The 71476-nt window shown below is 32.4% G+C and overlaps 6 protein-coding genes across 16 annotated transcripts; 1 reads left to right on the top strand and 5 right to left on the bottom strand.

Moving 5' to 3' along the window:
- Window positions 1-13830: 13830 nt before the first annotated feature.
- LOC115715915 (terpene synthase 10-like) lies at window positions 13831-19932 on the bottom strand. The gene is made up of 7 exons (XM_030644589.2): window positions 19690-19932; window positions 18815-19085; window positions 17748-18168; window positions 16855-17073; window positions 16153-16294; window positions 14825-15079; window positions 13831-14289 (listed from the first exon to the last, which is right to left on the bottom strand). Exons 1-7 carry the CDS (start codon window positions 19930-19932, stop codon window positions 13939-13941), a joined length of 1902 nt encoding a protein of 633 aa, XP_030500449.2. The 3' UTR covers window positions 13831-13938.
- Window positions 19933-26292: 6360 nt separating this feature from the next.
- Window positions 26293-29657, bottom strand: LOC133033041 (uncharacterized). Its single transcript, XM_061107576.1, has 6 exons — window positions 29474-29657; window positions 29279-29384; window positions 27822-28624; window positions 27007-27118; window positions 26768-26863; window positions 26293-26679 (listed from the first exon to the last, which is right to left on the bottom strand). The coding sequence occupies exons 1-6, from the start codon at window positions 29530-29532 to the stop codon at window positions 26596-26598; spliced, it is 1260 nt and encodes a 419-aa protein (XP_060963559.1). The 5' UTR covers window positions 29533-29657; the 3' UTR covers window positions 26293-26595.
- A 711-nt stretch (window positions 29658-30368) lies between these two features.
- On the bottom strand, window positions 30369-33712 carry LOC133033085 (autophagy-related protein 13a-like). 3 transcript variants are annotated; one of them, XM_061107656.1, is made up of 5 exons: window positions 33522-33712; window positions 33295-33338; window positions 31661-33113; window positions 31379-31554; window positions 30369-30954 (listed from the first exon to the last, which is right to left on the bottom strand). In XM_061107656.1, the coding sequence occupies exons 3-5, from the start codon at window positions 33041-33043 to the stop codon at window positions 30636-30638; spliced, it is 1878 nt and encodes a 625-aa protein (XP_060963639.1). In that variant the 5' UTR covers window positions 33044-33113; window positions 33295-33338; window positions 33522-33712; the 3' UTR covers window positions 30369-30635. The 3 variants fall into 3 exon arrangements, with proteins under 3 accessions (XP_060963639.1, XP_060963641.1, XP_060963640.1); XM_061107658.1 differs by having other exon boundaries at window positions 30369-30936; XM_061107657.1 differs by lacking the exon at window positions 33522-33712 and having other exon boundaries at window positions 33295-33352.
- Window positions 33713-34852: 1140 nt separating this feature from the next.
- LOC133033086 (ribosomal RNA-processing protein 7-like) lies at window positions 34853-38888 on the bottom strand. Of its 6 annotated transcripts, none has more exons than XM_061107659.1 (9): window positions 38746-38888; window positions 37660-37863; window positions 37123-37239; window positions 36885-37034; window positions 36461-36622; window positions 36185-36340; window positions 35763-35860; window positions 35237-35447; window positions 34853-35117 (listed from the first exon to the last, which is right to left on the bottom strand). In XM_061107659.1, the coding sequence occupies exons 2-9, from the start codon at window positions 37727-37729 to the stop codon at window positions 35032-35034; spliced, it is 1050 nt and encodes a 349-aa protein (XP_060963642.1). In that variant the 5' UTR covers window positions 37730-37863; window positions 38746-38888; the 3' UTR covers window positions 34853-35031. The 6 variants fall into 6 exon arrangements, with proteins under 6 accessions (XP_060963642.1, XP_060963644.1, XP_060963646.1 ...); XM_061107661.1 differs by having other exon boundaries at window positions 36461-36607; XM_061107663.1 differs by having other exon boundaries at window positions 36461-36604.
- Window positions 38889-55383: 16495 nt separating this feature from the next.
- Window positions 55384-56182, bottom strand: LOC133033042 (uncharacterized). The gene is made up of 2 exons (XM_061107577.1): window positions 55578-56182; window positions 55384-55470 (listed from the first exon to the last, which is right to left on the bottom strand). Exons 1-2 carry the CDS (start codon window positions 56149-56151, stop codon window positions 55436-55438), a joined length of 609 nt encoding a protein of 202 aa, XP_060963560.1. The 5' UTR covers window positions 56152-56182; the 3' UTR covers window positions 55384-55435.
- A 3650-nt stretch (window positions 56183-59832) lies between these two features.
- On the top strand, window positions 59833-66908 carry LOC133033034 (uncharacterized). Of its 4 annotated transcripts, none has more exons than XM_061107567.1 (7): window positions 59833-59995; window positions 62080-62146; window positions 62381-62439; window positions 62891-65392; window positions 65472-65577; window positions 65654-66316; window positions 66404-66908. In XM_061107567.1, the coding sequence occupies exons 4-6, from the start codon at window positions 62898-62900 to the stop codon at window positions 66296-66298; spliced, it is 3246 nt and encodes a 1081-aa protein (XP_060963550.1). In that variant the 5' UTR covers window positions 59833-59995; window positions 62080-62146; window positions 62381-62439; window positions 62891-62897; the 3' UTR covers window positions 66299-66316; window positions 66404-66908. The 4 variants fall into 4 exon arrangements, with proteins under 4 accessions (XP_060963550.1, XP_060963548.1, XP_060963551.1 ...); XM_061107565.1 differs by having other exon boundaries at window positions 62888-65392; XM_061107568.1 differs by lacking the exon at window positions 62080-62146.
- The last annotated feature ends 4568 nt before the right edge of the window (window positions 66909-71476 follow it).

Genomic DNA, 71476 nt, shown 5'->3' with positions numbered 1-71476 from the left:
TAACGTGTTATAAAATAATATAAAATAATATAAAGTAATATAAAATAGATGAGAAGAAAGAAGAAGAAGATGAAGAGAGAAAGAGAAAGTGAATGAGAATTTCTGAGTTGTTTATTCCAATGGGGTGAACCCCTATTTATACAAATACAAGAGTGAGATATTAAGAAACTAAGAAAAAGGGAAACTAAGGAAAAGATGAATGTTGATTACAATTAATGACAATAAATAAAAGATTTGGACATCCACATAATTAATAATATTTATAACAATGTTTAATTTATTGTAATAGGTATTGTAATAGAATCAAATTACCCATTACAATATTTAGTTTGCTCTTATAAAAGTGATGTTACACAAGAAAATCATCGTTACATTAAAAAAGGTATGTAATGAGAATTATATTATGTGATAAATAATAAAGTAAAAGTAAAATGACTCTAACACCTTCTCTTTATATAAATATAAAAATTAAAGTTGAGACAATATTGTCAATTTATCACTTATTTCAATATTTATTCCAATAACAAACTAAAATCGTAATCAATTCTCATTATTATTCTTTTTCATTCTATTACTAAGTGTTGTTTGGTTAGAGATAATGAAATAAAATGGAATAGAAATGAGATAATTTTCATTCCATTCCTTTATTTGGTTGCATTTTAAAGTATTGGAATGTCATTCTAATGGAATGAATTTTTCATCATTTTTGTGGAATGACTATTCTATTTTGTAAATGAATGAAAGACCATTCCAGTGCAAGATGAGAAAAAAATTAATAATTTTTTATCAATTTTTTATACATTTCAAATTTAATTATATTTCATTTCTTCCAATTAGACCCCACCATGTCTGAATGTGAAATTTTAAATTTTGAATTTTTTATATAATTTATTTTATGAGTATGACTAGTAATTATTCTACTTAACCTTCTCCTTTTCACTCTGATAATAAAAATAATAAATTTTGTAGTCTCAATTTTTCTAATTATTTTGATATTAATAAATGATATTTTTAATTAATTAATTTATTAAAGATATATATATTATTTTATGGTTAATTTAAATATTAATTCAAACTATGACTTTTTTTTTTTAAGAAAAAAACGATAATTAAATTTATTGAAAATATAATAACGTTGTACAATATATATATTGATATATTGGTAGGTGGACCTTTTAGGGATCATCGATCATTAAGAAGCTCTTTGAAAGTTATGCAAAAATTAGGCACAACTACATGCCAAAGACTCCAAATTAACTAATAATTAGTTTGTCATGTGCCTAACAAAAGAGGACTTATATACAAAACTATGATATATATAGTTAATATTATTTATTGACATTAATCAATAGTAACAAATCGACCACTTAAGAAGATTATAATATCAGCTAATTTATGTGTCTAAGTCTTTTTTAGATTAGTTAGGGTGGTTTGGTTGGTAATGTTAGAGATTTATTATATTAATAAATAAATTAAGATAAAAACAACTTAATTTTATAAATAATATAAAGACTAAAATAAAAAATTGATTAAATATATGTTACTATCAAAATTAAATGAATAGCTTGGTCAATTTGTTAGTTAGTTGTTAGTTAATTGTGACAGTTAGAGTTTGTTAGTTCAAGTTGTTGAGTTAGTTGTTGATATGTAACTGATTTCAGCAGTTACATATAACTAGCCTTTTCTCTTGTAACAACTTAATGACAATTCAATGAATGCAGCTATATTTTCCTTCACTTTCTCTCATTTTCTTTCTGTTTCTCTCTGATTTTTTCTGCTGGTTTTACCAGCTAATAGTTACAATACACATATATACACTATATATTACATATATATATATATAAAAGTAGTAAAAGAATAATACAACACATGTAATATAATACATATATCTAACAAGAGAAGAATATATATGCATATACATCACTCACAACCTTGAGTGTAGATTAGTAGGGATCACCATGACTTGAACAAAGTATTACACCTTTGTCCAAAAGCTTATTTCTCCATATCTCTAAGCACTAAGGGAACTCTCATGGAAATAGCTTTGAGAATTATTAAGCCTTACGGTTTTCTAACAATGACTTTTTTTTAGTAAAAAACTTTTCCTCTCAATATGAGCATCTTAGACCTCTTTATATAGTGTTTAGGATATCATCATTTGAAATTTAAACTCATAACCCCCATAGATGTTATGGACTTAAATGTAACTCATGCACACACCATAACTCCCATGGTATTAAGAATTTTAAATTAAGATGTGTAACATCTTTTTACACACTTAATATTGATGATAATAGTAGAAATTACTCATAGTAACAAGTAACTCTCCCAAATATTACAAAAAGATGACAACTAATATATTATTTTTAAAATCAAAAATAAAATTAATATTATTTTTGTTATCGTTATTAGTTTATTTTCTACTCTTTGGATGAAAGTTGAGTGTGGAAGAGGAAAATATGGTTGATGATAACCTAGATTTATTATCATTGCATCACATGCTTTGGAAGAGAGAAAATTGATGATGGGCTTTCATGGGCTAGGCTTGACCTTTTTGGATTGGGTTGCTTTAGACTTCAACAAAAATGCCATTTTTTTTCTTTTCTACTTTGATCCTTTCACTTTCTTTCAACAAAAATACACTTTAATTCCTACAAGAAAATCATAAATTGAATCAAAATAAAATATTTTCATTTATAAAATATATTACAATAATTTATTAAAATATCAATTAAAACTCAACTTATTTTATCATTTAAAATAAATAAAGGTGTATTTTTAACCACTAATCAGCAGAACAACGACATCTCCTATAACGGGTAACCAACTTCACCAGAGTACATATACAGGCTAAGTGATGTCCAAATATCACTTAAGTATCAAAAAATACATTTCGAACATGTTTTCCTACTCGCCTAGCGTCCATGTTGCATCACATGTCAACTTGGGCACTAGATGTCAACCTGGGCGCTGGGAAGTCAATGCATTAGGCTCAGAACATCCTTCTGTAAAATAATCATAACTCACTCAATATCGATCTGATTGATGCAATAAAACTTGTGTTTCAAAAATATTTCAATACTCTATCAAGTAATGTCTCACACTTTAATCGCAATTATGAGGTTATTGTGTAATGACCGCTCTAGTATAAGGATTAGTAAAGGCAATTAGCACTAATTTTTATTATTTTACTATTATTTGTGAATTAATTTATTTGTGGACTCCAATATTTAGAAATAAATATTAGAGTTATAATTTCTCAATTTCGGAGATTTTATTAAACTCTAGGGGTATTATTTAGTGTATATGTGTAATATGTTATTTTTGTAATTTTTGTTCGGCGACAACGGAAAATGCGATGGATGGCTAGATTGATCACATGGGTAAGTTTAGAACCTTATTTCATAGTGGAAAATAATTTGGAGAAAATATTTTATCGGGTTTGAGCGGGGTTATGGAATTGACCATTTTACCCCTAGCTTTAGAATTAACCAAGTTTTAACCTTAAGGGCTTTTTAGTCTTTCTTATTTGGTGAGGGGTAGGTGGCTGCCCTTAGTAATGACACCTTGCAAGTGATTTTCAGCAAAGGATTAGTTAAAAATCCTTTTGTCTCATTTGGGGGAAAATCAAAGAAAAGTCAAAATTAAAAGGAAATTGCATTTCCCTTGAACTCTCTCTCTTTCTCTTGTTCGGCTGAGACAAAACCAGAGCAAGGATCCTTTTTTCCTTCCAAATTCTCTGAATTTAAGCTAGGGATTGAAGGAAGAGCAATCAAAGGTAACCCTAGAACTATGGTGTTATGTTTTAAAGCTTTAAAAGTTAGTTTGAACTTGTAATTTTGAGATTTAGTGGCTGTTAGGTTTAGGCTTGCTTAAGGTTCGAATTATAGGGTTTAATTGAGTTGGTTTTAGCTTCTTGTGACTGGTTTTGATGGTTGGATTAGGTTGTGAGCAATTTTAGGTTTAAAGTTCAAAGCTTTGAGCTTTAATGGCATAAATTGATTTAGTTTGTTTTTCTGTGAAATACTGGCTGGGTTTTATTGTTTATGCATTGAGTAGGTACTCTAGAAAGTTTGGTAACATTTGGTGGAAAATTGAGCAAGGAATGAAATGTTTTGGGATTACTGGTGCAAACCGGCTAGCCGGTTTGCACTGCCACAAAAACCGGCTAGCCGGTTTTGGCAGGAATCCCGAGCACTTCGTTTTCTCAATTTTTGTCCATTTCAGTGCCTCGGTTGGGTGTTTCCCCATTTCCAGAGTTAGAATAACCCCTTTAGAGTATAGCAGAACCTAGGGTTTTGGTTTTGAGTTTCCCGGGATTAGGGTTTTAATCATGTGACTTACCCGGTTTCAATATGTGATTAAGGCATCCATCTAGCACAGAAATTCCGTTCAGGTCGGCCAGCACACTTGAATGCGGAAAACAGGTAAGAACTGTGTATAATGTGTGATGTGATTATCTGGGTGTATGTATATGTATGATATATATGCATGCTGGTTGTATCATTATATGTGTTCGGGTGATATCATAGCGACACAATCATTGTGTCGGTTCAGCAGTACAGGCATCGTACTGATTAAGAGTGATATTCTCCCTTGAAAGTATGAATTGGTACTATCATAGCGACACAACCATCGTGTCGGTTCAGCAGTACAGGCATCGTACTGGTTAAGAGTGATATCATGGCCAATTATACTTTTGGGTGTTGTTGACGCTATCATAGCGGCACGAACATAGTGCCGGTCCTACAGCTCGATTATAAAGCTGGTAGGAGTGATATCATGGTCAATAACACAAGTAGTTTGAACGTTCATACTCATCTGTTAAGCTCTGTAAACAGGTCGGAAATTATATGATATGTTATATGCATTTCTTACTGAGTCTGTTGACTCACAGTTTCTGCTTCCATGTGTAGGTAAAGGAAAGGCGAAGGCTGAACAGGAGTGAACCTGAGCTCGGGTGAGATTGTACATGTCAAGCGGCGCGACCTGGAGTGTTCGGTCTCGGGACATCTGGGAGTTGTATTTTGAAAGTCGTTGTGCGACCTGTAAATCTGTGTATTTTGGAATGTATGCTTAAAAAGTAAAGTTTGTAAAGTTTTAAAAATCGGGATCCCGGCACTTGTAAATACTTTATTAAATTACAAAGTTTAGAATTTAATGCAAAAGTTTTAATTTGACACGTTTTTCGAGAAATTTCTTTGGTTAGCAAAGATTGCACAATAATTGAAAAAGCACTGTAGCGTGCCTTAGCATTAGGGCGTTACAATTTTGGTATCAGAGCCGCCAGGTTTGTCTACCGAAGCTTGCTATGACATGTACAATCTTCATCAGAGAAAGCTCGGTTCACGGTTCAGTAAGCCTGTACTTGTTTAGTACCTTAAATAAATGTGAATGTGAAAGCATGTTAGGAAGCATATTAGATTTAAATTAAATATATTTTCTTAAAAAAAAAAGAAAAGAAAGTGTGTTGCCTTTAAGTTATTAAGAGCGGTGTTAATTTTGATCGCTGTCTAACCTGCCTGGCTTATGGATTCGCAGGCTAAGTCCTATTAAATGGACGCCCCGCGAAATATAAGAAGTCAGGGTGGCATGGTTGAGACCGGAGGCGGTCAGAGGAATCCTCAAAATCCTCGTGGTCGCGGCCGTGGTCGCGGCCGTGGCCGTGGCAGAGCTCAGGGTGGTCGCCCTGTAAATCCACCTCAAGCTCCTCCTGATTGGGAGCAAAGATTTGCGGAGATGCAAGATAGAATCCACCAACAAGATGAAGAGATCCAAAGATTGAGGCAGCAGGGTCCTCCTGCTGTGCCTCCTCAAGTGGTTCAGGCTGTTGCAGTTCCCGCGGTGCCAGCAGAACAACCTGTTGTTGGCAACCGTATGGAACCGTTGTACGAAAGATTTCGAAAACAGGCACCTCCAGTGTTTCTGGGAGGCCCTGATGTGATGAAGGCCGAGCAGTGGCTTTCGGTAATAGAACGCATCCTCAATTTTATGGGAGTGGTTGGAAATGACCGGGTAACCTGTGCCACTTTCCAGTTTCAGGAAGACGCTCTCGTGTGGTGGGAGTTAATAACCCTCACTCGAGACGTCACGCTGATGACCTGGGAAGAATTCAAGGAGTTGTTTAACTCCAAGTATTATAACGAAGCAGTCCGCAGTGCAAAGCGGAAAGAGTTCACTGATCTAGTTCAGACTGAGGGGATGTCGGTTACTGAGTACACGACAAAGTTTGACCGTTTGGCCAAGCTTGCAGTGTGAATTGTCCCAACCGACTTCAGTAAGAAAGAGAAATACTTGGCGGGTTTGAGTGCAAAGATTAAACATGATCTGGTTATTACTACTACCGAGGCAACCACTTACGCGGAGATGGTTGAAAAGGCTTTGAGAGCCGAGGGTGCGGTGAAATTCCTTCAGGAGCCCCGGGTGACTCCGAGTGTTGGTGGAACCCCCACTATTCCTACTCCTGTTTATGGTAGGGATGGTGGTGACTCCACCACTGAGTAGAAAAGAAAAGTTGTTCCAGATTCTGGTGGCTCGGGGCAAAGCAAGCGGTTCCGTGGGAACCAAGGTAGAGGAGGACGCCAGGGTTACTCTTATCCTGAGTGTCCACGGTGTAAGAAACATCATCCGGGAGAATGTAACCGGAAGACATGCTTCCTGTGTGGCATGGTGGGGCATTTCAAGAAAGATTGCCCCCAGGCAAAGAAAGAGGAGCCGAAAGCTGAGGTGAAACCGGTTCCTGCCCGTGTGTTTGCCATTACCCAAGCTGATGCTGCAGCCAGTCCTTCTGTTGTGACAGGTCAGCTTCCCGTCAACAACTTGTTATTTACAGTATTATTTGACTCGGGAGCTACACGTTCATATGTGGCTACAAGAGTGATTGATCTTTTGGGTAGGCCTTGTGATATTTTAGAAAGAGGGTTTGGAACCCTAATGCCTAGCGGGGAATTGGTTATCTCTAATAGGCGCATTAGGTCTATGCCAATTAGGATTGAAGATAGGGAATTGAGTACTGATCTCATAGAATTGAAATTAACTGAGTTTGATATTATACTGGGAATGGATTTTCTATCCAAGTATTCGGCCAGTATAGATTGTAGGCGTAAAATGGTGACTTTTCAGCCGGAAGGTGAAGATCCATTTGTTTATGTTGGATCGGTTCAGGGGTCTCGGATCCCGGTTATTTCGGTGTTGAGAGCTAGGGATTTACTATGCACTGGTTGTGTAGGATTTCTAGCAGTAGTATTTGACTCCAACAGACCTGAAACATTTGGACCTGAGGTAGTCCGGGTAGTGAAAGATTTTCTTGATGTGTTTCCCGAGGAGTTGCCGGGATTGCCGCCACAGCGAGAGATTGACTTTGTGATTGATTTGGCACCTGGAGTCGAACCTGTTTCTAAAGCTCCATATAGGATGGCTCCAGCGGAACTCAAGGAGCTTAAGTTACAACTTCAGGGGATGCTTGATATTGGGTTTATTCGACCCAGTGTATCGCCCTGGGGAGCTCCGGTTCTTTTTGTGAAAAAGAAAGATGGTTCCCTCAGAATGTGTATTGATTATCGGGAACTTAACAAGCTGACGATTAAGAATAAGTACCCGTTGCCCAGAATCGACGATTTGTTTGATCAGCTTCAAGGAAAGACTGTGTTTTCAAAGATTGATTTACGGTCGGGTTATCATCAACTCAGAATTCGGAAGGAGGACATACCGAAGACTGCTTTTAGAACCAGATATGGGCACTATGAGTTTCTGGTAATGTCATTCGGATTGACTAATGCTCCTGCAGCCTTTATGGATCTCATGAATAGGGTGTTTAAGGATTTCCTCGATAACTGCGTTATAGTGTTTATCGATGACATTCTTGTATACTCTCAGTCAGAAGAGGAGCACGAGCATCATCTTCGAATGGTGTTACAGCGACTTAGGGATCACAAGCTGTATGCCAAGTTCAAAAAGTGCGAATTCTGGTTGTCCGAGGTGTCCTTTCTGGGTCATATTGTTGGGAAAAATGGAATTATGGTCGATCCAAACAAGGTAGAATCAGTGAAGAATTGGCCGAGGCCCAAGTCTGTGACAGAAGTTCGAAGTTTTCTCGGGTTAGCAGGGTATTATCGACGTTTCGTCGAAGGATTTTCTAAACTTTCTATGCCCCTAACCGAATTGACCAAGAAAAATCAGAGATTTGTGTGGTCAGATAAGTGTGAATCAAGCTTTCAGGAGTTGAAGCAGCGTTTGATAACAGCTCCGGTGTTAGCTTTGCCATCAGATCAAGAGAAATTTGTTGTATATTGTGATGCATCCAGACAGGGTCTGGGATGTGTTCTGATGCAAGCTGACAGAGTCATAGCTTATGCCTCTCGTCAATTGAAGGATTATGAGCAGCGTTACCCAACTCATGATTTAGAGCTCGCTGCTGTGGTTTTTGCTTTAAAGATTTGGCGACATTATCTTTACGGTGAAAAGTGTGAGATTTACACGGATCATAAAAGTCTTAAATGCTTTTTCACCCAAAAAGATTTGAATATGAGGCAGAGAAGGTGGTTGGAGTTAGTTAAGGACTACGATTGTGAAATACTGTATCACCCCGGGAAAGCCAATGTTGTGGCCGACGCTCTGAGCAGAAAAGGTCCCGGTCAAGTGTGTACTACGGTTATGATAGCTCCTCAATTAGCCTCGGAAATGGTTAGCGCAGGAATTGAGTTCGTGGTCGGGAAATTACACAATTTAACACTCCAATCTGATCTGTTGGAGAGAATCAGAAAGGCACAACTGGAAGATCCCGAGCTAGGTAAAGTTCGAGATGAAGTAGTGGCTGGTCGGCCTAGAGGCTTTTCAGTCTCGAGCAGTGGAATGTTGTTATATAAAGCTCGAGTTTGCGTTCCTAGTGTGGATGAGCTTAAGAAAGAGATACTTGATGAAGCTCACACCACGCCTTATTCATTGCATCCGGGAACCACCAAGATGTATCAGGATTTGAAACCCTACTTCTGGTGGTATGGCATGAAAAGAGATGTGGTGGACTACGTGTCCAAGTGTTTAACCTGCCAGCAGATCAAGGCTGAACATCAGAGGCCGGCAGGGTTATTGCAACCTTTAGTCCTTCCAGAATGGAAGTGGGAGGACATCGCTATGGACTTTGTAACTGGTTTGCCTAGAACTACGGGAATGTATGATTCTGTTTGGGTTATCGTGGACAGATTCACAAAGTCGGCTCACTTTCTACCAGTGAAAGTTACCTATTCAGTGGATCAGTATGCTGAATTGTATGTGAAGGAGATAGTTCGTCTCCATGGAGCCCCTAAATCTATTGTATCAGACAGGGATCCAAAGTTCACATCGAAGTTTTGGGTGAGTCTTCAGAAGGCTATGGGTACCAAGTTAAAGTTTAGTACAGCATTTCACCCTCAGACGGATGGTCAGTCAGAAAGAACTATCCAGATTTTGGAAGACCTACTGCGAGCCTGTGTCATGGACTTTGAGGGTTCATGGAGTAAGTACTTGCCTTTAATTGAATTCTCCTACAACAATAGCTACCAAAGTACAATAGGGATGGCTCCCTATGAGTTGTTATATGGTAGAAAATGTCGTTCTCCTATTCATTGGGACGAGACAGGAGAAAGGAAGTACCTGGGTCCAGAATTAGTACAGAAAACCAATGAAGTTATTGATAAGATCAAGGCTCGAATGCTTGCTTCTCAAAGCAGGCAGAAAAGTTATGCTGATCCGAAGCGCAGAGATGTTACATTTCAGGCAGGGGAACATGTTTTCCTGCGGGTTTCACCAATTAAGGGTATTAGGCGCTTCAGGAAGAAGGGTAAGTTAAGCCCTAGGTTCATTGGCCCATTTCAGATACTTGAGAAGGTCGGGCAGGTAGCGTATCGGCTAGCCTTACCACCAGCACTATCGGCTGTTCATGACGTATTTCACATCTCCATGTTAAGGAAATACGTGTCAGACCCGACTCATGTCTTGAGTTATGAAGCCCTTGAACTACAACCAGATTTATCCTATGAAGAGCAACCTGTTCAGATTTTGGATAGAAAAGAAAAAGTTCTTCGGAACAAGACTATTGCACTGGTTAAGGTGCTCTGGAGGAACAGTAAGGTGGAAGAAGCCACCTGGGAGTTGGAGTCGGATATGAGGACTCAGCATCCAGAGCTATTCAGGTTAGATTTCGGGGACGAAATCCTATTAACGGGGGGATAATTGTAATGACCGCTCTAGTATAAGGATTAGTAAAGGCAATTAGCACTAATTTTTTTTATTTTACTATTATTTGTGAATTAATTTATTTGTGGACCTCAATATTTAGAAATAAATATTAGAGTTATAATTTCTCAATTTCGGAGATTTTATTAAACTCTAGGGGTATTATTTAGTGTATATGTGTAATATGTTATTTTTGTAATTTTTGTTCGGCGACAACGGAAAATGCGATGGATGGCTAGATTGATCACATGGGTAAGTTTAGAACCTTATTTCATAGTGGGAAATAATTTGGAGAAAATATTTTATCGGGTTTGAGCGGGATTATGGAATTGACCATTTTACCCCTAGCTTTAGAATTAACCAAGTTTTAACCTTAAGGGCTTTTTAGTCTTTCTTATTTGGTGAGGGGTAGGTGGCTGCCCTTAGTAATGACACCTTGCAAGTGATTTTCAGCAAAGGATTAGTTAAAAATCCTTTTGTCTCATTTGGGGGAAAATCAAAGAAAAGTCAAAATTAAAAGGAAATTGCATTTCCCTTGAACTCTCTCTCTTTCTCTTGTTCGGCTGAGACAAAACCAGAGCAAGGATCCTTTTTTCCTTCCAAATTCTCTGAATTTAAGCTAGGGATTGAAGGAAGAGCAATCAAAGGTAACCCTAGAACTATGGTGTTATGTTTTAAAGCTTTAAAAGTTAGTTTGAACTTGTAATTTTGAGATTTAGTGGCTGTTAGGTTTAGGCTTGCTTAAGGTTCGAATTATAGGGTTTAATTGAGTTGGTTTTAGCTTCTTGTGACTGGTTTTGATGGTTGGATTAGGTTGTGAGCAATTTTAGGTTTAAAGTTCAAAGCTTTGAGCTTTAATGGCATAAATTGATTTGGTTTGTTTTTCTGTGAAATACTGGCTGGGTTTTATTGTTTATGCATTGAATAGGTACTCTGGAAAGTTTGGTAACATTTGGTGGAAAATTGAGCAAGGAATGAAATGTTTTGGGATTACTGGTGCAAACCGGCTAGCCGGTTTGCACTGCCACAAAAACCGGCTAGCCGGTTTTGGCAGGAATCCCGAGCACTTCGTTTTCTCAATTTTTGTCCATTTCAGTGCCTCGGTTGGGTGTTTCCCCATTTCCAGAAGTAGAATAACCCCTTTAGAGTATAGCAGAACCTAGGGTTTTGGTTTTGAGTTTCCCGGGATTAGGGTTTTAATCATGTGACTTACCCGGTTTCAATATGTGATTAGGGCATCCATCTAGCACAGAAATTCCGTTCAGGTCGGCCAGCACACTTGAATTCGGAAAACAGGTAAGAACTGTGTATAATGTGTGATGTGATTATCTGGGTGTATGTATATGTATGATATATATGCATGCTGGTTGTATCATTATATGTGTTCGGGTGATATCATAGCGACACAATCATTGTGTCGGTTCAGCAGTACAGGCATCGTACTGATTAAGAGTGATATTGTCCCTTGAAAGTATGAATTGGTACTATCATAGCGACACAACCATCGTGTCGGTTCAGCAGTACAGGCATCGTACTGGTTAAGAGTGATATCATGGCCAATTATACTTTTGGGTGTTGTTGACGCTATCATAGCGGCACGAACATAGTGCCGGTCCTACAGCTCGATTATAAAGCTGGTAGGAGTGATATCATGGTCAATAACACAAGTAGTTTGAACGTTCATACTCATCTGTTAAGCTCTGTAAATAGGTGTATGGGCGCCTATTTACAGGTCGGAAATTATATGATATGTTATATGCATTTCTTACTGAGTCTGTTGGCTCACAGTTTCTGCTTCCATGTGTAGGTAAAGGAAAGGCGAAGGCTGAACAGGAGTGAACCTGAGCTCGGGTGAGATTGTACATGTCAAGCGGCGCGACCTGGAGTGTTCGGTCTCGGGACATCTGGGAGTTGTATTTTGAAAGTCGCTGTGCGACCTGTAAATCTGTGTATTTTGGAATGTATGCTTAAAAAGTAAAGTTTGTAAAGTTTTAAAAATCGGGATCCCGGCACTTGTAAATACTTTATTAAATTACAAAGTTTAGAATTTAATGCAAAAGTTTTAATTTGACACGTTTTTCGAGAAATTTCTTTGGTTAGCAAAGATTGCACAATAATTGAAAAAGCACTGTAGCGTGCCTTAGCATTAGGGCGTTACATATTGACTCCAAATTTCAACCTCAAGAAAGTTACGAATTTAAGCTACAGCTTACCCGAAGCGGGTCCTGCGGACGCAACTCAAGCTCCGAAAATTGACGACCAACCTCCGGAGTCAATTTCACCATTAGATCATCATCTACGGCCCAAAATATCCTAAATGTATTTTTTCATATTGTTTTGGATTATTTTATTATCATTTTAATATGATCTCATTCTTTAACAAATGAGAGCTCCACTAGCTCATTTTTTAAGTTCAAAAAAGGATCCATAAGGTCAGGGCATCTCTCTAATGTCTCTTTCTAGAAATTTTAGTTGCCAGACTTAGCCATTTTTTCTGTAATCTATCTCATGAGAATAAAAATTCAAAGTAGACGTAACTTAATTACTAACGCGTTACAGGGAGTGAACTACTATAAATTGATTTGTCTCTTTTATTTACATTTAACTTATAATACATTATTGCCAATCTAACGAACAAATGTGGCTAGATATCTATGTCCAAATTTTTACACCAACAATATGTTATGGGACAGATAAGGCTACAGAAACTGAGATTGTAGAAGCATCAAGGCAAGCAAACGTACATGAATTTGTAAGCACTTTACCTGGTGGATATGACACTATTGTTTAGTCAATAATTTAATCAGTTTTCTCTTTTCTCCCACCTTCATAAAGTATAGGCATTTCCACTATCATTAGAGTTTTATAAAAAGGGGGAAAAGAGATGCCAACTTTCAGGTGGGCAAAAGCAAAGAGTCGCCATTGTTAGAACTCGGTTGAAGAGCCCGCAATCATGTTGCTCGATGAAGCATTGTTAATGCTTTGGAATAGATTAATCTAAATGGGGATAAAATGTCAAGTATTACACAAATCCCAGTTGCTCATAGGCTTTCCACCATTAAAAACTCAGATACTATTGTTGTCATGGACAAATGTGAGATTGTTGAAATGGGTTCACATTGAAGCTTAATGGAGTCTAAGGGATTGTTCTCAAGACTCTCCTGACAGAGGTTTTTAATACAATAGAACCCTATTTGGTTAAGCTGATTTTAGCTTTTAGAATTAAGAAAACAAGCACTTTTATGTTAAAAGACCTTTTAGAGAAGCTATAAATATAAGTAAAAGCTATACTAAACAAGGCCTAAATGTTCTGTAGTTAAAATACTTATATAGAAATAGCAGAATTATTAGGTGGTTTAATTAGTAATAGGGTTTTCTATATATTCTTAGGCATTACCACTTTGACATGAAAAAAGAAAATGTAAGAATGTGTGGATACATAGGGTTTTGCTCTCAAAACTGTCATGATATATATCTCTTCCATATCTACTAATATTTTATGGTATATGCAATGAAGTCTTTTGGAATAAGGATTCTAAGTACAAATTCTTAACCTACTTATAATAATGAGGCTGGAAGACTTGGCATACATGAAAGTGGCAACAAATTACATTCATGCTAAGCTTCAACAAACTTTGTTTTAACTTCACTATATAAAATGACATCATATATATTTTAGTTCCTTAAAAATCAACATGTAAAATACATATATAATTTTAATTTTGATTCCTATTGGGTAAGTGGAATAGGGTGAATAAGTAATGATAGTACATGATCTTTTGTTTGGCGATCTTGAATTCCATGTCCATCTCCATATTGATAAATGCAATGTGCCATTCTACCAAGGTTTAAACACATTTCAATGAAAGCCTTATTAATATTATTATTAGACTTATAGAACATTGGAGAGTAGTCATCACCATCATCATCATCATCCAAATTTATGTAATCTTTATTAATAAGCTTCCATGTTTCACTTATTAATAACTTAATATGTTGACGAGCTTCTTCTTCAAACACGCCATCTTCATGCATTTTGCATTGGACTGATTTAGAAACATCGCCTCTTTTCAGTTCATCCTAAAAAAAATATTTATATGTGTATAATATTAATTTATACAGGGCTGACTTTGAATTGTATTAGACATTAAGAAAAATGATATTAAAAGTTATTACAATAATATATATATATTTTTTTTTTAAAAAAAAAAAATCATTAGGCCCCTAATTAAATTGAGTGAGCCCTAGGCACGGACTTAGTTAACTTGTCTTAGCCTAAGCCTAACCCTAAATATATACCATGATGAGTAAAGTTAAAAGACAATATCTGTAGTAGTACTTTTAATTAGGTTTGAGATTCGAAATCAAAATTTAAATAGTTTATTATTGAACACGTTGTTTATGTAAATGCAATAAGTTGTTTAAATTGTGATTTCAACATTCTAAATTACTTGAATTTTTTAAAAAAATTGTATCAGGTAACTATATTATACACGATCATGTAATAAGATGAAAAAAAAAATAGAATTATAACTTATCAATTAACTAAAAATATTAAAAATACCTATAAGCAGTGATTAAAAACAATCACACAATTATAAGTTGCGATCATTACCGTTGAAGTTGCAAGATCATCTGTAAGACGTAAAATCATCGATGAATGTCGTATTATGGTAGGGTATCCATCAAAGCAAGTACTTAATAAGGCATCTTCCTTGCTTGGATTCACTACAAAAAAGTATAAATGTGATAGTATAACAGGTCCTGATATTGATATCCATGCATTCTCAATGTACTCTTCAAATCTTGGTGTGTATCCATCATAATACCATCTTGCTTCTCTTAAATAAGATTTGCAAAGATCTGCCCACTAAAACATAACCAAAACAAAAAATCATCGTAAGACTATGTACAGAATAAAATAGAAATACCATCATAAACATATAAAATAACATTTTTTTTTTACATTTTTACAAATTTATTGTTATTTTTTATATATATTTTTATGGATTTTGTATTTTTTTTAGCAAAAATACAAGTGTTGATTTTTTGTTGTTTTTTTAAAAAAAATATTGTTTGATATTGCTGTTATGAAAAAAATAACATGATTTGTTTTTACAACTACACATAATGTTGTTTTTCCGTTGTTTTAGAACAGTGTTATTTTGACATTCTTGCTATAGGAAAGTAACGTTAAAAAATAATATTATTATTGGGAAAAAAAACTGTAAAATATTCATAAAAATATAAAAAAAAATTGTAAAAATGTAAAAAAGTATTATTTTTAAATATATTGTGTAAATTTCTCAATAAAATAACATATGTTAATATAAAGTGAAAATTACACCTTATATGGATTTTTACACAATTTGTAAAAAAGAATATGACATTTTTTTCAAAGAAAAAGTTATTGGGAGTTTTCCACTATATATATACTAAAATTTCTAGCTTTTTTACTATTTTTATTTTATGGTAGAATTTTTTTCAAAAATACTGTGTACTGTGTTAAGTTTTTATTGTTGTTCCACGGATATTTTTTAGTTATTCTACTGTTGTTTTAATTGTTATATTTTGTTATTTTACGGTTGTTTTATAAAAAGACAGTACGTTTGTAAAAAAAAATATTTGATAATAAAAGTGTAAACTTTTGCCTAAAATTCAGTATTTTTGTAAAAACTTCAAAGTTATTTAATGACAATTTATATTTATATAAATAAAAATATGAAGAAAAAAATAGTATAAAGTAACTAGTTACTTTATCTTCTAGTTACCTAAACTGTTTTTCTCATAAATATTTGAGGGTATTTTATAAAATAACTTTTTCGAAGAAAAAAAAAAGCCATATTTATTTTTTGTAAACTTTTTCCATTAAAAAATAAACCCATAAAAATAAAATTTCCCCCAATACTCTTAACACCAAAAGAACAAATAAGAATTAGTTACCGATTTCTGAAGGAATTTTATTACATGGAGGCCTTCTTCCCCTTTTAACACATCAAATGGAAGGTCATTTATGAAATTGTATAAAGCAAAGAAACATGTCTTCATATACTCAGGGAGCCCATCCATAGCACTAATATCCCATCTATACATACAAATATATAATAATAATTAAGAAAAGAAAATCATCATAATTAGTATTAATTATTAGTTATTATTTATTATTGTAGTTGAAATTTGGGAGTATAGTTTACAAAATAGGATGAGTGTATGATAATAAGCAATATAGAGTTTAATCTCAAAATTAATTAGCAATAAGTTAAAGATATAAAATAGTAGTCCATGATTTTATTATAAACAGTATTAAGTTTCACACATTATCAATATTGTCACTCTTTAGGATCTTTCTCATGATTGTAGTTATTTTTCTCACTAATTTTAGACGAATGAATCATAAGATGTTATTGTTGGTTCATTATCCTCGAATCACAATAATAATTCTGTTTTGCTCAACTATTTAGATCGAATACTATAGTAAGAAATTTATTTAATTTTAATACCATATTAGAATAGTACTAATTAAGTGTGAATTTTAATCTCAAAACTAATTGATAATTAGTAAAGTAGCTTATGATAGTTAATATAGTACTAATTAAGTTTCCACACATTATGGAAGTAGCAAAATTTATTATATCATATACTAACCTCTCAACTGCATTAGTGAAGAGCTCCAATTCATCAAGTGCACCATAAACATCATATATGTCATCTATTACTGTTATTAAAGCATTTACTTTTGTACTCATTCTTCTAAAACTTTTGTAATGTGGCTCAAATGCAACTCCTACTGTCCATAAGAAATTCACCATTGTTCTATCTCTTGCAAATTCCAACTTCTCTCCCATACCAGTGCTTTCCCACCAGCTGCATATATGTACATGTTAAAATAAACTAAAATAACGTTACGCGATATTTTAAGGTGTCCAATATCACTATACCATAAGAATGTAGTGATATTTTAACATCAATGATATGTTTACTTAAAAAGAATGGGAATCAATGATATATTATTGATTCTCATACAATTGTTTACTAAATTTTGAAAAGGGAAAAAGTAGTGGAGACCACACAAATTAGAGAGGAAATAAAGAAAAAGCTTCTCCCCTATTTTTATAGGGAATGCATTTCCCTTTCCTAACTTATTTTATTTTAATTTAATTTTATTAATTAAAAATAAAAAAGATAAATATGCCCCTTAAAAATTTATAAACAAAAATAATTACATGTTCTAACAATAGAAATTTTGTCAAATTAAAACATTCCGATTACTTTTTCTAGTTATGTAAACAAAATAATATGATATTGGTTTTCTTTCGGGGCAGTTTAGTAAACAACATAATAAAATATTATTTCTGATTATTTTTTATTATAAACAGATTCATTTCTCCCATTAATTATCTTGATTTCAATTACGGTTAGTAAGCACGCTAATAAAATATAAGACAGTTTTTTTTATATCTCGCCGACTGACACATATATTTAGTGCGAAAACATATTAGAAATAAACTAATTAAGAGAAATAAATTCATATTATATACCTGAAGACATGTTTAAGATCATCTTGGTATATTGATTGGACAATGTTGAAATCTAGTTTAGCTAAGGTAAGTAGAGTAGGGTTCATGTCTAGTCTCTTCTCATACACATCAATAAACCACCTACTCTCCAATCTTAACATTCTCCAATGAAGTGGAAGCTCCAATGCATGGCTCACTAGTTCATAATCATAATCATTATCATTATTATTATTATTTTGATCTAATAATGATTGTTGTTTTTCCATGATCATGATTATGTATTCCTCAAGATATTTCTTTGTTGTTTCTCTTGTCTCTTCCAAAATACCATCTTCATTTTCTACCAAATAGAATGAAGCTTCATATAAAGATAACATTCCTTTGATATCATTGGTACACACCATAAAATTGCCTCTTTCATCTTTGCACGTACTAAAAATTTCTGCAATTATATATAGTAATTCCAAACATTTTAAGTAATTATTAATTTATCATCAAAATATATAGTAGAGAAACAATAATGTTGGTATGAATTAGCCATACATTTTGGAAATTTTCATTTTTATATTTTCTTAGCAAAGTTTACAAAACATGGTTTTATATTTTATGGGAAATCTAAGAATAGTTAAAAACAATGAAAAAAAATAGTTCAGCATTATCCTTAAGGTAACTAGATGGATAACCAATTATCTTATATTATTATTTTTTTTTGTTCATATTTTAACTTTTTTATAATCTTTTTGAATTTTTCCATATGGAAATAACATTTTTGAAAGAAAAAAAAAACCATATTTTTGCAAAAATTGTATAAAAATTCATAAATTTGTATAATTTGAAATATACACATCAAAACTTTTACTTTATATTATATCTAAGAATATGCATATGCATAATACTATCATTAGGTGACATATTAGATATGATGATGATGAGTAGTAGTTGAATTTAAAATAGACTACCCCATTTACAATTTCAAAATATTAAATTTAACTACTATTCATAATAATAATTTTCATCAAATGATGTTGTTAATTATGTGAAAATAAAGGACTAGAAAAAGTATTATATATATATTTATATATATATACCTTGAGACACCGGATAACCATGTTGTCTTAGGAGTCTAAATTCAAGAGAATTGGCATAGACATTTTTGTTGGTGTTGTACACATTATTGTTGTTATATATATCTTTCAATATGTCATTAATTTCATTCTCAAAGTGGTAAGAGATTCCAAGTCTTTGCATTACATCAATTAGCTCAAGTTGAGATAAAGGCTTCTCCTCCTCTTTTGCTCTCTTCACCATTACTCTTACCTCTTCTTTTACTTTCTCAACTCTTTTGGCATATGCTCCTTCCTACCACACAAACACATATCTAAATATATATATATATATATATATATATATTATTTTGGTATCTTTAATTTTTATATCAAGTTTATAATTTAAGATATATATGACCTATATTATTATACCACCATAAATTTGCGTCGGTTCTTAACTAACAAACAGAATAGGGTTTCAATTCCAATCAACCCTTTTCGGGTTGATTAGTGGAAAATATAAATTTTGTAATTGTGCCATAACATATATATTATGAGAAACTCATAAAAATATGCAATATTGAAAATGAGTTGGTTCAAATAATTAATTTTAAATGTATTTATTTATACACGTAGAACTATTTTGAATTTTATTTTTAACGATAAAAATTATTTAAAAAATTTCAAAAAAAAATATATATTGATAGAGAGTTTGTTATAATTCAAATTATTTAAAATATACATATAAATATAACTAACTATATTTACACATTTATATAATAAAGAAAAAATTGAGTTATGTATCTTCTTTTAGTACATCAAATTAACAAAGAAAATGCACATATAATAATAATAATAATAATAATAATAATAATAATAATAATAATAATAATAATAATAATAATAATTATTGTTACCTTGAAAGGGGTAGAAAGTGATTGTACATAATCAAAATGCCAAAGTGAAGGTTGATAGTTTGCTGATCTTCGAGAAATAATATTATTATTATTATTATTATTATTGGTAGACATTAATACAGTTTTATTATGAATAATATTATAATTATTATGGTTTGAACTTAAACATGATTTCACAGATCTAGTGAAGGCATTATTATTATTACTATTCAAGCTAATAATACTACTTAATATTGCAGCCATTATAGATTATATTATTATTATTATTATATATATATATTTATGTATATGGGACTAATTGCTTAATTTGTTATTCTAATACTCTCTTGCAATATATGTATGGAAGATATAGTTTGGCTCTATTTATATACAACAAGATTACAATTAATTTTATTATGATTTAAATAAGATAGAGTCTAATTAATAATTTTTATAAAATCTATAATTAAAAGCAGTATTTATACCTACCCTTAATTATTATTATTATTATTATTATTATTATTAGAAAGTGTCATGTCATAGTCACACCCAACTAAGCATTGAGTGAAACTTTATAAAACGTGCATGATGATGAAATTGAAATGTAATCATATATATATGGGATATGATTTTGTCCCGTGATGTACTTTCACAAAATGTATTCCGTAGTACATTAGATGGGTCTCAGGGTACATTAAATGAGTGTCAGAGTACGTTTCTACATTTTAACCCTAATTACCCTTAGATCAATCTCAACCGTCAGATCAAATAACTCCCTCATCTGACGACTGTCGTACATCACGGATTACAATCCGTGAAAGTACAATAACGGGACAAAATCATATCCCTATAAATATATATATATATGTGTGGTGTTCATTAAACTACCCACACAGAATAAATTGTTTGCACTGCACTACACTACACTGTATACAAAATACGTTTTAAAATCTTTTACAATGTAATTGTAGTTTGTACTTTTGCTAAATTTCACACTACAGTACGATTTGCGGTTTTAAATTTAATAATTACAGTTTAAACTGCATTGTACTATATATTATAAAATTACCAATTTTTTCAATATGGTTTATATTCTTTTTTCATATAAAAATAAATATATGTAATATATACATTATTTTTTAGAGACAATGTAATATAATTATTTGATGAATTGTATGTATGTATGTTATGATGTTGAAGCTTTAATAAGATTTTCTTTTCTATTATTAAAACTTTATTATATTGATTTTATATATTATAAATATGAAGAATATTCAAATTTATTTTTACTATAATACCATATAAAAAGTGTTAGATATGTTAGTCTTTTTTAGCATTTTTTCTTAATTTTTACACCAATTTTGAAATGTTGATGTAGTGTTTTGTTTAAACAAGTATATGATTGGAACCAAAATTGTTAAGAATAAAAGATCGAAGGAAAGGTTATAATTAAGTTAGAGTTCGATTTATAATGCCAATGGCTAATAGTAGTTTTTATTTATAATAGTCACTCAATTTTATTATTGTTGGTCCTCGAAGAAAATTGAAGTTTGAATCGACAGGAATACCTATTCTTTAGTAGTGTTATAATAAGGTAATCTTAAGCCCTTTAAAAAAATGTGGACTCTAAATATTATTTTTAAAGTTAATATAATAAAGTTATATATTAATTTTTTTAGAGGTAATTAAATTTCGTAAATCAGACATAGTCTATTACATGCAGATATTGCTCATGGAGCGACATCAACAAAATATAGGCTAATCAAGTCATTTGCAATAATTAGGACAATAAACCTTACATCATCTCCAACTAAATGACCCAAAAGTCACCGACTGTGAAGTATCAAAACAATGCAAAGAATACTAAATTTTCACCTTAAATGAACAAGTGACAGATCACACTTATCATCAATGGCAAACAACTAAAGATCTTTCAATAAAATTAGGTAAAATACCCCAATTATTCCAACTAGAATAATGGAGAAAATCATGACAAACCATGTTCAAAATTCCCAACAATAAATATCAAAGAATCATAAAATAAGGTGTTAAAAGACACCAGTAAAAATCTTAGAATAACATGTTCATCCAAATCCAAAATAGATTGGAGATCAAACAGGGATGTAGTTATCATAAATAAATAAAACACCAAGACCCTTACATAAAGAAAGACAAGACAAAATTGAGAGAAAAAATCAATAATACTAATCACCATTGGGACCACACCAATGACCCTAGTCTCACCGACCACACCCTAAACGTCATTGACCACAGCTTGAGAGATCCCGAAAACCTAGATACGAGCCATAATAAGGTCCTACCAAAGACCCATCGAAACCACTAATTCAAAACTAGGACCACCAAAAAAGAAAAGTCTCTCATCCGGCAAAACACGTGACCCAACACTCGAGAATTAACACGACTCAACCAAAGAGATATTGCTAACCAGCAGACATAGTAGAAACAAAAAAACAACCCATATGGTAATAGCCACCATTGAACCCAGTCTCAAAGGTCGAACAAACCATTCTTCCGACTATGGCCTCACACCAAACCCAAAAAAGAGTTGGTGAACCATGGCCGAAGAGGGAGAATGAAGACACCAAGCGGCAAAAGCAAAACCTAAAGAAAAAACCCTAGACAAAAGTTAGATTCTTATCTTTACATTTAAGTTAATTAGTAATAATCAATTTCTTTTCAAAATATATTATATTTGTAATCAAATATTCAAGCCAATAAAATATAAAAGTATAATTATGGGCACTTTTTGTTTTGTTTTTTGTTTTTTTTTTTTCCTTTTTTTTTTTTTTTTTTTTTTGAGTTTTGAAATGTAGATAATTCAATTATTTGACTACACTTGATCACACTTTATAAGAATCTATAGAAAGCATAATGACAAAATATAATGTGATTTTGTTTATTCTTTTATTACCTAATATTTTGTTTTATTCTCCTTTAAAGAAAATCTTAATAATAATTGCAGTGCACTAACTTTAACTCGATCTCCTCTATTACTTAATAATATCTTCAACATGATTCCAAAACTAAAAATTTAACTGTAGTTCTTTCAATTATTTCTTACTTTACAAATATACATATAGATATATATAATAATTCTTCAACTTTATTTCTGCATGTTGTTGTTAATGTATGTTATCTTCATTCCTCAAATTTTCTAGGATATACAATAAAATATAAATTTGTAGAAATTAAATTATTGTAAATGATTGAATACACATGTGGCCTCTTCGAAATGAGTGAACTTTTATTAATTTAGGAGAAGTTTGCGATAAAAAATCTCAAAAAGTTCACTTTAATGCAAATTAATCTTAAATCTCGAAAAATAACAGTAATAGTTCTTATTAAGGTCACTATTTTTGTAAGTCCGTTAGCCCTTTTCTTAATGGATCCGTTTACTAAATCAAAATGGCCATGTATTAACATGCTATTGGTCCAAATTATAATTTTAAATTTTTAAAAAAATTAAAAATAAATAAATAAATTATTTAAAAATCATAAAAACTAAATAAATTATTATTATTTTTTCTTTAAGAAAAACTAAATATTATTACTGAAAAAAAAAAAGATAAAGAAAAATAAAAGAGAAGAGAAAAAGGGAAAAACGTGAGCTTCGTCCCAGTTACCTCTCCTTTGAGGTTCGTCGATCTCCTACACAATGCACCCTCTCCGCCGACAACGAAGCCTCCTTCGTTGCAGCTTAAGAAACGTCACCCATCTCTAGTCATCTGAGATCTCACCATCTTCGTCTTCTTCATCTCCAGCCACACCCCAACGAAGACGAAGAAGAACAAAGAAAAAAGAAAAGAAAAAACTAATTAATATGATTTTTTAAATAATATATCTATTTATTTTTAAAAAAATAAAAATTATGATTTGAACCAATAACATATCATGCAGTTTTGATTTATGAACCCGTTAAGAAAAGGACTAATAGACTTTTAAAAAATGTGACATTAGGGACTATTATTGCTATTTTTTGAGATTGAGGACTAATCTGTATCAAAGTGAACTTTTTAAAAAATTTTCCTCCAAATTTTCCTTAATTTAGAAAGATGACAAAGGTATAACTGTTGTGTGGCACAATTATCATGATAAGAAAGCATATTGGATTTATCCTTAATAGAATTATTGGTTTGATATGATAGTAAGAAAATTCTACAATATACAAATTGATGTATCGATACACTTTTATTTATTTTGGTATTTAAAAAAAAATTAGTCTATATTGTTTTTATAGTCGTATATGTTGTAATTATTTAAAATATTTGGTAAAATTTTGAGAAATTTAAAAAAATTAATAAGTAGAAAATAAGGTTTAAAAAATTTATTGCACGCGTGACATTTGCAATAACTAGGACAATAAACCTTACATCATCTCCAACTAAATTATCCAAAAGTCACTAGCTGTGGAGATTCAAAATGATGTAAAGAGTATAAAATTTTCACCATAAATGAACATGTGACAGATCGCACCTATCAATGACAATTAGCCAAATATTTTCTCATAAAAATTGGGTAGAGATACCTCAATTATTCAAACTAGAAGAAAAGAGAATAATATGACAAACTATATTAAAAATTTCCGATATTAGATATTAATGAACCATAAAACATAATGATATTAGATCAAACAGGACTAGACTATTATAAAAATAAAAAGCCAGCACAAAAATAACGCAAAAATAATACTTAAATTAAAAACAAATTTTTTACAACAATTCATGACATTTTTATGGTCAATCAAATAATATAATTTAATTAAATATTCTCATGCACAGTTAAACACAGTTATAGAATTTTAATGTATTTTTTACTCAAATAATCTAATTAATTATATTATATTAAACTCTCCATACCAAAGACACTATACATATTGGTAGGTAATAGAAATATTAAAAGTTACCAATAGTCGTTTACTAATCACAAAGCATCACTTCTTATTAACATTAGGTACCACTAGTACCTAATAAGAAAATTTTAATAAAATTATTAGTAACTTCACACATGAAAAGAAAAAACTCTTACAAGAGTGTTCGATTTATTTAAAAAAAAAAAAGTATATGGGAAAATTAGATTATTTATAAAAGAATTATTGTTGAAATTTTTAGAAACTGATTATAAGAAGTATTAAGCTAAAGAAGAAGTAAAATATAAATAAACACAATTTTTTTTCTTACGTGGTTGGGGTGTTAATAAATCTTAATCCATGTGTTAATATTAGTATATTGTTAATGGTGTCTTTTACACAATTTTTGACAGAGTTTTCTCTCTGTAAATACAAGATTTTTGATCCCCTTTAATAATGAAGGTGATGCTATATTTGTAGGCAACCATGCATAGTGAGTTGGGTTAATCAAGGCCAATAGGGTTTTTCTAGAATTTGAGCCCACTGATGGGGTATTAACATTTTGTGTGAGATTGGGTCTAAGGTTTAAGGCCTAATGCCAAAAGTGGTAGGTGTGGGACACTATTGAATGTATTGTTGAGAGTTTATGTGTTAGTATATGTGTGGTCTTTGGTGCATGGAGAAACGACAATGTCAAAGTAGTGGTCGTTTCATTCCTAGGTTGATCGTACCTTTTAGTCAGACCTCTCCTTTAGATAAGACAAATGAGACATTCCACAGATTTAGTGGGATCTTATCATAGGGATGCCACGTAAGATATTTGCCCGAAAGGCAATGCAAGATATCCTGAGACCCATGAGGTCCCGCCAAGTTGTTATGTGTACCCAAGTAGTTGTTTCGTGATTGGATACTTAGCTGTAGCGAATTAGAAAGATGTCAGCTATATGTCCTTCTTTTTGAGGAAATTACATTCTATATTCACTTTACTTTATTTGTTTTAATTTTTACCTTCATTTACATATTTTTTTTAAATATACCCACTTTTATAGATGATGTCCCTATTAGACCTCTTATGTTATGTAAATTATATGCTATACTTAAGTAGAGAGTGGGGGTATATTAGGCAATCCACTCAAAAAAGTGGGTATATTTTAATAAAAAAAAATAATATGAGGGTATTTTTGATTAATGGATACAAAAAAGAGGTATTTTTCAACTTATCTCCTTCTTTTTAGGGCTAGAGCCCAGGAGTAGAAGTCGTGTTTGACTTCCTCGGCCCTCCCTGCAGCTCGAGAGAGAGAGAGAGAGAGAGAGGTCGAGTGAGTTATTATGTTGGGAATGAGGGTAAGTCCAAACTTGGTAAATTTCTAATTTCCTTGACCTAGGACTATATATATAGCGATCATTAGTTTGGGACCTTCCTTTCTTAGGATGTAGAGAATGGGCTTGGGCCCATCTTCTTCTCTTAAGCCCATGATGGAAAATGTTGAATAGGGGTGAGTAACGATCGTTTGGTCGGTTTTTTTTTTTTAAAAAAAAAGTAAGAATTTCTTATTTCAATTTTCATGATTATAATTTGAAAACTAGCCGAATATTATATAAACGTAAAAAAACTGACCATTTTAATTCACGGTGTGGTCGGTTTAAATTGACCAAACTGAGCTTCATCTTTTTTTTTTTAAAAAAAAATAAGTTTAAATTTGCTATAATTATTTGGAAACTAAAAAAACTAGAGTATTGTATCAAATATCATACAATTTAAGAACAAAAACTTTTTTAGTTAAATAAATAATGTAAATTAAACTTTTATAAATTTACTCAAATTATTTGTGCTACTAGTATGGTAATGAGTTATATTAAGAAACTCGTATTACGTTATGAACAAAAAGAAGACGATACCAAAATAAAGCTACTTTGTCAAATTTCCCGCCTCTAAAAGCTTTGACCGGATCATTTTCGTATTTGTACATACCAAGAGACTCGAACCTCAGGGATCTTGTGAGAGCAAACCACATGTTATTAAACGAGAGCTTAAGCACCGCTACTCGAGCAATGGTACCTTAGAGTTCAAGAAACACACTATTTATTGTCTTGAGCAATTCCATTTCTTCCAATGTAGCAACTCCAGGTTCAACATAGCACAACTGAAAAAAGAAAACAATAATCACATCAACAATAGTCCTAACAAAATATAATAAATCATTCAGAAGTAGTGTTTGATCAATCATAAACCTGATACTGTGGTTTCTTTAGTGTATGAACCCCTCTTTTTATAAGTCTCTGCCATCCAACTTTTCGTTTAAGAGATTTTTCCAAGGCTGCTGTTCTCTGTAATAATGTAGCAGAAGAATTGAAACAAAGTTAAAAACCGCAATGTCAAAAACAGGTCGGAAAAACACCTCTTAAATCCATCTATAAAATATTTACAAGTTGACATTTCAAGTTGCATGAATAGGTGACAATGACATTACATGAGCCGGGTCCAAGATCAAGAGATTGTGCTGCTTGACACCGTTGCGTTGATGTTTGATTTGAATTCCAACAATGGTTCTTGAATGCCCATCATGTTGAAAATACAAGGGCCTGTTCATAAAAATCGTTCTCAAAACGTTAGAACACAATCAAATAATAGCGCGAAATTCAGAAGCTGTGGTTTAAGCTGCTCAAAGAGTTTGACATTCAATGGTGTATGCCTCGATTTTGTACTCAGTTGTTCGAGTGTAAATTGAAGGAGGGTAGGAGGACATCAACATTGTGGACAGCAGCCATTCTTGCTATCTTTTCGGGCCATATGGCTTGAAAGGAACAACAGTAAGAAAGGCTATGAGAGAAGGTTAACTTTCAGGCGATATACTTTCTAGACCTTAGCGATTCCATTATTGGGGGAGTTTACCAAATTTTTTGAATAACACTAATAAACTAGCTTTCATAGTTCTTTCAAGGACTGAATTGTGCACAAGTGATCATCTTGCTATCTTTTCGGGCTATATGGCTTGAAAGGAACGGCTGTAAGAAAGGATATGAGAGAAGATTAAATTTTGGGTTGCGAATTGGGAAATGAAAGGTCAAGTGTTTTGAGGGACTATACTTTCTAGACCTTAGTAGAGAATGGTTAAATTGTTTGTTTTTTGGCTTTGGAGATGCTCTGAGATCAATTCTGATCTCTATTCATTTGTATATTTCACATATTAACACAAAGTTGTTTCTTTTAAAAAGAACATAACAATGCAAAATTCAAGAAAACTAATGAAAACACTGACAAACAATCAAAAAGATAAAGACTTACGCTTTCTCACTAACAATTACATGACCATTACCGGGTTTATTCGAGTCAGAAAAGTAATTCCAGATCCAATCAACAAGAACCTGCTGACCCTCATTTTTATTAGTAATATCACTAGAAGAACAAGACTTCTCCTGCGCATTAGAATCTGCTTGAGAAGAAGAACAGTGATTCTTTTTCACTACAAATCTATCCATTGGTCCATAAACTTGAATCCCTCTCCTCTTAACTCCATTACCTTCACTCTTCCCTTCTACCTCGGTACTTGAACCCGGTACACTTAGATAAAGAGACTCAAGCTCCTTAGGACCGAAATCCACAATCATTGCTCTAAGTCCAAAAGATCTTAAAAGGGTAGCACATTCAGTAGTTCCAATCCATTTTTCCAAACCATAAATCTTCCCATTAAAATGTTCTGATCCAGGCTGATCAAAACCCTTTTCCCAAGCAATCTCAAGCCATCTTTGGAGTGATGGGATATCAGGAATGAACCCTTTCCCACCAAACAAAACACCCTTTACTTCTTCTTGTCTTTGATGAAACAAATGAGAACTCAACATCTGAATATTTCGCCACCCGCATCCCCAACCAACATCCTCACACTCAAGGCTCTCAAAATGATCAACATAACCAGATAAAACACTTATAGTATTATCGGATTCTGATTCCAAACACTTTCTCAACAATGCCATTAAACCACCACCTTCAACCTTATGAAATATGCTTCTGGATTGCAAATTAATCAAGCAATTTACCTTTTCATCAAAGCCCAGTTCAATTGGAAGGTCACTTATCACTTGGGATTTCTACAAACAGTATCAAAACACAAAAAAATATGACCAACAGAAAGATTGATCTAAAGACATGAAACATAGAAAATAAAAATTCAAGCTTTGATTTTTGAGATTAAAGCTTCTGGATTGAGAATTAATCAAGCAATTGATCAAAACCAATTGAAATGGAAGGTCACTGGTTACTTGGCTATTCTACAAACAGTATCAAAACACAAAATATGAACAGCAGAAAGATTGAACTGAAGACATGAAGAAAAAAAATAAAAAATGCAAGCTTTGACTTTTGAGATTAAAGCTTTTGGATTGAAAATTGATCAAGCAATTCACTTTTTCATCAAAACCCAGTTCAAATGGAAGGTCACTGATTCTTGGCATTTCTACAAACAGTATCAAAACACCAAAATATGAACAACAGAAAGATTGAAATAAAGAAATAAAGAATATAAAAATAAAAATTCAAGCTTTGATTTTTGTGATTAAAGCTTTAGGATTGAAAATTAATCAAGCAATTCACTTATCAAAACCCAGTTCAATAGGAAGGTCACTGATTACTTGGCATTTCCACAAACAGTATCAAAACAAAAAATAAATAAATATGAACAACTGAAAGATTGAACTGAAGACATGGAAAATAAAAAATCAAGCTTTTTGATTTTTTGAGATTACCAGAGGAAGAGGTGAAGGAGGGGCAAAAGCAATTTGTTGGGCCAACTCCAAATCATTTTCCAATCGTTGCTGTTCATGGTCATCAAGAAAATGATTGTTGGCATGCCTGAAAATGCATATGTACAACCACCATTACATACATAATATATAAAAGGAATTTTACTTTAATATATATATAAATATATACATAAATACCGTTCGAGTTCTGAAGATGAAAAACGAAGATGGCAGAAAGGGCATGGGAGGAGATCCATTGCTTCTTCTTTTACAGCTTCATCGCATTTATTGTTATACAATTTCAGTTAAAGATTGAACCTTTTGATTATGATGATGAAGATGAAGATGACTGTTGAGAATCAAATATTCAGACACAGCGCTTAAATGACATAATATGAGAAAACGACATAATCCGAGAAAAACGACAAGATCTGATAAAAACGACATGAATCGAGAAAAACGACAATACTTTCTGAAAATGAAATGCTAAAACAGAATGATTGAACAAACGACAAACATGACATGACGACGACACTAAATTAGTAAAACGACAATAAAAAACAGCAAACGACATGTATATAAGATGGTTTGAAAGAAAAGAAAAATGTTGAAATGATGAAGAACAACAAAACGATTACAAATGAAAATGAAAATTTTTGGGGTTGGTTAGATCTACAACCGATATGGAAACCAAGCATTTCGCGATTTAAAAATGTAGAATCTCATCTATATACAGATAATGAAGAACTATAAAGCTATGCTACCAAAGTCGCTTATTAATTTAGTATAATTTTTCAAACAAATTTTCAAAATTAGCACACTCTTGCAAGATCTCGACCCTTTAAGCCATTGTAGCACGTTGCCCAAAACATAATGGTTAGGTTTGGAAAAATTGTCTTTTTAATTATTAATAAATAACTATACATAAAAAACCAAAAGGTTAAATTGGCAGGAAAAAAAATATATAATTTGCGATTAATTTTAGTGTTTAACTGATATAAATGTATAACTCGATATTAAATTGCACCAATAGTGATATGACAATGACAGTTCATAATAGTGCTACGCACCAATAGCAATAAACATACATACACATATAATTCTTTTCAACTTTTTTTATTTTCTTACAAAAATTTTCACATGAAAGAATAACTCAGTTAAGCATCAAAGTTTAAAAACACATAAAACAAATAAAATGTGGGAAATTACATTAAATGTTTAAATGATAATAACAAATTTACAGTCAAAGATATGTACAAGTCTTAAATTCCTCCCTCCAAAATGGAGTTTTTCTTAGTTTTTGTGTTAGGTAACCAAACCAAATGCAATTTTTCCCATTATCAAAATCACAGGCTTATTATTATGCTTCTTCTTTAGAAACCACCCTAGTTCCACTTTTAGAGAGGAGGAGGTCTTTCATTTCTCTATAACTTCGAAGCTCTTCGAGTGCATCAGCTGCCTTTCGGGGCACAAAGAAGCCTGAAGCAGTAGTGATTCCTCCATCAGGTTCGGCCTTGAAAGAATTCGTTGAGTAACAGCTCGAATCTTGACGCAGGGGAGGTGCATTCCTAAGCATGTGAACGAGAACACCGACAGCTGCATCGTGTGACTGTGATTTTCGAACCATTGGCAGTGATTGTGAAGCGGGGTCGGAAGGTTTTCTGCCAGGAAGATTTTGACTGCTCAATCGAAAATTACCAATAGGGAGAAATAAACATATAAGATACAAAATAAAGTATGGTCTAAACCGATTTTAAACAACTTAAAATGATTGTCACGGAAACGAAGTCTAGATTTTAGCTTGCTAACATAAAAGTTCATAAGGAATTGTGTCTGAATAATTAAAATGCCACAAAATCATCTAAATATCAAAAATTCAATTCAGATAGTGGAATAGTACTAAGATATTTTTTTCCCTTGATCAAATATCATCATAGCATTTTGCTTGTTTATTTGTACTAATGCAAAATAACCAAAAAACAGACATGCTTCAATTCCAGATAGCTTATTCAAGCACCCAAAGAACCAACCAAGTCTAAAATTGTAACGGCTAATGACTCGATTGATAGCCATAGCCCATAGTAATTCGCAAAATTTAAGTACCTGTGATGAAAATCTGGTAAATCATCGACATCGAAAGGACATGAGAAGCCAATATCATCCATGTCATCCTGAAAAGACAATCTGCCGGAGCCAGGAGAGAACCCAACACGTGGTGAGCCGCTGGAAGATAATGGTCCTGAAAACCGCCCTGAATCATCTCTACTATCTTTTATGGCCTACAAGGAAAATTAAGTAAAGTTATCAGCAAAGACAACAATACAACAAATGACTGAAATGCTATAAATGTAGAGAAAATTGCTAAATTAGAAAGACCACAACTACCTTCGGGCCACTGAAATGGTTTGAATTTCCAGTCGGGGTTTCTCCAGCTCTTGAAGGATCTAATCTCCGTAATGATCTTATCCCAGATGGAGACTCCTGCGATGAATTATCGTTTCTAGTGCTTCTGGGGGATAATGGAGGAAGAGAATTTCTACTTGGATCGGAAAAATTTGAAGAAAGGTATCTAGAACCTCTGGTTGTCATTGTTGATGGAATAGATACAGGGGCGGTTTCTGAATGTCTACGACCTTGCATTGAATTAGGATTATTACCATTGTAGAAGTATGTAGGGGGCGATGGAGATGGAGATGGAGACGACGAAAATGGAGGTGAAAGCTGATACTCATCAAAACTAATTGGCTTTTGATAGCTTAGCAATCGGTTATGGACTCTGTTGGGATACATATCGTTAGGTGATGATGGAAAATCGGATGATGTAGGAGATGGACGATATGCAGGTGGAGATCCGAAAAGTGTTTGGTTTTGAACAAAGGGTCCAGGCCTATGAAAACCGCTTGTCCAACTGTGTGGGCGTTCAGCTGGTACGGGAGATGAAGATTGAACTCCTCTCAATGGAAAGGAAGTTGCACGAACACCCTTATCCGAAGCAGGGAAAGATCTCATAGGGTCAGTAGCAGGACTGCCAACATAATCCTTAATTATCTTAGGTGGCATTGCTGTTGAAGGCTCAAGATTAAAATCTGATAGGCTTGAATGGTAAGTTACAGACATACAAAGACGACCAGGGAAAGCCTCCACAGGCGTGAAACTATATTCTTCCATGAATTTCTCCTCTGGTCTAGTGAATGGATCCCCAAAAGAAGAAACTTTGTAAATAATATCAAAATTATAAGTATGACTAGAACTAGTTAGCTGTTTAAAGATCTTGTGGGCTGGCAAAAGTCTCATCAACGAACATAGAGCACGAAGAAGTACTATCGATTTCTGATAAGTCTTTTTGTAAGAGACAGAAATTTCACCACTTTGAGGAGCTACCACCCTAGGAGATTCATACTGAACAACCCACCTCTCTATAACCGTCTCAACAGGCGTTCCAACTGTTGATCCGGTGTATAGATTGTCCACAGATGAAGAGTTGAGCCCTTCATGAACAAGTATTATGTCGATTATCATTGGATCCATCACATTTCTATGCCAAAAGTTCAAATTTTCTAATGCTGGAGGGCGATCTCCTAGTATTAAATTGAACCATTTGTCACTCTTTTTCACCCGAGATACCAACGAAAGATCGCCACTATGATCATTTCGACACAAAGAGGGAATCCTAGAGTCCAAAATAATATGCAAACTCTTCAAAAGAAATTGAGAAACAATATGTTCCAATTTCCCCAATTCAGATTGAGGATTACTATGCAAATCCATATTCTTAGAAAGCTAAAACTCCAATCACATCTCCTTCTCCTCTTTCAAACCATCCCAAATTAGAAGCAATCTATTCCCAGAAAAACCATAAAACCAAAAAGCTCAAAGTCAAATTCACAACCTTTAAAAACTAAAAACCCAATTTCATCAAATTAAAATCAACAAAATCCCAGATGAACATATATACACACACACACGTAAATATTTAAACTCAAAAAAGAAACAATCTTGCACTGAAATCATACAGTTACCTTAATAAAAACTGAAGCTTTATGATCTAACCATGCAAATTGACCTTCAATAAACGAAATCCCACAAAAATCAGTGACACCCAAATCATCAAAACACAAAATAATCATGTGGGCAACAAAGATTCCGCCCCCAAAAACTAGTCGATCATGCGAATGGACCCAATCTAAGTAAAGATTCATTGAATAAAACAAAAAACGTGTAATGATTAGTGAAAGTTAAGACTTACCAAAAGGAAAGAAATAGAGTAAAGGTAGTTAAAGTTGTTGTTGATTCTTCTTCTTCTTCGAATTATCCAAAAAAATTAAGACTTGCGTATAGCACAAAAAGTCCCATTCAAACTGGTTCTTCTTGTCTTTTTATTTTTGTTTTTTTTTTATTTAAATTTAATTTAATGCAATAAATATGATTAATGTTTGGATTATATTTAATTTAATTTAATTAATATTAATTATTATAGCTAAGAAGATTGAAGATCCTTTGGGCTTTTGTATTGGGTGTACTTTAAGGTTGGGGATAGTTTAGTGAGTGTTTGGGTGCACGTTAGGGATTCTACACCCTTTTTTTATTTTACAAAAGAAATTTGCATTTAGGGTCACTTCTTTTTTTTAGGGACACTTCTTAAAATAATATAAAATAAAATATCTTTAAAAAAATATATATTTGTATGAAAAAACGTATTTTATGAAAATACTATAGTGGAAGATTTTAGAAATTTTATTTTGGGATATTTCAAAAGGATTTGAGTAATTTGTGGCATAAATATATAAGTTTAATTTCTGGTTGTAAATAAATACTTAAGTTTAATTTTTAGCGGTAATAATACCTAAGTTATATTTCTTGAATTTTGTAGTTACTTAACCAATTGACTAATAGTATTTGAATAATGATTTCAAATATTGAGCTAATTTCTTAATCATAATTTGATTTAATTAGAATAGTAATATTAGAATTTAGCGGTAATAATACTTAAGTTATATGATAATGTTTGAATTTTTAGCGGAAATAAATTATCATATATAAGATGAATGACCTACTCCTCTTAATATAGTCAATTGGTTTTGAGATAAAACCCTCATTCACCTTATCCCGAATTCTAACAAAGTATCAAGCTGATTGTGATCCGTTGTAATCCCAAAGTATCCCCAGTCCAAAAAGACGAGCCAAACTTAAAAACTTCGTTGTCTCCCCTTTAACCTCAATTTGAAATGTTTTCAACTAATGTGTGTCAATTATCAGTGTTAAGGTTTTCAACCTGTTTCAATATCCACATATTTCTCGACGTGTACACTCACAAATTTTGCAATTTGGCCTTGTAGGAATTTTTCAAATGTCACGTTTCGACCTTATAGTTTCTTAAAGGTCGTTTATTGTACCCACACTTTCTAAGATCAAACGTGAGAAAAATGTATTAAAATTAGTCTCACATTGCTAATATATGGAAATAAATTATCATATATAAAATAAATGACCACTCCTCTCATAACCAATTAATTTTGAGATAGAACCCATTCACTTTATCCAAAATTTTAACAAATACTATTCTAATCTTCATGATCGTATGAAAATTGTCATATTTTATATAAATAAGAAAATTTTAACTAGAAAAACACAATTTGTATCAAAAAAAAATGTTATGCTACAGGCAAGAGTTCTTACAACATGTCAAAATTCTGGTTTAGACTTAAGACCACAAAAATCAATGAATTCCGACGAGTCTTTCCACACGAGGAAAGAACTCAGTAAGGCCGGAACTTCCTCGCTGCTCTGAGCTGCTGTATTTTCTTTTTGTCCTGCTCAAATTTGCTTTGGAGCAACATAATCTCTGAAACAAATCAAAGATTTTTGTTTCAGTTGGCGCATCATTTTAACCAACGATTTCGGATAATAACTATCGATTTTGAACATTTCTTTAAAAGGTTAAAGTTGTAGGAGTCAACATACCATTCCTCTGGGATTCTTTTCTTTGGAAGCGGTAGAAGTCAAGACCAACTTCATTGGTTTTCTTCTTGGCCAACTTGTTATCTGCAACAGCTTGGGCAACAGAACCGACAGTGATTCCACTTTCAGCATCGGTTGTCTTTTTTCTTCCTTTATGATGGGTAACAACTGTCCATCCCCCTTCGGAAACACGAGCTTCTCTTTCTTTTCTTTCCTGCATATTCCAGAGCCATGAAACATACGTATTATAATTTCACATCTAATGTTCTTTCCTAGATATGATTTATTTAATAAACTTTTTTCAAATACTCTTATCCTCCTGCCAAACCCTACAACCCCGAGTTTTTCAAATTGATACGAATTATGGAAACATCATTATGAGAATGAAACATGCAATTATCATCAATGTTTACATATGCTTGGAGCATAAGAAATTATGGTGCATGTTGATTATGACATTGCTTAAAAGAAAATGGTTGAAAAGAGTAAGAGAAACTGAATGTGACTCAAAAGTCTTTGAAAGATATACCTCTTCTAATTTTGCTTCGTGAACAGTTATGAACTCATCTATTCTCTCTTGAAGTATGGTCAACCCTGGTCGACTTTCATGATACTTTGTAATCCATTCTGCATTTATGTAATTCTTATAAGTGAGCAAAATATTCATGTCTTCCCCATCAATAAAAAGACGGAAAATATTATGTTGTACAGAAGACGGTTTGAACAAAGCAGATTTCCCACCAAACTACATAAAGAAGGCATGTGTAGATCTTAGCAGAGATGGCCTAATTGCACAAAAATCAGATTCCGTTGACGACAAACGTTATATTACTTGCTTTTTTCTAAATAAAATGCATATATTTCTACACTACAAGTGGAGTGTGTTTGTTAGTACAGATTATAAGTACTACTGCACATCAAAAACAAGTCTTTCAAATTGAGAATACATACTTTTCATTCCTTTGGAACAGTCTTCATCCCCCGAAGAGATAAGATAAACATCATCTTCATTAATCACTTCTTCCTTTTCTAGTGACTTCAACTCTTTTAATGAATCATGATCCTTCTTCAGTTTCTTTTTGTTTTTCTTTGCTTCCTTTGACTTGCCTACAATGACAGTTTTGTTTAGTAATCCCTCTATGTTGAATGATAACATAAAAAGAGTATTTGTTGTCTCTAGAATGCAAATTATTCAAAACTAGTAAATGTTCAAAACCGACTAAATACCTTTCTTCCTTTTCAAAATGGGTTCATCTGTTGAAGGGGCATGGAAAACCTCATTCTGAGTATCTTCTATTTGATCTTGTGCGGAGTCATCTTCCTTCGAAGAATTTTGATATTTTTTCTTCTTCAAAGATTTCTTTGATCTACCTACTAGAGAAGAAATACCTAATCAAAAGACAATTTTAGGTGAGGTACAATCAAAATGGTGTTGGTTTTAATGACACTTTCCTTAGTGCGAACAAGGTGCTTTGGGTTGTGACTTCATAATACAAATAAAATTAAATTTCTTAAAAGAACAATATTCTAATCTTGACACTCAATGTGGGCAGATTTTACTACCCTTCTACAGGGAAAAACCAAAGAATATCCTAGCCTACATAAAATTTAGGGTTCTAGGAAAATAAACAAATGTATGAGTTGGGTGTACCATGTTGTTCGTTTGAACCATCAGCAGTCTCAGAATCAATTTGGTCTGTGTTTTCAATTAAAGCATTGTTGTTCTCTGCATTCTTCAATTTTCCCTTCCTAGGTGATTTCTCCCCTTTCTTCTTTTTCCCTTTTCTTATTGAAATATCGTCTGAAGCAATTTAGAGAAAATAATTATAAGTTATCAACCACAAAGGCAATTCAAAAATCATTTAATGAGTAAAAAAATACAAATTTACCATTAAAAGCAACTTGAACATAGTTGCCAACACCCACATTATGTTCCTTCTTCCTTTTTCTCTTCTCCAATTGTCGATTCACTTTAGGTTCGACATCCTTTTCATTTAATTTTCTATCTAGACATAAGCCAAATAAGAGTTAGAAGGTTGAGACCCTTTACTGAATTCATACAAAAGATATCATTCTTGATTGATCCTTCGTTGCTTTAAACATTTGGTTTGAAAAAGCTAAACAAATTTGGTTAATTAACTCTCATATTCAAAATTTTACTAAATAAGTTTGTAAATCCTATTTGCTAAAAACCCTAGAAATCTGGTGTACTGCAGAACAAAAAATCTATGCTCTCAAGCAACAAAGGACAGAACCCAAACTAGAAAAATGCAATTTAAAAGCATATACTAAACCATGGCTGTGTTAAACTCAATAACCATGTGTCTTCCCAATAAGACCCAGATACAATTTTGAAGAACTAATATGATACATACAAAAACCAAATAAAAATATAACAAAAAAAGTCATAAGTTAAGTAGAAAAACCTTCTTGGGAAAGCTCAATAAGCTTGTTATTTTTCCTCTTCTTCTTCTTTTGAAAATCATTGGTTCCCATCTCTATATTTTTCAAAGACACACAGCAGTCCTAACTGGGACAGAGTGGAATAACCTTACCACTTGGGAAGACGAAGTGAGAGCATGTAGTCCACTTGTTAGTGATGTAGAAGTTCCTCTTTATTCTGCATGTATCTACATATCACTACTATAAGTGAAACAAACACTAAAGCAGTTTCCAAAATGATAAGCTAAAATAACCATAAACAAAACCAGAGCAAAATTAAAGTACTTCTCGACAAGAAAAACAACCTTACTCAGATTATATATAAACATACATGTGATCTATTAGTATTACAAAATGCTAACAAAAAAATTATGCTATTGTAGTGAATATGCATAAGATAGACATCCAGAAATAAAGAAGGAGCACAATAACCCAACAAAGTTTTTCATTGTTCCATACAATATAAAAACAAGCTTGCTTTACTGGTTGAGCTTTCAGTATTAAACACTAGATTTTAATAGTATGAAAACTTTGACTATAGTAGGCCAGAGTATGAAAATCCATGCACCACACCATAACTACAAACACTTTTATAATTAATTAACTTCTTATAATTTTTTAAACATAACAATAAAATTTTTGGTTGCAGCTTCAACTTTCTCATCACTATCCAACAATGGAGTCATAAAATGAAATGAGCAAATCTTCCTCATCAGTCTATTCTCAGGTCAGTTGCCAAATGGTACCCAAAATAGGTACCAAGTTTCAATTTTCAAAGTTTTAAATTGCATATATACTTTTCTCTAACCCCTAATTCTCTCAGTAACAATGATAAAGCTCTATATTTTCGGATTAACTTCAACAACAAAACTATTCATAATTTCTTAAAAAAAACAAAATTAATGAAATGAAGTTGTAGCAAATCGATGGCATAATAAGCAATTTACGAGGTATTGTATTGTATCAATAACAAACGATATCACAAAGAAAAGCAATACAAAGGAAAATTACAGAAATTACGCCTAAAAAGAAAATTCAGGAAAGAACTACATATCACACATGTACCGTACCATAGAGAGAGAGAGAGAGAGAGTGGTGAGTGAGGATCCCGGAGAGAGAAGATAGGCGGCGGTAGGTGGCGGAGGGGGTAGGGTTCCGTTGGGGTAGTGAGAAAGAGAGATATTATGTTTGGTTTGGGTGAATCGACAGAGAAGACGACAAAGGCAACAGGGTTTTGGGTTTTGGGCCTTTTTCTATTTGGGCTCAATTCTATATGGGCTTGGGCTTGGGCTTGGGTTAGAATTTAGGGATTATTTCGTATATACCAAAAAATGGGCAAAAAGTGTATATTTTCATGGATTTTAAGTTTTCTTTTTTAACATTTGTACGGATTTTAAGTTTTTCTTTTTAGAAAAATACAGAATGTTGTGTTTCGTTGTTTTTACTTTGCCGCTATGAAAAAACAAGGTGAAAGGATTGTTTTTTTCTGAAACACTTTTAAAAATATAAAAATGTAAAAAGAAAAAATCCTATTTTAAGTGCATATATTTTCCTTAAATTTATTTTGGATTTTTGTTATGAGAATACTAACCCTATATTTTTATTCAAATAAGCTATTGACATCCTATAAGATTGCTTTTATTATTATTATTATATTTGTTTTCATCTTTCTAAGGCATGTGAGATGTGTAAAATTGCCATTAATTAAATCAATTCTAAGTTAATGATCTTTTTAGTTTAATTATCAACACTTTAAACTGCATATTTATACAGAACCTTAATAGAATATATAAATCATCATTACACAAATCAAAGCAAACTATGATACAAAATTAAGAACCCCAAGTGATGCATTTATTTATGTATGACTAGTACTTACTAACATCATCAAACTACATCAAATTTTGTTAAAGAAAGAAACAAGTAACAAAGAAAGAAAGATACCAAGATTCATTTAACAATTACAAATGATAATAAAGTGGAATGTAAACACCCAATTCATGATGGTAACGATAGGCCGATGTGATGATGGTTCGTCGGGAAAGATCGAAACAGAACACAACAACATCTCCAACGTTAAGCGTACGACGAAATACAAACTCCAACCAATGATTAGATGCAATCAAAACTTCCATTGCATCACCTCTCAAACCCAAACTTGTATGTAATACCAAATATGGAACGTGTTGGTCTCTCAAAACAACCAAAAAATTACCATAATACAAATTAGGAATATCCATTCCTTCTCCTGATGCCATAATCACTTGAAATATCTCTTTAGGCATAATAATTTGATGACCAACAACATTAGTCACATCTTCAAGACTCAATCTTTTCACACACAAAATTGGTTGTGGCCCTTGTTGTCGTTGTGGTTGTCGATTACGCTCTTGTTGTGCTTCTTCTTGGGGTAACAAAGGAATAAAAGTCTCATTATTTTGGGGGTTTAATCGGATTAATTTGGCATTGATTATGATGATTAGAGAAGTAACTTGATGAACAAGTCTCAAGAGAAGAACGTCTCCAACTCTGATCCCGCGATCTCTTACGAAGGAGTTCCATTCGGGTCCTACAATGTGGACAATGCCGTGGCCAAAGAACACAGGCCTCACCATTCGGGTGATGTTGTTTCCAAACTCTGTGTCGTTGATGTAAAGATTACTACTTTGGAGAATTGGGAGTGCTTCAATGGTGGTTGATAGTGGATTTGGGATTACCAATCTGGTGATGTCTTTGACAAGAGTTCCAAACAGTGAATTTTCTTGATCCATTCTTCAAAATGAGATGAAAACAGAACAAGAAAAACAGAGAGAACAGAGAGAGAAATTAAGAGTAGAGAGTGGTGTTGTGTTTAATTTTAATGTATGGTATAGGTACATATATATATAGTAGTTGGTAATGATGTTATTACCGAAGTAAAACCAGTCCGTACTACAAAACCGTTATGTTAGTTATTTATACAATCAGTTATTTGTTCAAAAGAGACATAAACTATACAGTTAATTATTATCCAGTATTTTTGAAATTGAGATAAAAAAAAAGAGGGAGAAAAATGGTTGAGTGTGAGAAGAAGCATGAGTTAAGAATATTGGGAATTTGGAGAGATGAGCCTTTCAAAAACTCAATATTGACACTTGTCACTGTTTTTTTTAAGAATAAAGATCAGTCGAGGAATTCTGAGTTTATTTTGTAAAATAATTTATAGAATATTCCATCATGAGATGAGCTTAAACAATAGGTTTGGGATTGGTTGGTGTTGGAGGAATTGAACTACCATTGTATGGCCAAACTTGATACACATTTAATTATATGATCGTTAATATGCCTTTAAAATCCAATACTAAAATCCAAGCTAACGTTGTATGGTATAGAAAAAATAACAGCTAAAATTTCCGTTAATTAACTAACTTAACTGCCGTTAAATCATTTCGGTAATTTCATGAACAAAACTTGGCGCCAAAACAATCAAATCTCTCTCTCTCTCTTTACATTTCTCTGTTTTTCTTGTTCTGTTTTTTTTTCCTCAATTTGAAGAATGAATCAACACAATTCACTGTTTGGAACTCTAGTCAAAGACAATATAGTCTTAGATTGCAATAGTTTAAAAATTAAGAACCCCAACATTTATTTATGTATGACTAGTACTTACTAACATCATCAAACAACATCAAATTTTGTTAAAGAAAGAAACAAGTAACAAAAAATGAAAAAGAAAGATTCCAAGATTCATTTAACAATTTACGTGCGATAATAAATTGGATTGTAAACACCAAATTCATGACGGTAACGAAAGGCCGATGTGATGATAGTTCGTCGGGAAAGATCGAAACAGAACACAACGACATCTCCGACGCTAAGCCTACGACGATTCGCATACTCAAACCAATGATTAGATGAAATCAAAACAACTTCCATTGCATCAACTCTCAAACCCAAATTTGTCTCAAACCCCAAATATGGATTGTGTTGGTCTAAGAAATCAACCACAAAATTACCATATTGCAAATTAGCAAGTTCCCTTCCTCCTCCTGATGCTATAAACACTTCGAATATCTCTTTAGGCATAAAAATTTGATGAGCAACAACATTAGACACATCTTCAAGACTCAATCTTTTCACACACAAAATTGGTTGTGGCCCTTGTTGTCGTTGTGGTTGTCGATTACGCTCTTGTTGTTCTTCTTCTTGGGGTAACAAAGGAATGAAAGTCTCATTATTTTGGGGGTTTAATCGGATTAAGTTGGCATTGAATATGATGTTTGGAGAAGTAACTTGATGAACAAATGTCAAGAGAAGAACGTCTCCAACTCTGATCCCGCGATCTCTTACGAAGGAGTCCCATTCGGGTCCTGCAATGTGGACAATGCCGTTGCCTAAGAACACAGGCCTAACCCTTCGGGTGTTGTTGTCTCCAAACTCTTTGTCGTTGATGTAAAGATTACTACTTTGGAACATTGGAAGTGCTTCAATGGTGGTTGATAGTGGATTTGGGATTACCAATCTGGTGATGTCTTTGACAAGAGTTCCAAACAGTGAATTTTCTTGATCCATTTTTCAAATTGAGATGAAAAACAGGGAAAAACAGAGAGAGGGAGAGAAGAGAGTGGTGTTTAATTTTAATGTATGGTATGGTATGGTATATATATAGTAGTTGGTTAGTGTTTGATATTAACAGATTTTGGCGCTTTATGATGTTATTTAACTATATAATTAATTGAATTAATTAATATGGTTAGGCTCAAGTATTCTTGAAATTGAGAAAGAAAAAGAGGGAGAAAAATGAGAGTGGTGCTTAATATATCTTAATATTTTAAAAAAATATTTTTTTATTCTGAACTTTGATATGTAATAACATATACTCGTTAATTTTACAGTTTGTTAAAAATTTTCTCTAACTATTGAGATTGTTAGATTTAAGAATTTTTGTCTAATTTCATTCAATTTTGCTAATACGGTAATTGTCCATATACTAAATCGTGTCCCTCGAATTTTGATATTTATAAAATCATGTCCTTGAATTTTATTGTGCTCCTTAAATTTTCATCCACGTCACACTTTTTTTTAGTAAAATTGGATAAAAGTTCTTAAATCTAATAATCTTAATAGTTCGAAAAGAATTTTTAACGACCTGAAAAGTTCAAGAGACATGATTTGATACATGTTAAAATTTAGAGAGTAAAAATATAAATTATCCTATTAAAAATTGTGTATGGGGTGATATTTTTATTAACAAGTATACCCTTATTAAGAAACTATTATTTTTTTTGTTTTTTTTTTCCAAGTTTTTATGCTTTATTGTAGTTGTCAATAGAGTTATTTGAAATTATGAATCTTATTATAATTAGTTGTGCATTTCTGTCTCATCATGAATTGGAATTTGCTTCCTTTACATCATTCTATTGTTTATTTTTAATACATATCGTAGGAAGGTACAATTTTTGGACTTGAGTTTGGATGAGCTCTGCACAAGTGATAGGATAAAGAGTCTTCTTCGAAACATAACAAATCTCCAATTACAGTATCTTGTAAATTCATTCAATAGCTATATCAAAACTTATTACAAAAGAGTATTTATATTGTTGCAAAACTGAAGAAAATAAAAAGAATTACATCCTAACAAATTTTTAATGACTCAACAACTTGTTTCTCAACGTCTCTCGAGCATCACGAAATCCTCCAACCACTTTGATTTGGCTCGAGCCCTCTTCTTGTGAGTTGGGATTTCCTATTCAACTTCAACCTTGTTCTTTTCCATTTTATCTTCGTTAATCTCAACTGGAGTCAATGTTTCCTCATCACCATTTTAGACTGAGTTGTTTAGCCACTCTCTTACCTTTTGGCCCACTTTTACAGGGTCCAAAGGTATTGGGCTTTGCTAACAATAGGCCTAACCTGCTTCGGTCTAGGACCGTGCATAACAATGTGTGTTGGAAATTATTTTACCAGGATCTTAGATCTACTCACAAGTATGTTGATTAACACCCTAAATATGAACTTTCTAAAACGATGAAATAAACACATATAAAGTTTAGGAAACCTTACATTGGCTGCAGCGGAATAATATGACTCCTTCCGTTCAGATATCTAGCCCTTGATTCCTTTTACGCAGCGAGCATTATCAATATCTGAACCTGGATCTCTTTCTCTGAATCTTTGATGCTGAAACCTCCTTCTTGCTGAAAGTCTTTCTTCACGATCTTCCTCACTATGATTGAGGTATCATTTGCTGTGTGTGGGCACTACTCATACACTAAGAATTTCGAAATTCAAGAGGGAAGAGAAAGAAGAAATGGCAGCTAAAGATAGGGAGAGAGAAAGGCTCAGGTTTTTCTCTGAAGGAAAAATAGAAAATTTAAGTGTAATTTTCCTGAAGCCTTCACTATCTATTTATAGCATTCCACTAGGGTTAGATTTGAATTATTTGGCATTAAAATAATGAAAATATCAGTTTAAATTTCCTACAAAAGTGGCTGGCCCTATACTAGTGGATTTGGGCCTCACTTTTTGCAATTTTGCAGTTTTACCTTTTCTGCATCTGATTTTCTCAAAAACGCCAATTTTCTAATTCAACCATTTAAATGCCAATTCTAACTATTTAATAACTATAAATAATTATTAAATAATATTGTCATTTATCATATTTATTAATTGAACCATACAAAGTATCATAATTAACAAATATGCCCCTAAAACTCTTTCTTTACAATTTCGCCCTTACTTAGTGAAAAATTCACAAATAGACATAGTCTAATTTGAGAATTATAATTGATTAATCAAAACCAATTACATGAGTCTTACAAGCAATATTATCTCAACTAGTGCGGGGACCATGGGTCTATATAACCGAGCTTCCAATAAGTAGATCAAGAATTTAGCACTAAAATTCACTAACTTATTAATTCTTCGTTGAATCCACGCATAGAACTTAGAATTGCACTCTCAGTATATAGAATGCTCTATATGTTCCACCATATAGACACATCATTAGTTATCCATTGTTATAATCCTAATGTGATCAATGATCCTCTATATGAATGATCTACACTGTAAATGGATTAAATTACCGTTACACCCTACTATGTATTTTATCCTTAAAACACTTGACCCCGTATAAATGATATTTCAACTTATGTGAAATGAGTACTCCACCATTTATGTTCGTTTGGTCAAGCTCGAAGGAGATCATCCTTTGCTTACTATTCGCCAGATAGAAGTTATAGATTCCATGTTTATGCTAGCGCTCCCACTCAATTGCACTACCGTGTTCCCAAAATGTACGTATCACCCTGACCTAAAAGTAGGCTTAACTAACAAATCAAAGAACACGAATAGCCTCTCGAGATTGAGCCTAATCATATCAGGATTAAGATCATTTGATCTAGGATCAACTAGGCGATATTGACTTGAATAAATATTACGGTAAGTTTAATAAATCTAAGTCAAAGTTCAATATCGGTCCCTTCTGATGCATACTCCATGCATCCAACCTGAGCTATACTTTAACCAATGCTCTGGAAAGAACATAGCATTTCTCCAAATGCAAGTAAACTCTGTTGTAGATTATCATATCAGTAAAACCCTATGTCTGATAAATCTAGGAAACTTTATTCACATAGTCATGTTTACTTTCCAATGTGTGTGGATGACACAATAAACAAGATCAAGTATGTGAAAAGGGTTTCAGATGAATTTATACATTATGTACATATAATCATGAAATAAATCATGTGAACCACGCAACATTAAATGTTATTTCTGATCTATATTAATAAGTAAATATGATTATATTGAAATGAGTTTTATTTAGGGCATAAAACCCAACAATGTGAGTATTATGTGTGTTGTTAGATTTGGCTCAAAAGTTAAATTTTTACATCACATACCCAAATTTCCAAACTTTTTTCTTTTTTATTGTGAGGTGGAATTTTTTTCAAAAATATTATATTTTTTTTTTCAAAAATACTGTATAAGTTTTATACTGTGTTAAATTTTTATTGTTATTCTACGGTTGTTTTTTAGTTGTCCTATTATTATTTTTTATTATTCTATTTTGTTGTTTTACGATTATTTTATAAAAAGACAATATTTTTGTAAAAAAAAATTTGTAACAGTAAAATTATAAATTTTTACTCAAAATTCAATATTTTTGTAAAAATTCCAATTATTTTTAAGTTGCAAATATATATTTCAATAATCAAGAGATTTGAAATTTATTATTTGCCATATTTGTCAATAAAACTATACAATGACTTATTATAATCTTACATTAGCTACCTCTAATTAATTACCCAAAAGATATTTTAAACGTATTTGCAGAAGTAAAACTATATTAAACTAAGAAATAAAACAATACACAAAAATATTAGGAATGAAGAAATTTCTTTCAAAATTGAGACCGAGAACATTAATTTCTTAATATTAAATGAAAACTACATACCTTAACATGTAATCTGTAATCTTTGTTGTTTGACATTAACATTAACAACATCAAACATAAGAAACCAAGTTAGAAATTACATGTCACTAATATTACTTAATTCGATCTCCTCCTGTGGCATTGGAATGAAAAAATCAGTTTGTTGATGAGAACGATAGACAGTTGTGGTGATAGTTCTTCGAGGAAGATCAACAGAGAAGACAATCACATCTTCATCATTAAGGCAACGACGATCCACAAAATCCATCCAATTTTCATATCGAAACATCACTTCACTATCAACTCTTATACCCAAATAAGCCACTAATTCCAAAATCTCAATGGTTTGGTCTCTCAAATTAACCTCAAAATTACCTTGAAGCATATCATTTAGATGAAAGTCTACTACTAATGATGATTCTGTAATCACTTCCCATATCTCTTTAGGCATAAGAATTTGAGGAACATGTTCAACAACTTTACACACATCAATGTCACTCAATCTTTTCACACACAAAAATGGTTGTTCCCAATTTCGATCTTGTTCTTGTTCTTGATTTTGTTGGGGTAAGGGAGGAGTGAAAGTGTGATTGTTTTGGCGGTTTAATCGGATTAAAGTGACATTGATAATCATGTTGATGAGTTGGGAAACTTGGTGAACAAGTTTCAAGAGAAGAACATCTCCAACTCTGATCCCGCGATCTCTGACAAATGAGTTCCATTCGGATCCTTGTATGTAGACGCGGCCGTTGCCTAAGAACACCAGCCTTACCATTCGGATGTTGGTGTCCCCGAAAACTCTGTCGCTTATGTAAAGACTACTTCTTTCGAGAATTGGAAGTGCTTCAATGGTGGTTGATAGTGGAATTGGGATAACCAAGCTGGTGATGTCTTTGACAAGAGTTCCGAACAGTGAATTGTGTTGATCCATTCTTCAAATTGAGATGAAAACAGAACAAGAAAAACAGAGAAAGGAACACTTGGATGAAAACAAATGTCCTATTTAATATTAAGAAACTATCACTTGGGGTTCTTCCTTTGTTCCAAATAATTGTTCTTAATTTTTAACCTAATATTTATTGTGTATATTGTTTTGTAGCATAGTTTGCTTTGCATGAGAAAGGAACACTTGGATGTTTGATTGGATATAATATTGGATTTTAGTATTGAAATTTTTTCCCGTTGAACTTTGACATATACCAAATCATCAATCATGCTCTCTGAATTTTTTAGGTCGTTAAAAATTCTCATCGAACTATTGAGACTGTTAGATTTAAAGATTTTTGTCCAATTATGCTAAACAAAGTCTGAGGTGGATGAAAATTTTAGAAGCGCAATTTGGTACATGTTAGAATTCAAGAAACATGATTTAGTAGATATCAAAGTTTAGGGTAAGTTGAAAAATGCTTCTTTTCTTTTTTAACATTATATGGATTTTAATTCAATTAATTATATAGTTAAATAACATCATAAAGCGCCAAAATCTGTTAATATCAAACACTAACCAACTACTATATATATACCATACCATACCATACATTAAAATTAAACACCACTCTCTTCTCTCCCTCTCTCTGTTTTTCCCTGTTTTTCATCTCAATTTGAAAAATGGATCAAGAAAATTCACTGTTTGGAACTCTTGTCAAAGACATCACCAGATTGGTAATCCCAAATCCACTATCAACCACCATTGAAGCACTTCCAATGTTCCAAAGTAGTAATCTTTACATCAACGACAAAGAGTTTGGAGACAACAACACCCGAAGGGTTAGGCCTGTGTTCTTAGGCAACGGCATTGTCCACATTGCAGGACCCGAATGGGACTCCTTCGTAAGAGATCGCGGGATCAGAGTTGGAGACGTTCTTCTCTTGACATTTGTTCATCAAGTTACTTCTCCAAACATCATATTCAATGCCAACTTAATCCGATTAAACCCCCAAAATAATGAGACTTTCATTCCTTTGTTACCCCCAAGAAGAAGAACAACAAGAGCGTAATCGACAACAAGGGCCACAACCAATTTTGTGTGTGAAAAGATTGAGTCTTGAAGATGTGTTAATTTTTGTTGGTCATGAAATTGTTATGCCTAAAGAGATATTTCAAGTGATTATGGAATCAGGAGGAGGAATGGAACGTGCTAATTTGCATCATCGTAATTTTGTGGTTGCTTTGAGAGACCAAAACATTCAGAATTTGGTAATAGAGGCAACTTTGGGTTTGAGTGATGATGGAATGGAAGTTTTGATTGCATATAATCATTGGTTGGAGTTTGTGTTTCGTCGTAGGCTTAACGTTGGAGATGTTGTTGTTTTCTGTTTCGATCTTTCCCGACGAACTATCATCACATCGGCCTTTCGTTACCATCATGAACTTGGTGTTTGCATTCCAATTAATCACATGTAATTGTTAAATCAATCTTGGAATCTTGCTTTTTTTTTTTTTTTTGTTACTTGTTGATGATGTTAGTAAGTACTAGTCATAAAGAAATTGTCAATTAGTACTACGTAGTTAGTATTCATTCTCAATTAGAATTAGAAAGAAAATGGTATTTTCGTTGCCAACCCAACAAAATCTCTTATTAAGTTATATGTTGATGATGTTTTGTAGCATAGTTTGCTTTGCATGAGAAAGGAACACTTGGATGTTTCATTAGATATAATATTGGATTTTAGTATTGAAATTTTTTCCCGTTGAACTTTGACATATACCAAATCATCAATCATGTTCTCTGAATTTTTTAGGTCGTTAAAAATTTTCATCGAACTATTGAGACTGTTAGATTTAAAGACTTTTGTCCAATTATGCTAAACAAAGTCTGAGGTGGATGAAAATTTTAGAAGCGCAATTTGGTACATGTTAAAATTCAAGAGACATGATTTAGTAGATATCAAAGTTTAGGGGCACATTTAGTTAATGGACGCTCGCTACATTAATAAAATTAAATGAAATTAGACAAATGTCCTTAAATTCAACAATTTCAATAGTTCAAGGAGAATTTTTAACGACCTAAAAAGTTCAAGTGACATAATTTAGTACATGTATATTCAGGGTGTAATAATTCTAATAAGCCTATAATTAATTGTGCTTCAAGTTTGGCCATACAATGGTAGTTCAATTCCTCTAACACCAACCAATCCCAAACCTATTGTTTAAGCTCATCTCATGATAGAATATTCTATCAATTATTTTACAAAATAAATTCAGAATTCCTCAACTGATCTTTATTCTTAAAAAGAACAGTGATGTGTTAATATCGAGTTTTCGAGAGGCTCATCTGTTAATTCTATTTTTGGCATATTTAATTGACAAAAATATTTTATTATTTCCTTTTAATTTTGGCTGGTATGTATTAATATGGTTTCCTAATTTTGTGTATTCAAACTTGGAAGGAAAGTTGTCTAGCTTTCCTATGTTTGGAAAAAAAAAAGGTAAAAATGGTAAGTTTGGTTATCCATTTCGTTTTTATCTAACCGGTATATATCTGATCTTGTGTTGAGTTTCCCATTTTCTCAGATCAGATTTCTTGAAGAGAAAACTGGAGCTGAACTTTTCTTTTTTATAAAAGGAAAGTTGTAGTTACTGCCCACGATTCTGTAGGTATAGAAACAGAAATTTCTGGACTGATTGGAGAATTATTTTAGGGAAATTTCTAGTGGGCTGAGGTCTTGTTCAGACCAAATGTAAGCTGTCAATAAGATGTATATTCATTATAAATACATCTTATAGCAGCTAGGTTTTATTATCTCTTTCAAACACTTAGAATTGGTTTCATATCTTAAACAAAGAGTGTCTTTGTTATGTAGAGAAGAGCTGTTCGACTCTTACTCTGTTTATTTGTTGTTTGTATTGTCTTGAGTCTGTATTCAAGTCTACAACGAAGAAGAACATTAGTGCATCTTCGGGAGAAGGGTATTTACAAGCTTTCGGGAGATTGCTTTTGAAGTCTTGCATCAGGAGGATACAAGCACACCTTCGAGAGAAGGGTTTTACAAGCTTTCGGGAGATTGCTTTTGAAATCTTGCATCGGGATGATACAAGCACACAACCTTCGGGAGATGGTTGTATAGGCTTTCGGGAGATAGCCTTTAAGCCTTGAATCGGGAGGATTCAAGCACTCTTCAAGGTGATCGAAGGGAGTTCGAGCTCTTGGAGTTTTATCAAGATTCGGTTAGTAGGTGGAATACATCAAGCTTGCGGCATACAATAAGAGGGAGTCTATTTATGCATAAGTCAATTACTTTGTATTTTTAATACCGATCTAATGAATCTTATCTCTGGGCGTGGCCCCGTAGACTAGTAACAATCTGAAAGGATTGTTGAAATCACGTAAAAAAATCTTGTGTGTATTTTACTTTTATGCACTGTTTATTTCTGGGTTTCTCTGGAGTTACAAAGTTGTATTCTATAACTACGGAAAAACTGTTTTCAGTACCAGTTTTATTATTCCGCATTTAATTAATCACTTAATTAAATAATTAAACTGGAAATATTAAAATACGGAATTTCATCATCTCTCCAAATTCTCAATATTTCAAATTTCATGTGGATTTTTGTTTACTCTTAACTCATTCTTCTTCTCACACTCAACTATTTTTCTCTCTCTTTCATGAGCAGTTTATATTTATAATGAAATAATTGCCGACGCGTATTTAAAATTATGGGTGGGCAACATCCAATCCAATCCATTTGAACCAAACCGATCCAATCTAATTCAATTATAAAAAATTGGATATCCAATTATAATTGGATTGAATTTGATTGGATGTTGAAAGTTGCATTCTAATTGGATTGGATCAATTATTGAATGTCAATCTCAAAATCTAATTAAAAATCGATCTAATTCAATTACATTTATATATGTTAAAAAATTATTAATAATTATTCATATAATAAAAAATATAATATATTAATTATATTTTTATTTGATTTTTTTTTTGTGTTGAATTTGTAACCGTTAGTTGTTTTATTTATTACTTTTCAAGATATTTTATTCTATTTTATTACATAAAAATATTGTTGTTTTAACTATTTGAAATTTTTAGTTGCATTACATTGTAATGATAGTGTTTTTATAGAATATTAAACTTAAATAAAGGATGATATTTAATTTTTAAGCATTTTTTTTCTTCATATTTTTATATTAATATTAAAAATTATGTGTGTAATTGAATATCCAATTAAAAACCGATCTAATCCAATTAATAATTAGATTTGATTGGATTAGATTTTGAGGTCTAATTGAATTGGATCGGATGATGATTTTCTAAATTCAATTACTAATTGAATTGAATCGAAGAAGAAAATGTTAAATTAAATCAGATGCCCACCCGTATTTAAAACACCACTCACTATCTCAATCTCAATTAACTGTATAGTTTATATCTCTTTTGAACAAATAACTTGTTAGACTATATATATAGTGTATGTAATATATCATATACAATGATATGAAATGCGGAAAATAAACAGTAATCATATCTATAATATATGCAATGAAAGGATCGATGTACCTCCAGCCATTGATCTTTGAGCTTCAATCCCTGCGATAGCTTCGGTATTGGAGTTCGGGCTTCCTCGCTCTCTCAACTCTCTTTAGATGGAATTTGCTGAATGGATTCAGAATGAGTGAGGAGCTCGGGGACCGAGACCCTATATTTATAGGTGAGATACTCCATCAGTATCTGTGCCACATTAATTGTCAGAATATTTTGACAATTAATTCAGGAAATCAAATCAGGTAATGAATATAGAAATCTGACCATATATAGAATATTACATAATTGATTTTGTTCAGATTCAATGAATATAAAATATTCATTTATCAGAAAATCAATTATTTATTTATTTCCTTAAATAGAAAATCATTTCCTTAATTAGAAAATAATTTCCATAAATAAAAATATTCTAATATTCTCCTACTTGGTCAGCATTTAAACTAAAATATTCAAACCCAACGTTCCTCATTATATAATAAACATACGAATCATAGCGACATGTCCTCATTATGAATCGAGTATTATCTTCCATGTATTACAATACATTTATTATATAACAATGTACTTTATGTGGCAATGTACTTAAGTGAATAAACCCTAAACCTTATGTTTATTCAGGTCCTCTGAAATTTTTCTCAAATGTAAAATTAAGATGCACATAAATATGAGAAAAATCAAAATAAGAGTTTCATTGATAATAACTTTATTTGTACAAATTACATAAGGGAACCAAGTCCCATGTTCTCTACATGATCCTTGAATTTATGAGGTGGCAAGCCTTTTGTCATAGGATCGGCAATCATCAATTCAGTGCTAATGTGTTGAATGACCACTTTATTTTCCTTAACACGTTCTCTAATAGCTAAGTACTTAATGTCGATGTGCTTGCTTCGACTTCCACTTTTGTTGTTCTTAGCCATGAAAACAAGCAATTGAATTGTCACAGAACATCTTTAGCGGCCTTGCAATGGAATCAACCACTCTAAGGCTCGAAATGAAACTCTTTAGCCATACACCATGTGATGTAGCCTCAAAACAAGAAATGAACTCAGCCTCCATAGTAGAAGTAGCATCAAAGTTTGTTTGTTACTCCTCGGGTGACACAGACTCCACCCATTGAAACATAAACACGTAACCAGATGTAGATTTACGTGAATCAGTGCAACCAGCGAAATCTGAGTCTGAGTAGCCAACTACTTCTAGATTGTCAGTTCGTTTGAACATCAGTTTGTAATCCTTAGTACCCTGAAGATACCTCATTACTTTCTTTGCAGCTTTCCAGTGGTCTATCCCCGGGTTACTCTGAAATCTTCCTAACATTCCGACAGAATAAGCAATGTCGGGTCTTGTGCACACCTGAGCATACATTAGGCTTTCGACAGCAGAAGCATAAGGAATGTTCTTCATTTGTTCTCTTTCAAAATCATTCTTTGGGCACTGGCTCAAATTTAATTTATCACCCTTCACAATTGGAGCAATGCTCGGTGAACAATCTTTCATATGAAATCTTTCTAAAACTCTGTTGATGTAGGCTTCTTGAGATAAACCTAAGATACCTCGGTATCTATCTCTATGAATCTTAATGCCTATGACATAGGATGCTTCACCCATGTCTTTCATCTCAAAGTTCTTTGAAAGAAATTGTTTCACTTCACGTAGCAACCCTTTATCATTGGATGCAAGAAGAATATCGTCCACATATAAAACAAGAAAACGAGATCTTACTCCCACTTTCCTTCAGGTATATGCATTGATCCATGACATTCTCTTCAAATCCAAAGGAAGAGATGACATCATGAAATTTTAAATACCATTGGCGGGATGCTTGTTTTAATCCATAGATGGACTTCTTGAGCTTGCATACCAAATCCTGACCTTCACTAGAGGAGAATCCTTCTGGTTGTTTCATGTATACCTCCTCCTCTAGATCACCATTCAGAAAAGCAGTTTTTACATCCATCTGCTCCAGCTCTAAATCAAAATGAGCAACTAATGCCAAGATGACTCTGAGGGAATCTTTCTTTGATACAGGAGAAAAAGTCTCCGTATAGTCAATTCCTTCCTCTTGAGTGAATCCTTTAGCAACAAGTCTCGCTTTGTACCTCTCAGTGTTGCCTAATGAGTCTTTCTTAGTTTTATAGACCCATTTACAGCCAATGGCTCTCGCCCTTTACAAGTTCCCAGACTCTGTTGCACCTCATAGAATTCATTTCATCATCCATAGCATTGTACCACAATTTTGATTCTCTACTGTTCATAGCTTGTAAAAACGTTTCTGGATCATTTCCAATTCCAATATCAGATTCTAATAAATACACAACATAGTCTTTGTAAATCTTTAGTTTGATAGGTCTAGTAGATCTTCTTAAGACTTCACCAATGTGCTTTGGGGAGCAAAAGCAAGAAGTTCAGCAAGTTGTTCAACAAGCCAGTGTGCAACTCTTGAACATTTTGATCTACTGGATTATCATTACCAACTTGTGGATCTTCAGTGATTGGTAATGGTTGTTCAACATTCGTTTGAACTACAGGAGTGTTAACCATTATCAATCTTGCTTTTGAAGTGGAAGGTTCTGAAGGATCTTTCTCAGGACCTAAGTCCTTTGATTGATCACTCCCACTGATCAAGGCATTCTCAAGAAATTTTGCATTCCTTGATTCCACAATTCTTGTGCTATGAGATGGACAATAAAACTTGTAACCTTTAGACTTTTCAGCGTACCCTATAAAGAATCCGCTTATGGTCCTTGGGTCCAATTTCTTCTCTTGTGGATTATATATTCTGACTTCAGATGGACATCCCCAAATGCGTACATGATTCAAACTTGGTTTCCAACCTTTCCATAATTCAAAAGGAGTTTTTGAGACTGCCTTTGTTGGAACTCGGTTTAATATGTACACGGATGTCTTTAATGCTTCAGTCCACAAGGATTTAGGAAGATTAGAGTTGCTACTAAGCATACTCCGCACCATGTCCATTAATGTTCGGTTTCTTCTTTCTGCAACACCATTTTGCTCGGGTGTACCGGGCAAGGTGTAATGGGCAACAATCCCATTTTCTTCAAGAAACTTCGCAAATGCACCAGGTGCTTGTCCATCTTCTGTGTATCTACCATAATACTTTCTACCTCTATCTGATTTCACTATTTTAATTTGCTTGTTACATTGTTTCTCTACTTGAGCTTTAAATATCTTAAAGACATCTAATGCTTCACTTTTATTATGAAGTAAGTAGATATACATGTAGCGTGAGTAATCATCTATGAATGAGATGAAGTATTTCTGACCATGTGACTCCATATCTGGACTACATATATCAGTATGTATGATTTCTAATATTTCGTAACTCCCGTGGACACCAGTTTTGACAGACTTGGAGGTTTGCTTTCCCTTAATGCAATCCACACAAGTATCAAAGTCAGTAAAATCTAAGGTATTGAGTACCCCATCTTTTACCAACCTTTTAATTCTATCAATGGAGATATGTCCCAATCTCCGGTGCCACAATGTACAGGAATCCTCTTTCATAACACATCTTTTAGTGCCAGCGTGAACATGCATAACATTATTAGTGGTATTATTTTGTAAATTAAGGCAGTAAAGACCATCAGACAAAATACCATTTCCAACACATTCAGATTTATAATATAAATTAAAATATTTGTACGAAAATGTAAAGGAAAAACCAAAGTGGTATAAGTCTTGAAACTGAAATCAAGTTTCTAGAGAAACTTGGTACATAAAAGGTCTTTTCTAACTTTAAAATAAAACCATTACTTAAAACTAAATTGCATGTTCCAATAGCTTCCACATGTGAGCCCATCTTGTTTCCAGATAAGATGCTTTGCTCACTTGCCACTGGCTTCCTTAGATTTTGAATATCCTGCAAGGAATTTGTTATGTGAATTGTTGAACCGGAATCAATCCACCATGTGTTAAGATTAACATTAGCCATATTAGATTCATAACATACTAAGGAAATTGGATTACCTTTGTCATCCATCCATTTCTTGAACTGGCTGCACTCCCTTTTAGCATGTCCCTTTTGTTTACAAAAGAAACATTTGATGGAATCTTTCTTTATGGCAGCCTTGGGAGCCATGGGCTTTTTCCCTTTGTTCTTTTTGAATGGCTTGCGTTTCTTAGGTTGAGTGGTCAGGTGAACACTTTCTCCTTGCTCTTGTAGGAGCACGGCTTCCTCTTGAACACACATGGTCATCAATTCATTGATAGTCCATTTTTCTTTATGTGTGTTGTAGGAAATTTTGAAAGGCCCATACTGTGGAGGAAGATTGTGAAGGATGTAATGAACCAGGAAGGTATCAGGAATGATAACGTCGAGTTTCTTCAAATGAGCAGTGATGTCCCTCATTTTAGAAATGTGTTCTCGAACTCCTTTAACACCGGTGAGTTTTGTGGACGAGAACTCTTGGATGAGGTTGATGAACAAGGATTTATCTGAAGTGTCAAACTGCTCATCCATAACTTTGATAAAGTCTTTCACCTTCTCAGGTGGCTCCACCGATCCACGCATTCCCATAGGAATTCTGGACATAATGAACATGATGCAGAGACGATTAGATTGCTCCCACTTTTCACGCAAAGGCAATCTCGCCAGCAGTGCTAGTATCGTTGATAGCAAATTTGGTTCATCTTTCCTTATTGCATAATCTATGTCAGTGCAAGCTAGGTGGAGAAGAACTCGTTCCTTCCGCATTTTGAAGTTGTCACTCCTAAGCTCGGGGATTTCACTAGTGATTTCAAAGGCATATTTAGAGGTGGATGAAATAGGCCGCAAGAATAGGATTACCAAAATTTAGATGTTAAAAGAATTGAGGCTTTAATGAATTCATGTTTTACCAATGTAGAAACATGATGAAGATGAAAATTTTATTAAATCTAAAATTGCCTGTGGGCTAAATTTTAAATCTAATAAAATTGTATGAACTTTATGATAGATTTAATGAAGTATTTAATTTAGATTAATGGAGGAATGAAATCTATCTTTAATTAAAATTTGTGATAACACTATTAATTCAAATCCTCATAACTCCCTGTGGGGTAAATTAAGAGAATTTAACTTAATATATTATCCTAATTAATTATAAAAATATAATAAAATCCCTGTGGGGTAAAATTATTATATCCAAATAATTAATTACAAGTTTTGTCCATTAAGGTGAATTTTAATTAATATATAATTTTATATAATTAAAGATGCTGTGGCTACTCCCTAATTATAAAAAATTATATTTTCACTTTAGACATTAGGTATTGGGCTCTACCTAAAAGTAATTTCGTTATTAACATAATAGACAATCACTGAGATTAGTGCTCCTAGTGTGGTCGTCCGAAGATCATTAAAAACCGTTCTAGATATGAGCATTTGTCCTAGGTTCATGTTTTCTTATGTCAAACCACAAAACTACTTACGTTTTATTCATATTTTATTCATTTTATAAAGTTTTATGAATATTTTATGAATAATTTTATGAAGTTTTATGAAACTTAATTGCTAAATAAAATATTCAACCTATCTTAATGTTTGAATATTTCTAAATATATCTAGCACTATAAAAGGAATTTATGTAGAGCATTTAAATCATACAAATCTAAATTAATTGCATTAAACATAAATTTGTCAATTAAATACAAAATAATACAATTAATGTATGATCATTAATTAAATGCAAATTCCTTAATATGAAATTAATGGCAGATTTTTCAAAATTAATTTAGACAATAAATTGCAGAAATTTGGTAATATATAATTAAATGCACAAATTAGCACAATTTTTACATGCCTAAATAAATCATGTAATAAATTACCAAATTTAAACAAATTTCCATTTTCAATTTATACTATATATATGTATTAAACAAAAATGGAAAATTAACTAAATGCAATTTATTGACTAAATTAACACTGAAATGGGAAAATAATTAATATTCCAAATAAATAAAAATTTATAAAAAAATTCGGAATTTTTCCCTTTTCTTTTTTTTTTTTGAAAAATCCATACTGCCAAACGACATGTCGTTTTTGCAAAAAGCATTTCCTTAATTAGAAAATCATTTCCTTAATTAGAAAATAATTTCCATAAATAAAAATATTCTAATATAACTAACATAACGGTTTTGTAGTACGGACTGGTATTACTTCGGTAATAACATCATTACCAAATTTTGGCGCCAAAATCTGTTAATATCAGAATCCAAACACAACCCAACTACTATATATATAAACATATACCATACATTAAAATTAAACACAACACCACTCTCTACATAACCAAGCTGGTGATGTCTTTGACAAGAGTTCCAAACAGTGAATTGTGTTGATCCATTCTTCAAATTGAGATGAAAACAGAACAAGAAAAACAGAGAGAACAGAGAGAGAAATGTAAATAGAGAGAGAGAGAGAGAGATTTGATTGTTTTGGGGCTAAGTTTTGTTCATGACATTACCGAACTGATTTAACGGCAGTTAAGTTAGTTAATTAACGGAATTATTCTTCATGACAAGTGTCAATATTGGGTTTTTGAAAGGCTCATCTCTCCAAATTCCCAATATTCTTAACTCATGCTTCTTCTCACACTCAACCATTTTTGTCCCTCTTTTTCTATCTCAATTTCAAAAATACTGGATAATAATTAACTGTATAGTTTACATCTCTTTTGAACAAATAACTGATTGTATAAATAACTAACATAACGGTTTTGTAGTACGGACTGGTTTTACTTCGTTAATAACATCATTACCAACTACTATATATATGTACCTATACCATACATTAAAATTAAACACAACACCACTCTCTACTCTTAATTTCTCTCTCTGTTCTCTCTGTTTTTCTTGTTCTGTTTTCATCTCATTTTGAAGAATGGATCAACTGTTTGGAACTCTTGTCAAAGACATCACCAGCTTGGTTATCCCAAATCCACTATCAACCACCATTGAAGCACTCCCAATTCTCCAAAGAAGTAATCTTTACATCAGCGACAAAGAGTTTGGAAACAACATCACCCGAATGGTTAGGCCTGTGTTCTTTGGCCACAGCATTGCCCTCATTGTAGGACCCGAATGGAACTCCTTCGTAAGAGATCGCGGGATCAGAGTTGGAGACGTTCTTCTCTTGAGACTTGTTCATCAAGTTACTTCTCCAATCGTCATAATCAATGCCAAATTAATCCGATTAAACCACCAAAATAATCAGACTTTCGTTCCTTTGTTACCCCAAGAAGAACAACGACAATGGCGTGATCACCAACCACAACGACAAGAAGGGCCAGAACCAATTTTGTGTGTAAAAAGATTGAGTCTTGAAGATGTGACTAATGTTGTTGGTCATCAAATTGTTATGCCTAAAGAGATATTAGAAGTGTTTATAGCATCAGGAGGAGTAATGGATATTGCTAATTTGCAACATGGTAATTTTATGGTTGATTTCTTAGACCAACACAATCCATCTTTGATATTAGACGCAACTTTGGGTTTGAGAATTGATACAATGGAAGTTTTTATGGCATACAATCATTGGTTGCATTATGTGCATCGTCGTGGGCTTCGTGTTGGAGATGTCGTCGTCTTCTGTTTCGATCTTTTTCGAATATGTATCATCTCATCGGCCTATCGTTACAGTCCTCAACATGGTGTTTGCGCTCCAATTCCGATCTAGCTCGAATCAATAATTAATCAGTTGTAATTGTTAAATCAATCTTGGAATCTTGCTTCTTCTTTTTTTGTTACTTGTTTTTTTCTATAACAAAATTTGATTGATGTTAATAAGTACTAGTCATAAATAAATGCATTACTTTTTTTGAGAAAGAAGTTGTCAATTACTTGATTCTAATTTGTCACTAAGATTGTGATAAAATAGTGGTCTTTTCATATTAAGAAACTATCACTTGGAGTTCTTCCTTTGTTCCAAATAATTGTTCTTAATTTTTACTGTGTATTTTGTTCTGTATCATAGTTTGATTTGCATGAGAAAGGAACACTTGGATGTTATAAAAGAAATCCAAAATAATTCTAATGGAAATTGTATCAATACACTTCAAATGGATTTTTTTTTTTAAACATTTGTACAGTTTTTTTTTTTTTTTTCAGAGAAAAACATTAAAATCCATAAAAATGTAAACTTTTTGTCATTTTTTTTAATATTTATGAAATAATCCCTAAGCCCAAACCCAAACAGAATTGAGCCCAAATAGCAAAAGGCCCAAAACCCAAAACCCAAAACCCTGCTGTCTTTGTCGTCTTCTCTGTCGATTCACCCAAACCAAACATAATATATCTCTCTTTCTCACTACCCCAACGGAACCCTACCCCCTCCGCCACCTACCGCCGCCGATCTTCCCTCTCCGGAATCCTCACTCACCAGTCTCTCTCTCTCTCCCAATGATACGGTATGATATGTAGTTCTTTTCTGTAATTTTTCTTTATATTGCTTTTCTTTGTGATATCATTTGTTATTGATACAATACAATACAATACTTAGTAAATTGCTCATTTCATTTTATGACTCCATTGTTGGATAGTGATGAGAAAGTTGAAGCTGCAACCAAAATTTTTATTGTTATGTTTAAAAAATTATAAAAATTTAGTGTTTAATAAATGCATTACATTTTTATAAAGATTCTCAATTAGTACTATGTAATTAGTATTCATTCTCAATTAGAATTACAAAGAAAATGGTACTTACTTGATTATAATTTGTCACTAAGATTGTCCTCTTTTATATTGTAGTTTTTAATATTAAGAAACTATCACTTGGGGTTCTTCCTTTGTTCCAAATTAATGTTCTTAATTGTTAAACAAATTGCTACATTCTTGATATTTACTGTGTATTTTGTTCTGTATCATAGTTTGCTTTGCATGAGAAAGGAATACTTGGATGTTTGATTGGATATAATTACTTAGTTTGTAATTTGTGTAATGATGATTTATATATTCTATTAAGGTTCTGTATAAATATGCAGTTTAAGTCTTAATAATTAAACTAAAAAGATCATCAAGGTAGAATTGATTTGTTACAAACTCAATTGTTTGTAAATAAAGTTTTTTTTTATTTACTCTCTGCAAACACTCTTTATAGATTGATAAAATCTTATCAAATCAGCTTTATGTATGTATAAAATATCATTTAGGTAATTACACTAATACAAAAAGGGTATTCTCCGTCGGTTTTTGAAACGATTTTTTTCGAGAACCGTCGCTAATAAATATGAATGACTGTTTTAAACTGTTGGAAAAAATTAAGTATTCACTCGTTATAAAAATAGGCGACGATTTTAAGTAAAACTATCGAATATCTAATACTCTTGTACTCGACAGTTTAAAACCATTTTCTCATTTCTTCATCCCAACCGCACCTAACCCCGAAACCCCACGAAACCACCACCACCGCCGATCTCTCTCTGTTGCCTCCAACTACCCACGAAACCCACCCACAACCGCTTCCTCCCTCTCTTGTCTCTCGTCTTCCTCCCTACGTAACCACCACCGCCACACCCACCCACCACCTCGATGCCAGACCACCACCTACCACCTCGGTCCCCCTCTCTCTTTCTCTCAAGGTATATATATACATTTATTTATTTTTTATTTATATATTTATCTTTTTACATATATATTTTTTCCAAATATCTATATCCTAAGAAAAAAATGTAAATATATATTTCTTTATATACATATATATTTATTTACGTATATGGTTAGGAATAAAAAATTAATTTGTTTAATTTAAAGTTAGTTGTTATTGAATAAATTTAATGTGTTTGAAAAAATTTAATGTGTTATAAAGTTAATTGTTATTGTAAAAAATTTAACGTGTAAAAAATATTTGAAAAAAAGTTTTAGAATAAAAAAGATTTAGTTTAGGTAAAAAATTTATTTATTTAATTTGTTATTATAAAAATTATTTAGTTGTTTTAATTTAGTTTAGGTAAAATTAAAAATTATTATTAGTCAAAATGATTGTATAAATTTAGGTAAATAAATGTTTTGGTATAAGTTTGTTATAGGGATAACTTGAAAACAACACAAAAATAATAAAAAAATTACAAAATTACAGTTGTACAGAATTTTAAACATTTTTATTGTTTTAAGATATTATTTACATAAAATGAAGTCTTTTTGATGCATTTTGATGTTGTATTTTTGTTATTTTGTTATTTGTATAATATTTTTTATGTTGTTTTTTTTTTTTTTATGTTTTCTTGTTACTTTTATGTGGTTTTCATGTATTTTTATTGAATACCGTAAAAATGTAAAAAAAAAAACTTTAAACGTAATAGTGTAAATATTTTACCAAAAATAACAGTTTATGTAATTTTCCCTTTATTATAGTTATAGAAAAAAAAAAGTTTACTATAATTTAGCTAAAAAAAGAAAGTTAGCTACAGGTGTAATTAATGTTTATAGAATAAGTTTAATTTTAATTAGTTTGTTCTAATTATTTAATTAATTGTTAATTGTTAATTTTGTGTAGGTATTTATTTGTAGTGATACTGTTTGATCTTCTTTAAGTACGTTGATTGGTAACTTTATTAGACTTGGTAAGTTACTAAAATTATGTTGTTAATATTTAGTGATGTTTGTATATTATCGGTAATATATATAAATATACATGTTATATATTTGTGTATTTTTAATTTACACATATTTATATATATATATATATATATATAAGTTGATAATAGTTATAAAGGTTAAAATTTTATCTACTTTTACTCTAATTTGATAAGTTTGTAACTGGAAGTTTTTAATTTAATATTTTAAATATTTTATAGGTATCGGGTTCTTTGTGTTGATTGAAGAGTGTACAAGTAGCTATCTTTATTGGAGAAAGGTATAATCACTAAAATTTTAAAATTTTTTATTTAGTGGAGTTTGAATATCTTAGATATTTATTTGTAGTGAAGTAAGTTCTGCGATTAATTATACTGCGGTCGGATGGGTGGAATATGCATGTTGGATGAGTTTAGATATCTTAAATATTCATCCGTACTGAAATAGGTTTTGCGAATACATGTAATGCGGTCGGATGGGTGGATAATTTTTGTACTATTAATGCTATTTTGTTTGTTTTGTTTCTTATTTTTGGCATGTTTAAAATTTTCGGGAACGTCCGATTACAGTTGTTATATTACTAAAATTTTGGTAGAATTAGGATAAATTTTCATGTTTAGAATGCATAAATTTCACTAAAATTTATATATGTGCAGTAGTTAATTTAACTAAATAATTACTACACATATTCAAACAAATAATTAAATATTGTTTTGTTTTCTTTATAGAAGTTTTAAAATGGATAGAAATTGGATGAATGCAAATAGATTATTAGCGGAGTATAAACAGGGTGTTGACCATTTCTTGGACTTTTGTCAGAAGTATGCGAAAAATCCTAAATTGGTTCTTTGTCCTTGTCTTGAATGTGGTAACTTGGATCGTATGAACATTACTGAGATAAAAGAGCATTTGTTAAGGAACGGAATAGATAAGAGTTATAAGGTTTGGGTTTACCACGGGGAGAAGAAGATTAGAGTTCCGGGCGAGGGAACATCTAAGTCTAAGAAGGTTAAGGGTGTTAATTTGGGCTATGAGGATGATTGCATTCCAGAAATGATAGGAGATGCACAATTTGAATCAAATGCTGATCTATTGAAATTTCAAAGTTTTGTAGAGGATGCCGAGAAGCCTATTTACCCAAATTGTAATAGGTTTACTAAATTATCGACACTTGTTAGATTATACAATATAAAAGCCAAACACGGGTGGAGTGATAAGAGTTTTACGGATTTACTAACCTTCCTAGTAGAGTTATTACCCGAAGGTAATGTGATGCCTTTGTCTTTTTACGAGGCAAAGAAGACACTTTCTTCTTTAGGCATGCAATATGAAAAAATACATGCATGTCCTAACGATTGCATCCTATATCGTAAGGGACTTGTGGATGCAGTATTGTGTCCCACGTGTGGCGAGTCTAGGTGGCAAAAAAAAAAAAATTCTGACGAGGTGAAGGTTGGTGTCCCTGCAAAGGTATTATGGTACTTACCCCCAATACCTCGTTTGGTTCGTTTTTTTCGAAATGTCAATCATGCTAAAAATTTGACCTGGCATGCAAGCGATAGAATATTAGATGGTAAGATGAGACATCGAGCTGACTCACCAACTTGGAAATCAATTGATGCTAGGTGGCCTGAATTCGGCAATGAACCTAGGAATATCCGTCTTGGTCTTTCTATAGATGGAATCAATCCACATACAACCCTTAACAGTAAGTATAGTTGCTGGCCAGTTTTGCTTGTGATGTATAACTTGCCGCCTTGGTTGGTAATGAAGCGAAAATTCACTATGCTTACACTGTTGATATCAGGCCCTTCACAACCTGGTAATGACATTGATGTGTATTTAGCCCCTCTAGTTGATGATTTGAGTCAATTGTGGTATGAGGGTGTTCCTGCATACGATGCCTTTAGGAAAGAAGAATTCAATCTTAAGGCCATATTACTGTGGACCATTAATGATTTTCCAGCTTTCGGAAATCTTTCTGGATACAGTGTGAAAGGGGACAAGGCATGTCCTATTTGTGAGGAGAAAACATGCTCTATGTATTTGAAACACTCTAAGAAAATGTGTTATATGGGACATCGAAAGTTTTTACCAAAGGAACATGTGTTTCGGACTTGGAAAAAAGCATTCAACGGTAAGCAGGAATTTGAATTGCCACCTCCACCTCTGCAAGGGGAACAAGTATTTGAGAAGTTGAATAAAGTTCAATTCCACCTTGGAAAGCGAAAAATGACTTCAAAGAAAAGAAAAGGTCGGCGTGAGAAAAGTGACGTTACAAATGAACCTCAGGGGCCATGGAAGAAGAAGTCAATATTTTTTGAGCTCGAATATTGGAAGCATTTGTTTGTACCTCATAATTTGGATGTGATGCATATTGAGAAAAATGTATCAAACAACTTGCTTAATACCTTGTTCAATATTCCTGGGCGGAGCAAAGATGGAATCAAATCCCGCCTAGATTTGAAAGAGTTAGGGATCCGGACCAATTTACACCCACAAGTTGTTGGTGGACGAACGTTTTTACCACCGGCTTGTCATGCTCTGACTAAAGTAGAAAAACAATCTTTCTGTAGTTCTATCTCCCATGTGAAATTACCTGAAGGGTACTCTTCAAATGTATCAGATTGGGTGGATACAAACAAATTGAGTTTGAGTGGTCTTAAATCTCACGATCATCATATGTTGATTCAACACATTCTACCGGTGAGTATCCGTTCTGTGTTGCCTAAAAAAGTTAGATATGCAATCACGAGGTTGTGTTTGTTCTTCAAATCTCTTTGTTGTAAAGTGGTTGATGTCCCTAAGTTAATGAATCTCAGGTCAGAAATTATAGAAGTTTTGTGTTATTTGGAACAATTTTTTCCACCTTCCTTTTTTGACATAACGGTTCACCTAACAGTGCATTTAGTGAGAGAGGTGAAGTTGTGTGGACCTGTGTACTTAAGATGGATGTACCCATTTGAACGATACATGAAAATGTTGAAGGGTTATGCTAGAAATAAAAGTAGGCCCGAGGGTTGTATTGTTGAATCATACATCGTTGAAGAGACGATTGAATTCTGCTCAGACTACATGTCAGAGGTTACAACTGGCTCTCGCCCTACTCGGGTCGATATTGGAACAAGTAGAGAGAATAGAGGTGTTTCTGTTTGCGGTGTTAGCAGAGCTGATCGTGAAGAAGCTCACCGACTTGTTTTGCTAAATATTGACGAGGTCCAACCATACATTGAGTAAGTTTAAGTTAACTTTTCATACTTAAAACAAAATAATAATATTCAATTGAAACTGAAATCAATCAAATACTTGAAGGGAACATTTTAATTGGATCAAGACCACTACTCCGACTAAGGCAATGAATCAAAAATGGATACAAGATGAACATTATCGAAATTTCAATACATGGTTTAAAAAAAAGGTACTATTTACATTATTGTTTTGTTACGTATCATATTGATTTACTTGTGCTCACTAACTCACTTGTATGTTGATAGGTATATGTGGAAATGTGTGAATCCCCAAGCAATGTATCTAACACGCTACTTTGCATATCACGAGGTCCTTCGTGTGATGTACTCAAGTATCAATCGTACTATATAAATAGTACTCAATTTTGCACCCAAAACCATGATAAATGTAAAAAAACACAGAATAGTGGTGTAACGATAGTTGCTAAGACTTTCCAACTATCTAGTTCAAAAGACAAAAATTCTAATGAATGTGACATGTCTTTTTATGGTGTAATTCAAGAAATTTGGGAATTAGATTACAATAGTTTTCGGATCCCTGTTTTCCTTTGTGATTGGGTTAGGAGTGATAATGGAGTCAAAGACGATGAATTTGGATTCAAGTTAGTGGACTTGAATCGAATTGGCCACAAGTTCAATAGGTTTATAATGGCGTCCCAAGCCACTCAAGTGTTTTACATGAGCGATCCATTAGATGCACGTTGGTCAGTTGTCTTGACAACACAACCAAAAGATTATGCTAACCAAGAGTCTAGTGACGATGATCTCATGCTCAGTGACCAAATTTATCAAATCACTCCACCACTTATTGATTTCACTGTTGAGGACGATATAATATCATCTCGAGATGATGGGGAAGGATTATGGGTGAACGAACCTATCAATACATAAGTTATCGAATAGATATTGGTATTTAGTCTTTTTGATATATTTACTTTTAATTATCAATTTGCATATTTTTGTATATTCTAATGTATGTTTTCAAACTTGTGTAAGATTCATTATGGAATCAGCACCAAACGATGATTGGGATGGTTTTGTTTATGAAGAGGAAGAAGCACCCGAAGAACCATCCATGCAAGAAGAATCCAGTGTTAAACCCGAAGAACCAAAGAAGAAAAACACACGCGGTAGAAGCAAACCGAACGATATAACAAAAATTAAAAATGAGGGGAAGATTCTGGAAGTTGAGTACAATACACCTATTATAGGCATGATCCTATTAGAATAGAAAGAACTTCATATGTTGCTTGATAATACTAAAATTCTTTTTAGTGTGACACACCATACAATACCCCTCCATAGGTTGAATATGGCCCAAACCTTCATCACCAGAAGATGATAATGTTGCTGCTGTGTTGAATGGCCAAGAAAATGACTATTTGTATTCATATATACGTAAGCATATCTAATCTAACTAGTATTTCTAAAACAATCTGTAATTTCTTTTAGGCCCTTAATGATGCTCTAAACAACAACTATAACCATAATTCTAAGGGCTTCTTCCTGCCCTGCCCATACATCCCAAAATAAATTCATTAAAATTAGTACTAATGACAGTATGCCATTTTTTAAAGTGTGTGATATCTTAAGGTACCCGTTATCATTACAAAACAAGTATTGTGAAGAGTTATTTCCTTAATTTTATATAATCAAGCAAATTAATAAGTTAACTAATTGCTTAATCAAACTTTTATTAGCAAGAGATTTTATATAATTTGTCATTGCATGCATTTTTCTCAAACCCAATAAATCGACAAACCCTTTTCAAACTAAGTCTTGCAGATTAAACTTTGTTCAAAATATATAAAACAAAATGTGAAACATCACAAGCCAATAAAGAAAATACTAATGGGAAGAAATTTTGCTTAGTTCAAAAACAAAAGAAAAAAAGAAAGAACAACATAATTAGTAGCATAATTATTTACGAGTTGATCTAATCTAAGTATGACCATGATGATGATGATGAGTTGGTGGAATAACAAAATCTTGAACTTGATGTTGAACTTAATCTTGATCACCACAATAAACGGTTGTGATGATGCCACGTCGACGAAGATCGACACAGAAAACAACAACATCTCCTCCTTTAAGGCCACGAACCAATTGAGACTAATTTTGACCAAACAAAATTTGACCATCAGCTCTTAACTTAAGCTTAGTCTCAATTTTATTTTGAGGAAAGCTCTGCTCCCAAACAACAACCCCAAAATCATCTTCATTCAAGATTTGAATCAAATCCTCTGCTTTTTCCATTATCACTTCTCCAATCTCTTTGGGCATTTCTATTTGATGAAAATGATTACTTTTCAAATCATCCTCACTCACTATCTTCACACATAAAAATGGTTTATTTTGAAAACCCACATAATCAAGATCATCATCATGATCATGATGGGATTGATTAGTATTAGGCAGAGGAGGAATAATCAGAGTTGGGTTATTGATGTTTTTGGTGTCTAATCTGATTAGTCTGAGATTTATTAAGTAAGGATAACTATGAGTAATTCTCATGAGAAGAACATCTCCAACTCGAATCCCGCAATCACTGACAAATGTATTCCATTCTTTTCCTTCGAATTTGACACGGCCGTCAAGCATGAACACCGGCCTAACCCCGCGAATTCCTTGGAGTCCGGAAAACACTCTGTCGCTAATGTAAAGAGTTGCTCCTCGAGACATTGGAATTGCTTTGATGGAAGTTGCAAGTGGAGTTGGGAGGAAGAAGGTGTTTTTGTTCTTCACTACGTTACCAAACAAGGAAATTTTGTTCTCCATTGTTCTTGGAGAGAAAATTGAGTGTAATTTTCTCAGAAAGTGAGAGAAAAGAAAGTGAAAGAGAGAGAAAGGGAGTAAAATGAAGAGTTGTGTGTTTATTTTTATATTACCGTTATGTTAGTTATTGTTTGGATTTTGGCGCCAATTTGTGTAATCATATCATATTACCGTTGTATATGGTCGTTATGTTTGGACCCCGGATTAATAGGATAGATAGGTAAAAAAAAAACAGTTGGGAAATCATTTTGTGTTTGATTAAACAAGTTTTTGCTAATTGTCTCTTCACTTGAGCATAATTTAATTACAATAAATTAATTTTTAATCAAACTTAATATGTCTTAAGAAAGTCAAACTTAATGTTAGATTTTAACAATAATTGAATTACAGTAAATTCTTAATTTAAAGTAATTTGCCCACACTAAAAAAAAATGGGGTATGAATTTTTTGTGGTGTTCTATGATTTGAAATTTTAAATTTTGATATTGTAGTTCAAACCACATGTTAAAAAAATTTAAATTATTAAATAGTCTTAAAATTTTTGGACTTAAATATTTCACCGCTATTAAAATTAAGATTAATTAAGATTTTTGCCGCCTAAATTTTGACATGTACCAAATTATGCTTCTGAACTTTTTGCCATTAAAATTTTTTCTTAAATTATTAAAATTGTTGGGTTTAATAACTTTTGTCTAATTTTATTGGATTTTGCTAATATGATGAATGTCCATATACTAAATTGCCTCCAAAATTCGATATTTACAAAATCATATCCCCTAAACTTTAACATGTAATAAATTTTCATTCATGCTAGACTTTTGTTAATAAAATTGGACAAAAATTTTTAAATCCAACAATATTAAATCAATAGTTTGAGAATAATATTTAACGACTTAAAAAATTCAAAAATATAATTTGGTACATGTCAAAGTTTAAGGGACATAAACCTAAATTAACCTAAAATTAATTATGCTATACTGTTGAAAAATGAGAATTTTAGTAACTTAAATTTAAAGAAGAGTTGTGTGTTAAATTTATATTACCGTTATGTTAGTTATTAACAGATTTTGGCGCCAAAATCTGTTAATATCAGAATCCAAAGACTACCCAACTACTATATATATACCTATACCATACATTAAAATTAAACACCACTCTCTACTCTTAATTTCTCTCTCGCTGTTCTCTCTGTTTTTTTGTTCTGTTTTCATCTCATTTTGAAGAATGGATCAAGAAAAATCACTGTTTGGAACTCTTGTCAAAGACATCACCAGCTTGGTCATCCCAAATCCACTATCAACCACCATTGAAGCACTTCCAATCCTCCAAAGAAGTAATCTTTACATCAACGACAAATTGTTGGGAGACAACAACACCCGAATGGTTAGGCCTGTGTTCTTAGGCAACGGCATTGTCCACATTGTAGGACCCGAATGGGACTCCTTCGTAAGAGATCGCGGGATCAGAGTTGGAGACGTTCTTCTCTTGACACTTGTTCATCAAGTTACTTCTCCAATCATCAAAATCAATGCCAACTTAATCCGATTAAACCCCGAAAATAATCGGACTTTTGTTCCTTTGTTACCCCAAGAAGAAGAACAACAAGAGCGTAATCGACAACCACAACGACAACAAGGGCCACAACCAATTTTGTGTGTGAAAAGATTGAGTCTTGAAGATGTGTCTAATGTTGTTGGTCATCAAATTTTTATGCCTAAAGAGATATTAGAAGTGATTATGGCATCAGGAGTGAATCTTGATGGTAACTTTTTGGTTACTTTGAAAGACCAAATGATTAAGAATTTGGAACCAATGGTGGTTGGGTTGATTTTGAAAAGTGATGATGGGGAAGTTTTGATTAGATATGATGGTTGGTTGGAATTTGTTAAGCTTCGTAAGCTTATGGTTGGAGATGTTGTTGTCTTCTGTTTCGATTTCTTTCGACGAACTATCATCACATCGGTCTATCGTTACTGTCATCAATTTGGTATTTGTCTTCCAGCTTTTGAAGGAGCTCAACTCAATCATTAATCTTGGAATCTTGTTTTTTCTAATTTTGGTTACTTGTTTCTTTCTTTAACAAAATTTTATGTTGTTGATTCATGTTAGTAACTACTAGTGATCATAGTAAAGAAATTATCAATTAATAAAGAAACTATCACTTGGGGTTCTTCCTTTGTTTCAAATGAATGTTCTTAATTTTTAAACAAAGTGTATTTTGTTCTGTATCATAGTTTGCTTTGCATGAGAAATGAAGACTTGGATTTTGATTACTTAGTTTGTAATTTGTGTAATGGTGATTTATATATTCTATTAAGGTTCTCTATAAATATGCAGTTTAAGTGTTAATAATTAAACTAAAAAGATCATCAAGGTAGAATTGATTTTTTACAAACTCAATTGTTTGTAATTGGCTTCACTCTTAAATATTAATAAAGCACCAAAAGCAATATAAATTTATTATAAAAATGAGGTACCAAGATAATAAAGTGAAAACTCAATACCATAAAAAAAAAAAAAAGGAATTACACCATATATTATTTTTTTTAATTTTTTTTTTTAAATTTACGGTTTGAGTTTCTAAAGTGGTTGCAGCGCTAGTTGCAATAGGGGTTTCTGTACGATTTTTTTGAAGTGTAAAAATGAAAAAGACCCTAAAAATTTTTTATCTATAACATTAAGAATAAAATTTTAGTTTAATAATACAATATTCACTATCTATAAAAATAGGTGCACCACACATAGATGTACCACCCAAAATTTAAATTAAAATGAATGAAAATTAACCTTTTCATTTCAAAGTAAAGTGCCAAAAAGTGTGGAAAACTATTGCAATCTATGATAATATATTTTCTTCTTTTTGAATGTCAAAAATAGGATTTTTAGAATGCCACAATTACCAATATTAAACTAATTAGAATTTTTGTTTCTCGAATTATAATATGTACTATAAAAAAATTCTCTTAAATTATTGAGATTGTTAGATTTAAAATTTTTTGTCCAATTTTAATAAGAAAAAATCTAACATGGTTAAAAATTCAATGCGAAATTTTTTTTTTTTTTTTGATCAAGAAAAGAAAGAAAAATCTTCATTAATCAACAAGCAAAAAAGCCAACTTACAAACTCAACACAACTCAAGCCCACACCTACAAAGAGGTCATTTTTAACAATAATAACCTTTCCTCATCTTTCAACTTCTTAAAAATAAAATTGCTAAACCTATACTTTGCATCTTTCCTTATCATTTCTACAATCTTTTGAACACTATAAGAAAAACCATTGAAAATACACGT

This window comes from Cannabis sativa, unplaced genomic scaffold (assembly GCF_029168945.1).
Source record: "Cannabis sativa cultivar Pink pepper isolate KNU-18-1 unplaced genomic scaffold, ASM2916894v1 Contig2, whole genome shotgun sequence".
NCBI classification, from domain to species: Eukaryota; Viridiplantae; Streptophyta; class Magnoliopsida; order Rosales; family Cannabaceae; genus Cannabis; species Cannabis sativa.
This window is presented reverse-complemented; position numbering and strand designations above follow the sequence as displayed.

Bases quoted from the DNA above. Each gene is read 5' to 3' on its own strand.
- LOC115715915 (XM_030644589.2), bottom strand. From the start codon at position 19,932: ATGGCTGCAATATTAAGTAGTATTATTAGCTTGAATAGTAATAATAAT. The intron at 19,086-19,689 runs GTAACAATAATT...TTTGTGTGGTAG, and splicing joins CACTTTCTACCCCTTTCAAG to GAAGGAGCATATGCCAAAAG. The intron at 17,074-17,747 runs GTATATAATATG...ACATATATGCAG, and splicing joins GATCTTAAACATGTCTTCAG to CTGGTGGGAAAGCACTGGTA.
- LOC133033041 (XM_061107576.1), bottom strand. From the start codon at position 29,532: ATGGATCTCCTCCCATGCCCTTTCTGCCATCTTCGTTTTTCATCTTCA. The intron at 27,119-27,821 runs GTAAGTCTTTAT...TTTTATGAACAG, and splicing joins GTAATTGTTAGTGAGAAAGC to GCCCTTGTATTTTCAACATG. The intron at 26,680-26,767 runs GTTTATGATTGA...TTCTTTTTTCAG, and splicing joins TAAAGAAACCACAGTATCAG to TTGTGCTATGTTGAACCTGG.
- LOC133033085 (XM_061107656.1), bottom strand. From the start codon at position 33,043: ATGGATTTGCATAGTAATCCTCAATCTGAATTGGGGAAATTGGAACAT. The intron at 31,555-31,660 runs GTAGTTGTGGTC...TTTTCCTTGTAG, and splicing joins ACCATTTCAGTGGCCCGAAG to GCCATAAAAGATAGTAGAGA. The intron at 30,955-31,378 runs GTACTTAAATTT...TCGATTGAGCAG, and splicing joins TTACCAGATTTTCATCACAG to TCAAAATCTTCCTGGCAGAA.
- LOC133033086 (XM_061107659.1), bottom strand. From the start codon at position 37,729: ATGGGAACCAATGATTTTCAAAAGAAGAAGAAGAGGAAAAATAACAAG. The intron at 37,035-37,122 runs GTAAATTTGTAT...AAATTGCTTCAG, and splicing joins TGTTCAAGTTGCTTTTAATG to ACGATATTTCAATAAGAAAA. The intron at 35,861-36,184 runs GTATGTATTCTC...ACATAAATGCAG, and splicing joins CTGTTCCAAAGGAATGAAAA to AATGGATTACAAAGTATCAT.
- LOC133033042 (XM_061107577.1), bottom strand. From the start codon at position 56,151: ATGTTCATTATGTCCAGAATTCCTATGGGAATGCGTGGATCGGTGGAG. The intron at 55,471-55,577 runs GTAATCCAATTT...AATTCCTTGCAG, and splicing joins GAAATGGATGGATGACAAAG to GATATTCAAAATCTAAGGAA.
- LOC133033034 (XM_061107568.1), top strand. From the start codon at position 62,898: ATGGATAGAAATTGGATGAATGCAAATAGATTATTAGCGGAGTATAAA. The intron at 65,393-65,471 runs GTAAGTTTAAGT...AAATACTTGAAG, and splicing joins GAGGTCCAACCATACATTGA to GGAACATTTTAATTGGATCA. The intron at 65,578-65,653 runs GTACTATTTACA...GTATGTTGATAG, and splicing joins ATACATGGTTTAAAAAAAAG to GTATATGTGGAAATGTGTGA.